The 72,089-nt window shown below is 33.9% G+C and overlaps 5 protein-coding genes across 7 annotated transcripts; 2 read left to right on the top strand and 3 right to left on the bottom strand.

Moving 5' to 3' along the window:
• The first annotated feature begins 15,361 nt into the window (after positions 1-15,361).
• Positions 15,362-35,311, top strand: LOC149901130 (uncharacterized). Its single transcript, XM_090112032.1, has 5 exons — positions 15,362-15,640; positions 16,241-16,457; positions 25,857-26,054; positions 34,458-34,619; positions 34,824-35,311. The coding sequence occupies exons 1-5, from the start codon at positions 15,461-15,463 to the stop codon at positions 35,309-35,311; spliced, it is 1,245 nt and encodes a 414-aa protein (XP_089968158.1). The 5' UTR covers positions 15,362-15,460.
• Positions 35,312-35,899: 588 nt separating this feature from the next.
• LOC149901129 (carboxypeptidase B-like) lies at positions 35,900-41,751 on the bottom strand. 2 transcript variants are annotated; one of them, XM_090111862.1, is made up of 7 exons: positions 41,556-41,751; positions 39,919-40,052; positions 39,309-39,469; positions 38,732-38,854; positions 37,998-38,103; positions 36,577-36,723; positions 35,900-36,172 (listed from the first exon to the last, which is right to left on the bottom strand). In XM_090111862.1, exons 1-7 carry the CDS (start codon positions 41,722-41,724, stop codon positions 35,900-35,902), a joined length of 1,113 nt encoding a protein of 370 aa, XP_089967988.1. In that variant the 5' UTR covers positions 41,725-41,751. The 2 variants fall into 2 exon arrangements, with proteins under 2 accessions (XP_089967988.1, XP_089967989.1); XM_090111863.1 differs by having other exon boundaries at positions 41,568-41,751.
• Positions 41,752-42,479: 728 nt separating this feature from the next.
• Positions 42,480-45,525, bottom strand: LOC149901128 (carboxypeptidase B-like). Its single transcript, XM_090111996.1, has 7 exons — positions 45,285-45,525; positions 44,927-45,081; positions 44,550-44,710; positions 44,340-44,465; positions 44,007-44,103; positions 42,973-43,119; positions 42,480-42,746 (listed from the first exon to the last, which is right to left on the bottom strand). Exons 1-7 carry the CDS (start codon positions 45,523-45,525, stop codon positions 42,480-42,482), a joined length of 1,194 nt encoding a protein of 397 aa, XP_089968122.1.
• Positions 45,526-47,952: 2,427 nt separating this feature from the next.
• On the top strand, positions 47,953-51,921 carry LOC149901127 (carboxypeptidase B-like). Of its 2 annotated transcripts, XM_090111869.1 has the most exons (9): positions 47,953-47,967; positions 48,207-48,417; positions 48,872-49,054; positions 49,291-49,424; positions 49,495-49,655; positions 49,961-50,086; positions 50,318-50,423; positions 50,701-50,847; positions 51,643-51,921. In XM_090111869.1, exons 1-9 carry the CDS (start codon positions 47,953-47,955, stop codon positions 51,919-51,921), a joined length of 1,362 nt encoding a protein of 453 aa, XP_089967995.1. The 2 variants fall into 2 exon arrangements, with proteins under 2 accessions (XP_089967995.1, XP_089967996.1); XM_090111870.1 differs by lacking the exons at positions 47,953-47,967; positions 48,207-48,417 and having other exon boundaries at positions 48,913-49,054; positions 49,279-49,424.
• A 164-nt stretch (positions 51,922-52,085) lies between these two features.
• Positions 52,086-55,638, bottom strand: LOC149901126 (carboxypeptidase B-like). Its single transcript, XM_090111995.1, has 8 exons — positions 55,509-55,638; positions 55,147-55,239; positions 54,705-54,838; positions 54,194-54,354; positions 53,555-53,680; positions 53,191-53,296; positions 52,775-52,921; positions 52,086-52,355 (listed from the first exon to the last, which is right to left on the bottom strand). The coding sequence occupies exons 1-8, from the start codon at positions 55,636-55,638 to the stop codon at positions 52,086-52,088; spliced, it is 1,167 nt and encodes a 388-aa protein (XP_089968121.1).
• Positions 55,639-72,089: the final 16,451 nt, after the last annotated feature.

The raw sequence follows: 72,089 nt of genomic DNA, 5'->3' as shown, positions 1-72,089 counted from the left end.
TTACAACATGCGCAGATAAATTGAAAAATCAATTTATTTCCTTCGCGCTCGCCTGGTCTCGAACCCCGGACTTATCGATTCGAAGTCCGAGGTCTCACCACTGAGCCACCACTGCTCTCATTATACGTATATTTGAGGCTTACTATAAATACCTAAAGTGTTACTGTTCTTTGGTGTTACCTAAAGTAAAAATAATTTGCATAATAATTAATATTATAAGTTGATTAGATATCGATGTGCTGCGTACATCCCTCGTGATTGTTCATTTCTCAGACACAGCTGCAGTATAGCACTGTTCGATTATAACTAGCTAAAGGAAGTCAGAAAAATAGAACCACGCATGAAATATTGTAATTAATGTGCTGTTATAATCCTAATTATTATATTGATGTATGAATCAAGACGTGTTGATCGATTATATTCATTTGAATTTAAGGCGGCGTTTATCTCTATTGCTTGTTAAGTATTTAAATATAACTTTTATTGATACGCCATGATAGCTCTAATAATAAGGTAGAGCACTGAGTTTAAAGCATTATATATAGTTAATTAGTTTTTCCTATTGTTTTTAATTTTATAAAAGCAGGAAAAACAAATGTGTAAATAATAATTTCACTGTCTAGAAATACAGGAATTTTATCGTATCGAATAGGTACTTAGAAAATAGCGGGTTTAACACAGGCGCTATTGAATTTGTAATGTTCATTTAAATGTGTATTTGTAAGGCATAAACACCTCTAAAATTGGTTGTCAGAAAACATAATGTCAGGAGGAAAAGGGTTGGTTGCCCTTACCCTATTCTTGACATTTTAAATTGTTTATTTGCGAACAAGTGTCGAGTTATTTATTCAGTGACGTCGTTTTTCCTGTTTACACACATGTAGTGTTTGGTATTATTGATTGCTGTCAATTGTTGTGTAAAAGGCCTTTGGGACCTCGGTTTCATGGATTGCCTTTTTAATAATAATAGTGCGTTGTATCTTTCTGAATTTAATTTTTATCTATAACTAGAGGTCCGCCCCGGCTTTGCCCGTGGTACATATTATTATTTCGCAATAAAAGGTAGCCTATGTCCTTTCTCGGGTATCAAAATATCTCCATACCAAATTTCATGCAAATTGGTTCAGTAGTTTAGGCGTGATTGCGTAACAGACAGACAGACAGAGTTACTTTCGCATTTATAATATTAGTATGGATTACTGTTTATTCTCCAGTCTCCTACTACATAATATATGAAGTTATACTACATAATAGCCTGGCAGAAATCACTGCATAGTGATAAGGCCGCCCTTTGTACTTTTGTTTATTGTAAACTGTTATTTTATGTATCTGGTTTATTGCACAATAAAGTGTTAAATAAATAAATAAATACATATTATGTAGATAGTAATTTCACTGTTAACTTTTTTTACACACACGCATGAGTATATTATTTTTTTACCAGGATTCACCATGCTATTCGGCTAGCTGGCAATTGAAAATTTAATAACGATTCCAAACTCGGAACTAGGTAGGTAAATTGATGTTATTAAAAGCTATAAGCGCAATATTTTCATAATGGTTGCGGCAATATTTGGTTAAATTGGTTTTATACATAGGTAGATATATAGCCAGGCCATAAACACATAGCCTTTCAAAAATAGCTACACATTTGATGTTAGTACTATCTTATATTTTTCTGAAAAATGCTTAGGTTACTTTCCTAGGATGAAGCTGCTCGCTCGATGAGATATGAAGAAGATAACAAAACGCTCTTACTCACAGCGTACTTACTCCTACATAAATAGAATCATAACAAACTATTTATATAACATTCTAGTACTAAATTCGATTAATTAATAGTAACACCGGTGAGCCACATTAGGAGCTAGTCCCACTAACAGTGACCCGAAAGTTGTATGGTGTGGCCACAGAAGGTCGCTCGTGTGGGATATCACAACAAAATGAGCGATGTAATGTGTTAAATGTATATAACTATTAATTTAACACCTAACAGACTTATGGTTTTATATTGTTTATAGTTATTAAAATATTAACAACTATAACACGTACGTTTTCATTTCTTTACATTACAGGAGGTAAGCGTCCCCATCGTTAGTAGTGGTTAGGGAGCCAGGTGCAAATTTGGTTAACTATTTCCTCTCAAGAGATAATTCGTCAGACGCATGAGAGTATAGTATTATAAAGCCTCGTGAACGTCAGCTGGCGCTCGGTTGGGGGGGTGAGCGGTTGTAGCCTCCCACGCACATAGGAAAAAAAATACATTCATTCATTCATTTCCTCTCAGCTAAAAATTTGTCAAATTGTAGCTAACCCAATATCTCAACGAAAAAAAATAGTCAGCTGGTAACAACATGGTGTATTATACGTCAGCTGGTGTGTTGAACATGAAAGTTAAATTTAAAGAAAAATTTATTTTCCGTTATTTCCTCTCAAACAAAAATTTACCTGATGATAGCTTATATGTAACTGTGGATAAATATATATGTCAGCTGGCTGTATCTTGGTGGAAAACCGTCAGCTGATACGGGAGGCTACAACCGCTCTTCCCCCCAACCGAGCTCCAGCTGACGTTCACGAGGCTTTATAATACTATACTCTCATGCGTCTGACGAATTATCTCTTGAGAGGAACTTGGTCATAAAATCTGCTGCTGGCTCCCGGACCATAGAGTAAAGTTGCAATAAAAAAAAGTTTGATGAAGTTATTCCGCCATTGAACAATATATCAACGGTAGAATTCAACCGAGTTTTCCCTGTCAACATCTTATTCTAGCTAAAATTAATTAAATTCATCTCCTAGATAAACTGTAAACTAATTTAAACACAGGTCATAGATAGAAATGTAATATAGTTAGACATATCAAAAACTCACATAAGATAAGTACTCCAACTGCATACTTTTCTTTAAGAAATGGAAAATTTATTACCTAATTCAGAAACATAAAAATAAACGTGTCTTAAAAGTTATTTCAACTAAAATCTAGAAATAATTTTTTTGACCATTTTTGTATTTATTTCTCTATTGTACCAAAGATTATCTGGAAGATATCGCTCTAAGCGATAAGACCGCCAATTGTACTTAGTTTAAGCTATCTTTAAGTGTTTGTATTTTTTATTTTATCTATAAGTGCAATAAAGTATAAATAAATGATCAATAATCTATATCCGTATTATATCTATATCCGTATAAATCTTATATATAAAAATGAATCGCAAAATGTGTTGGTAAGCGCATAACTCAAGAACGGCTGAACCGATTTCGATAATTCTTTTTTTATTATATTCCTTGAAGTACGAGGATGGTTTTTATGTAGAGAAAACGTAAATATGTACCACGGGCGAAGCCGGGGCGGACCGCTAGTCTTATATATAAAAATGAATCGCAAAATGTGTTGGTAAGCGCATAACTCGAGAACGGCTGAATCGATTTCGATAATTCTTTTCTTATTATATTCCTTGAAGTACGAGGATGGTTTTTATGTAGAGAAAACGTAAATATGTACCACGGGCGAAGCCGGGGCGGACCGCTAGTCTTATATATAAAAATGAATCGCAAAATGTGTTGGTAAGCGCATAACTCGAGAACGGCTTAACCGATTTCGATAATTCTTTTTTTATTATATTCCTTGAAGTACGCGGATGGTTCTTATGTAGAGAAAACGTAAATATTATGTACCACGGGCGAAGCCGGGGCGGACCGCTAGTACTACAATAAAAATGTTACGTGTACCTACTATTGTACACACGTAAGAAGTGAAACTTCTTTATGACCTTATTTTTCAAAAAATAATTTACTATATGCAACTTCACAGAAATACGAATCACGAATCGAATCACGCGTCGAAAGAAAAAGATGGCGCGTAACGGAAAAATGTCACGCGTAACGAAAAATATTACACTAAATTTTTTTCCAACCCCGATAAAGAAGTTTCACTTCAAAAATAATAATAGTTCTGTAAGTGTTGTGTAGGATGGTTGAGTTTGGGCCAGCTAATCACGTGGTCGCGGGCGCTCACAATTTGTAGGTTAGCCGCGCGACCGCCGCTGCGGCCGCCCGCCGAGCACCCGCTCTTCATATTACGCTTATAATGTCTTTGGTTTGATGGAATATCTTTATGGTCACGATTAACCCTTTAAACTTTACGACGTTAGTGATATATTCAGTTATTAAACGGGTGTTGATTATTGTTACATAAATATTTGTGAGTAAAGTTATAGCTTCAGTTTACAAAGTCTTTATAATTTAGAGCAATCTGTTGCTAAAAAAGCATATCAATTGTGTTAGGAAAAATAGAATCGTTGGTAATAAAGGTAGTAGAATGATAAATATACAAAATGAAAATAGTGATTTCCAATCTTTACGCAGGCTTACGTTTCGGTATTATGTTTTAAGAATTTTCTTCATCAATTTTTATAGTTTTGATACCCAACTATCTAAAATTTTTATTCATCAGCTGCATCTGAGTCGTCCGCCAAGCCCGACCTACGAAGAAAACTGTCAAAATTGGCGCGCATTTCTCAAGGAGCACGCAGGCGCGAGTGAGCGAGATGAAGCAATCGTCCTTTTCGTTTTCTCCGAACGAGGTCTGCGGATCGCGGCTAACCTTCGGCGCGAGGTTTGCGGCGGGAAAAATGTGTGTTTCGGTGTGCCGATAGCGGAGCGCCACACTCCGCAGCCCCGCCCAGCGCCCGAACCCGCGCCCGCTAACGCGTCTTGAGCCACTTAGGCGATAAGACGACGTGTACACTGAGAACCGACTTCAGATTATGCTGAAATAATTTTTATTTCGTAGTATTCTGTGAAGTTTTCTTGGAAGTATAAGCTGTTGGATGCTTGAAGGTTTAAACTGTATGAATTTATTGAGCTCGATAACGTGAAAATGTTCTTGGAGCAGTTTCTTGAAGTTTCATTAGTTTAAAATTTTAAACCTATGTAGTTTGAATATTTACCTGTAATAACGCGCCGTACAATTAGCTTATGTTTAACACTTCACAGATCTTGCTTTAATATTTATAATTAATTTGTATTTTTAGCATACTACGAGTATATTTATGATAGACTGATGAGCCTTCTGATTTGTATAGGAGATCTTAATGTAGGTAAACTATGGATAAAGATAAAATTTTAGATATTTTTTGTGAACACTGTCTTAGTATCCGGCCAGATATGGAGCCGCGAGCTGTCAAAATGGAGTGGGAAAAAAGGCGGGAATGTGGCCTCGCTTTATGTGAGTCTCATCATTGCGTTAGAAGGAGAGGATGCACTGCCGCCAGCTGCGACAGAGTGGGACATCGAACGTCGCGGTTTATAAGAAAACCCAAGACGTTGGGCGTGTTTGGCGGGTGGGCGTTCGGTTTTGGCCTAGTAGTTGTGCGGTCTGTATGTGTGTGTTGGTGTGGCGTGTGGCGTGCGGTCGCAGGTGTGTGGGTGAGGCGACCGAACCTAAAGAGGTTTCTGGGCACACTTATCCTTTTGTCAATGATACGATGCTCTATAAGCTTTTGGCGTCAATTAAGTGCGCAGTCGTATTTTAAAACTTGTCTAGGGATAAGAAAATGCTTTTTTTGTTCAAATCCTCTCACAAGAAATAATAAAATCTTATAGATTACAGGTAATTGCTGGTGTTTCTTGAAAGAACTGTAATAAATTATGAGAATTCTTCATGCTTCAAATATGTATAATGCATATAGATTCAATTATTTTAGTAGATGGAGAGGTAAAACGCTGAAGAGGACACATGAATGTACAACTTTTTCTTTATAAAATTTCTTTACACAAAAAATTTAAGATGCATTTTTTAATAATGTACCTACTTAATAACAATGCACCAAGATAGAAACGCTTGAATATGGAAAATTTATAGTTTTATTCCTCTAGAGACTACAATTAATATTAGGTAATAGAAAAGTAGTATAAGCAAAAAGTTAATCTACGGACGAAGGAAGGACAGAAGGAACCACTATTCTCTTAACCTACCTTCTCCATAAACAACTAAATAGGTATGTATGTAAATGACATAAAAAGGATGTGCATTTTTATTATTATTCTAGTGATTTTCCTATCATATACTAGTACTAGTACTGATTGGCTAGTCTGTTCTCTACGTCCACATTAGTATCTACACTTTTAGCTACCTGTTTTATTTAACCGTCTATTCGTAGCTATATTTTTGTGGAACTGGTGTGAACGCTGATGTTTGAAACTGTTTAAAGGTCTTAAATAAATACTTTGTGAACGAAAACAATAATTAAATAATATTAATTCACACAATTATTTATATATAAGATTGTAGGTGTTCCTTTCATTTATTTTTAGGATCGATATTATTTGTACTGCTTTTTTAAAGTATAGAATCAATAACAATTCTTATAGGCTCTATTAAATGTCACATGAACGTGCTATGTTGTTTGGTAACTAAGAAATATTGTAGAAGAAAACAATGTTGTTAATAGTCGTAGCGCTCGCTACGGTGCTACGCAGTGTCTACGAGATAAGAATACAAATTGAATTAAAATTGTTTCGAGTGATAATTTTAACACTGATAAAAATATTTATTAAAAAAAATATAATAAAACTATATAAAAATAAAACAATCACCAACTTTTTTATCAGATAACACAACTGTAGCTAGTTTGTCACTTTTGAGTTAAATTTCGTTTTTACGTTTAGCTTAATTTTATTTGTGGATTTTTCCTTAAAGAACAGATAATAATTTATATTGTTAAATTTGTAAAATTGTTTTCATGGAAAATAGAAAATAAAGAGCTATCTTTTTCATACTTATACCACTAAATTGTACGATTTTGTTGTATATTATCATGCGATATTTTATGAGCACGACACCAAGTTGCGTTGAGAATTATGCTCACAATATTAGAGCCAAAAAATAGTGAAATTTCCTCCACTAACCATGAATATATGTCATAAAAATGTATCGTGTTTCTTATAGTCCCGCACCTAACTATCTCTTTTAATACTTATTTGTACCCACACACACTAACAAGGTCCCCTTGTGTCGCGTCGTTGCAGCCTTTGCCTGTGTGTGTGACTTCTTTCGCGTACCCCTGTGTGCGAGCGAATTTCTTTCGAGACGTAATAAGGGGACCGTTTCTTTCCCGCTAAGGTTTTAATGTCGACCACGTTTCGGTGGCGGACGCGCGCCTTCGCGGTTATCCATTAAACTTTTTTTAGTTGTACGGACTTTGGTGTTTTGTGCCAGTGTGAATTAAAAAAAAAAAGAAATGTTCGAAAGAGTTTTATAATCTGTGAGTATGCGGCCTTCTTAGTATAGGTATTGTAAAATTAATTAATGGAAAGTTTGTAAGTTCACGAACTTAGTCGGTCGGGTCGGAGGCATGATGCGTGATGTTTTCGAGTAGACCGCAGCCTCATTAGCCTGCGCTCACACTACGCCGCGACCATTAAACTTGGAGATAACGGCACATATTGTGATAACATCGAGTATATCTTACGATGTGGAGGATTAATTAAAGTTTTGTTTACTATGCAAATAAGAAAGGCTTGTTGAAAATTTTAAACAATATTTATGTCATTGATAATTTTTTTTTGAGGTTTAATTTTGTATTGCTATTTTGTGTTTGATTTCAGGCGAGTATGATTATTATTTTTGCGGTTTTGTTTTATGTGAGACTTTATAAATAACATGCATATTAGGTATATACTACTACTATTAAAAGGTATAACATTCCTATTTTATTTTGGAATTTTCGCTGAATAATTGAAAAAGTAATTTACGTTTCACAATTTTTTGGCATAAACAGAAATATTTTTATTAACATGTGTTGATTTTATACAGATTTTATACATACATTGAACATCCTTAACATTCACAATGATCCGTCATAAAATAAAAATATGTAACTAAAACAAAATAAAAACAAATATTTTTTTATCCATTCCTAAATATTAATAAATTAAATACTTGTAACACATTATCTCAAAAGATACTGGTGTCAATGTGAGGGCCAAGTCATTATTCCCAATTTCCGTAGCTCGGTGAGGGAGTTGTTAAAAAGTTGCTCCAACTCCCATTACGATGAATGCTCCCCTTAACTTACACCTGTCTCTAATTGACACCTTTACATATTTTCACACGTATTTATGTGATATGGGGGTAAATTTTAAAAATATTTTAATATTAAGAAAATAGATTTTTTGAATGTGAAATTAATGAGTTACAAATTCTATATATATATCAATCTAATATAATTATTTTCGGAATGAGCTTTAGCTATTGGTACACAAATAGGTAGTCTTCAACTATTTTTTAAGTCAGAAAAATATATGAAAATGACCTATTTGAATATTTTTTTTATACATATTGTATTAAAAAATAGGAAAAGTTTTTTTTTATTGGTTCAAAATAATAAATAACTTCGTCAATGTTGTTTTGTTTTGCTATATAACAGATAATATTATAAATCATACTTTATTATGCAACACGCAGTGTGCACAACGCTAAGCTTTGGTTCCTACTTACCAACTTGGCGCCAAAGATAAAGATTATTCCTATAAAATTTCAGGTTATGTTTACAGTTTTTCCTTTATAATTATTCAATGGATTATACCATTTTAATAAAAAATAAAAAAAACCGGCCAAGTGCGAGTCGGGCTCGCGCACAAAGGGTTCCGTAGCAGCAAATATAATAAATTACAGTTAAATCAACCTATCTCAAAAACTATAAGAGATACTTTGATCAAACCAAAAATCGTTGAAAGAGTTAATTAGCATGCATCACCTCTATTTTTTTTAGAATTTTATACCCCGTAGTTATAAAAATAGAGGGGGGGGGACATACTTTTTACGACTTTGAGAGCTGATATCTCAAAAACCGTTCACTTTAAGAAAAATGTTTTTTAGAAAACTTTATATCATTTTAAAAGACCTTTCCATTGATACCCCACACGGGTATGTACATCGAAAAAAAAAATTTCATCCCTCAGTTACATGTATTGGGGGCCCCACCCCCAATTCTTTTTTTTACTATTTAGTGTCATATTTTTGTAGCGGTTCATACAACACATATTCCCATCAAATTTCATCACTGTAGTACTTATAGTTTCCGAGTAAATCGGCTGTGACAGACGGACAGACGGACAGACGGACAGACGGACATGACGAAACTATAAGGGTTCCGTTTTTGCCATTTTGGCTACGGAACCCTAAAAAAGACGGGTTGCACTCCGGGAGTGCCGGCAGAAGTGAAAACTTGATTATTAACGTTCAGCATGTTTGATATTTTGGAATGGTATCCGTCTTACGCATGGAATGGCTAAAAAAAAAATCCGTCTTACGCTTTTTCGATCAGGCCACGTGTCCTGACGCGAGTTTAAGATTTTATACCCAACGCCGCTAAAGAAGTTTTCACTTAAACAAAACAGAGTATAGAATATACAATATAATTAAATCTTCTTATATATAAAAATGAATCGCAAAATGTGTTGGTAAGCGCATAACTCGAGAACGGCTGAACCGATTTCGATAATTCTTTTTTTATTATATTCCTTGAAGTACGAGGATGGTTCTTATGTAGAGAAAACGTAAACATGTACCACGAGCGAAGCCGGGTCGGACCGCTAGTATAATATAAATTTCGATACATTTAACTCATAGAGTCACGTCGATAATAACTTTAACTGATTTACTATGCGTAATGAGAATGTATTATTCAAGATGAATCCGATGAGAGATTTCTTCGTCAGTTGTTGAGAGCGGGGAAAATTTTACATATAGGGAGGGCGGATTTGAAATTAGAATATTGATTGGAAATAAATAAATGAATAAACAAATTTTAAATGGTCCGCTTAATTCGCATTCGCATAACGGTGCATTTACATCAAACGAACATAGAGCTAGAGCTATAACAAGAGCATTCTTTCGTGATCTTTTAGTGTAAACGAAACTCGTATATTTTTTATTGTAATAATAAATCATACCATACGTATGCTATAATGTATTCAATCAAGTGCTTGCCCTTAACAAAAAAATAGGTATAATAAATTAAATTTTATAATTAGGTACGTATTATGTCCTGTCATTACCTACCCTGATTTTATTTTTATCAGGGAAACAAACTAGTAAGATTTATTTGAGATATTACAAAGAAAAGTGTATAGATTAATGTATAGATAAAAAAATCCAAATATTGTTTAAAATTTTATTCATAAACGCTATAAAATACACATGCTTCTAGAAGGCCCTGTTTAATAAATGACGTCACAGCTTCCCGTCGCATTCCGCGCGTTTTTTATTTAACTGCTTGATTGTGCCTGATGTTGTTTATTGTCACTAATATTAGGAAAAAGGAGGGTCGAACCGAATTTTGTGCGAATAAAAACCAATTTGCAATGTACAGGAATCTAATAATTTAGATACTGTTTATAAGTTGTACATAAATAAACATGATCAACACATAAAACTATGTATAATAAAATACCCACATATCAAATTAATGTTTAAATGGTGATGTCTTCTTCTTCTGCTTGTTAATGGCCCAATTTTAATGTCAAAAATAATAAGTAGGTATACTGATGATAGGTACTAAAATAAATTCTTATTTCTCAGCTTAGATTACAATTTCACAGTTATTGAGTGTGTTTCATTGAATGTTAAGTTTTGATGCTGTTTTTTTCTGCTTTGACATTTATGAAGTATAATATTTGATTGATGATTATTTCCCAAAATAGCTTAGAAACATTCAGAGTGCACAAGCGAACTATAAATTGCTAATCCTTCCGTCTTCGCACGTTAAGATGTTCGGAATCGAATTGTCCTGAACATTTAAATGTCCGCTGGGTTAGACGGGTCGGATATTACATTTGCTAACCTATTTGTAACCGTCGTCCGACGATCATTATCCATGTCCGTCCCAAGGGGCAAGGAATCCGTCCCAGTCCCACTATTGATTCCTTTTGCAAGTGTTAAATTGCCGAAATTGACAGATGCGACTTGTTAAATGAATATTTAAGATAAAAGTTCCTCTCTTTTTGTTTTGGCCAAAGTTATGCTGTAGAAAAATAGCTCTATTGTTTTAACATTTTAACTTGTGCAAGACGGACGACAGATTTAATTACGATCTTATAACTATTGAAGCAAAATTAAAACAACAATTAACTGTAAATTTGAACCGCGATATAAAGTTAAGTTTAAAAACAACTGGGCGCACGTAATTAAAAAATGTAGGCGCACAACAAAAGCGGGTATCTAAATCATACGACACATGGTACGTGCACAGTATTACCATTATTTCCTACAGTAGTGCGACGAATGTACTTGTGCAGAGAAACGGAGGGGAACTGGCGGGGGTCGGGCGACGCGGGCCGCGTAAAGCAAACACGCTTAGTTTGCTTTACCTAGCGCGAAAGGATGTCGCAGTCGTATTTTTTGTGTAATAATTTTATTATACATAGGTACTTACATATTCTATTATGGCGCGCACAAACTGTTCGGTTTACGGATGTAAATCTACATTGAAATCCCAGAAGGAAACAATATTTCAGAAAGATTGTATTAATAATTGTATCTGTTGAATTAAAATCAAAGCTATGTATATAATTATGTTGTCCTCATTATTTTCTAATCAGATTGTACATCCCAATGCGAATGCATTACTTAGTTAAATGTTATAATATACAATTAAGAACATCCAAAAATAAAGTATCCACGTAAATAATATTAAGCAGTGCAATATCTGTAATTATATATTTATGAACAAATAATTACATCAGATTTAATAATCGCAATTATTTTGAATGTACATATGAATAAAGATTTCATCATAATATTAATAATCACAATTGTTTTATTTCCCATTTGTTGCAACCCTAGCGTATTTTCGTGTGGCAGCGTCATTACCTACGCTGGCGGCGGCATCGCGCGACATCAAAGGCGATTCCTTACTGTAGGAAATAATGGTAATACTGTGGTACGTGGCAAGGCGCGGAAAACTCAAAACAATGTCCGAAAGCAAACAGAAATGGTGTAATGTATCTTTACCCCATTCGGCTGGCTCCTTTGTGGAAGGGTAGGGTAGGGTAACGAGCATTACGCACTTGTAGGGAACCCTGTACGGCCGTACGCTTTATTATTTATGACCTCCGCCCTGTTGTATGTTTGAGCTAAGATTTTATTGCCGACCTATTCATGAGGTTAATCCATTGCGAATCGCGATGCTAATGGGTTTCTGTGATTTTGAAAGATTGCGTTCAAATATCAAATTATGTGGGTAGTTATTACTGTTATGAGACTGGTCGACGTAAAATTGACCAAGCGTTATATACTTAGGTACCTACATGTCCATAAAATAATTTCAGATCTTAAAAAAAATAACACATTACTTTAGGTTTAGGATATCAAATAATACACTGGGGTAGAAGCCTTTGAAAATAATGAAAAGATAAAAAAAATCGCAGTCGGATGAAACCCATTAGAAAAGGAGGGGAATATGATAAAAATGTAAGGAAAAATAAATTACGGTCAATCCGAGTTCGGGAAGCGGGAGGGGGGAGCTTTAAAGAGAAAAAAATGGTTTCTCTCGATTTCCGACAAAACTACAAGTCCTATAGAAAAAAGTTCAATGGCAAAGTTGTAGGTAATTAAAAGTTCTACAACTTTTGTATTCACAATTTTTTCACATAACCTAAAAATTTAGGTGAAAAATTCAAAAAACCAAGTTTTTGGTCTTTTATTTCTATCTACTTCAAAATTTATTTTTTTTCTACGAAATTTGGTGGAAACTTACTTTATTATGTCCCAAATACACTGTAATTTATTTGATTGAAAATATTTATTTTTTCGCCTTATTTTGAATTAATACCAAAAAAACAACCTAATTTTCAATCGAAAAGTCACCCGTCAAAATATCAGCTTTTTTCAAAAACTTGGGGTGCCTTTTATTCATTGAAATCTCTACTTTCATATGGTGTAAAAAAAATAAACACCACCATAGTAAATGTTCTCAGGAAATGCATACAAACAGTCTGAAAATTAGCTTTTACTAAATCAGGCACACTTCTTGAACTCTATAGCTTCTCTTGTATCGGCTTTTCGGTAATATTTCAAAAGAAAAATAATTATCTGTTCTAAGTTTAATATTTTACAGCATATTCAAAAGCAAAATGATGTCGATAAAAACATTTCAGGTAGTTCGAGAAGTGTGCCTGATTTAGTAAAAGCTAATTTTCAGACTGTTTGTATGCATTTCCTGAGAACATTTACTATGGTGGTGTTTATTTTTTTTACACCATATGAAAGTAGAGATTTCAATGAATAAAAGGCACCCCAAGTTTTTGAAAAAAGCTGATATTTTGACGGGTGACTTTTCGATTGAAAATTAGGTTGTTTTTTTGGTATTAATTCAAAATAAGGCGAAAAAATAAATATTTTCAATCAAATAAATTACAGTGTATTTGGGACATAATAAAGTAAGTTTCCACCAAATTTCGTAGAAAAAAAATAAATTTTGAAGTAGATAGAAATAAAAGACCAAAAACTTGGTTTTTTGAATTTTTCACCTAAATTTTTAGGTTATGTGAAAAAATTGTGAATACAAAAGTTGTAGAACTTTTAATTACCTACAACTTTGCCATTGAACTTTTTTCTATAGGACTTGTAGTTTTGTCGGAAATCGAGAGAAACCATTTTTTTCTCTTAAAAGCTCCCCCCTCCCGCTTCCCGAACTCGGATTGACCGTAATTTATTTTTCCTTACATTTTTATCATATACCCCTCCTTTTCTAATGGGTTTCATCCGACTGCGATTTTTTTTTGTTTCAAAAATTATCTACTCTAGTCTATAATAATTAATTTGATTAATTAATTTTCAAGCATAGAAAAAAACTCTTCTAAATTATTGATCGGGATAATCTCTTGAAAAATTATAGTTTGTTTGTAATGTATTGATCTGATAATTACTTGACTAAAATTGTATGTTATTAAAAAGTGACCAAAAATTAAAATTAAACCATCAATTCGATATTGCGATATGCTGTATATAGCGCAATACCATGCATCCACAGCATGCATCATTTAGTTACAGGTTCTTTATAAACTTTCTTCTGTAATTGTTCCATAGATATATGGAACAATTACACAATCCGTTAAGGAAACTTGAGCAGCACTGTAGTAGATCAACAAGCCTTTATCGAGCCGGAATCAAAGCAAACAGCGTAAGGTTGTAAAAAGACGGGGTGCACCCCTTGTAGAAATTAACTTTAACATGCCGATCGACATATCGAATTCGCAAACATGTTACTGCGAAGGGGAAACCTATAGCTTACAAATTGTATTAGAATGTATTTAGATGTATACTCGTATGCATTATCTTTGAAATTGTGTAGGGAATAACGCATAATGAAGAATTTGTTCGTGGGACTTACAACTAAAACTTACAATAATCCGTAACGAAGAAAGTATAATTAATGTAGTTCCAGATAATGTGGGATCTTAATATATCCATATCCATATCAATGAAGTATTTTCATATTCAATAGATGGGTAGTTTTTTTAATAAAACGATTGATTGAGAGATTTTATTTGATGTAATCAAAGTTTAAATATTTTAATGTTGGTATTGTTAAATAAATAAATAAGAAATAAAATGTATTTAAGATACCTACTTAAATTTTAATTTAGTGGGCAACCGACATATTTAAAAATCTCCACCTAATAACAGACCTTTTCAATTCCAAAGTTCTAAATTTCAAAATATATAAAGTTCGCATAAAATCTGCACATTTATTTCATCGCATGATTTAACTCCCTCGTCACAAATCATTGTGCATGCTCTCGCGGAAGTTTCTTTGATGCTTTAACGACTGTCAGTAAGTTCGTACCATCTGACGTTGTTTGATATGAGATAACCTACAAAAACAAATGGTGTGATCCTCTTATAAAAAAAATTGTTGATTTTAAATCAATGCTTCGGATCTTCGGAAAGGTGGAGACCATGTAAAGACGGTCAGGCTGAATGATTAGTTTAAAACTGCTGTATAAGTTGAACATACTCTATGAATATCAATAACTATGCACTTATAGAAACGTTCTCTCTAACCTATCTTACCTACATACCTAGGCAAAAGCTTTTTTTTCAGGAACTGACTTAGATTCTTTTTTGATTCATAAATGTCCTGTTCGTTATTATTTTTACTTTGATAGACGATTACTAAAATAAATTACAAAACTGTCTGTTTCGATTACATATAGAGTTTTTCAATAAAATCTCTTAAGCTTTTGTATACATAAATAAAGTTTATATATCGCATAAAATTCAAATGCTTTCTCTTCTATTTCAGACGCAGCATGATGTTTCCAGTCCTCTCCATCAAACTGCCTCCACAGGATCATTACAATGTGAACTTGCTACTATTCCATATAATTATGTGACGGATATTGTGTGTATTAGAGACAGTGGATACATGTATATCAGTGACATTGGACGATGCATCTATCGAGTGAAGTTAGTTCGACAACAAATGGTTTGGGTCACGAAGCCCCGTCGGCGAGCTACGGGGCGCTGCCCAGTCAGCCGCTGACTGCGGAACTCCTGGCTGAGAGGACCCTGGAAGGTCTATTGGCTGATCATCCTGGAGAACTTGTCAAAACTGGGTGCCCGCATGTTGTAAGTATTTGTATATATTGTGAATTTTGATAGCTGATACAACAAATAGTATTTAAGGTAGAGAAAATTCACGGTTAGGTTTTTTAAGTAACTTTTGTGTTTGTAAATTAGGACAGCAGCTAGCTGTCTATGAAATTCATTATTTTTATAGATCCTTAAAAAAAAACTGAAAACATTGCAATCTATTTTTGCAAACCAAATGGATAATTTTTACATAGAAAACTAGATTTTTCGTTCACTCTGTTTCATTATCTACATTATTATTGTCACATCAAACGATTATTTCATCAAATTGTTACGCACACAGGAAGGTAGTTAATTAAAAAAATAAACCTGAAAAACCTTATCTACAAAAAAGGTTATCAAATTTTCCATCACAATTAATAGATAATGATAATTTATCCTATAGTTTATAATATGAGGCTGCAGTCGGTGTAGGTACTTAATGTTTCTTTATTATCTGTGATTTAAAATTTTTAGAGATTGAGATCTTTAGATTAGAATAAGCTCATTATCGCTTATAGATATGTTTTATGACTATTGTTTGAAAAAAATACAATTGATTATTTCCTTTTCGTTAAATTCACAATTTCTTCGCAGGTGTGTACAGTGCTACCACCACACTGGCGGTCGAACAAGACGCTGCCAGTCGCGTTCAAGGTGGTAGCCCTGGGTGACGTAGGAGATGGTACTTTGGTCACTGTTCGAGCTGGCAATGATGAGAACTGTTCTGCTGAACTGAGAAACTGTACTGCGGTTATGAAGAACCAGGTAGCCAAATTCAACGACTTGCGATTTGTTGGGAGGAGTGGGAGAGGTTAGTATTATGTTATAATATTACTTTGTGGTGTTATGCTATAACTAAGAGATTCTGTAGTCGTTTACTATATTACCTAACATAGTAGTAGTTTAGTCTAAGAGTAAAGTCATTGTTAGAAGACAGCAAGAAAATTGTACGAATGATCAAACGTTGTGCAGCTATGAGTAAGTAATTGCTTATTTATAAGAAAGAGTTATAATTTTAGTTTGATATCGGGATTTTAGCATAACACGTTACCATAACGGACCTATAGCTGAAACATACGCGCATATTTTATGATTATTGTGAATTCTGCAAATAGAATTAAATTAACTATTGCTAATAAATCGAAATGTGGTAAGTTCATATCCCTCAAGTTACTCATTTTACTTCTCTTGTAATGTCGCGTTTATCTTAAGGTATATATTATATTACATAATATATTCGATTCACTTACCTATAAAAGTATTCCCTTTTGTAAATATTCAAGAACAAGGTTCTGTGCGTCTTAGCTACTGAATATTTCAACAGGTTTTCCCTTTGTTCAAATATTAAGTCACTGAGGGTAATTGATCTCTTAAGTGTTTACTTCAAGATGGTAGATGGTAAGGGCTAAATAAATTTTGTTTGTTGCAAAAATATTTTACGCGGTAAAGCGTTGCAGTTGTTTTAATTTCGTCATCGTTCGTTATTTTTATAATATGATTATAAATTTTCGTTTAAGCATTTGTTTCAATCGAAATATCCAAATTTAATTATTCAATCAAATCAGATGCATTCATTTCATTTGAAGCTTTATCTACAGACTACGACCGGTTTCTTTTAACCAAGGCGGATCTTTAATGAAGTTTATATGGTTTTATGCAGCTTATAAATGACGAACAAAACAAATTAATAAGTATCTGATACGGCTTCTTGCTCATGAACCACTTTACCAAAGAAATAGCCACGAATAATATAAGGCAATTTAATCGGTTTAAAGTACTAACTAGTCTTACTTGATACCAATGAAGTACGTCTTATTCTAAGCGTTTAATATCAAGTACATTGAGTACTAGAGCTTTAGTCAAAGCACTTATAGCTCTTCGCAATTGCATGTCTTCTTGTAAGTGATATCAATTAACCCTTCGTGTTATTGGTTTCGTCGATATATCTATTTCCTATGAATTTGAGTTGAGCAAGAAGTTTAGTTTAACATACAGTGTCCTTATTAAAATGTAAAGTTATATAATCTATGTAGGTAAGAAATAAGAATGTTATTATTTGGATTATAGGAAAAGGTATCTACATAATCTGAACACATTATACTACGAGATTGTTTTATGATTGTAAAATAACACTCAATATAACCAAGACCATTATTTCTTGGAATTTTTTTTAGTACCTATATCAATGTGGCAATTTCTTAGCATTACAAAAACTTATACTTCAGAGAATTAATCTATACATCTTTGTACATCTTTGCTCTTGTTTTAAGACCATTATCCAGTACAGTACACCCAAAATTAATCTATAACTACGTTCTCAAGAATTCCATTCAATATTGAAACAAACACAAAAGTTAAGGATTCAGGGGTAACGTCGGAACATCGGTGAACTGTAAACTTGTCTCATATTCAAATAGTGCAGGGTCTAACGAAGCGCGGCGGTGATAGGGTTGCCAAATTTAATTTGTTTGTAACTACCCTCAATATTTCCTCCGTATTTCAAAAAATAAGGCAAAAATTCAACATGAATAATCGACTTTGTAAACATATTAGCCATGGATTTTTTAAATGACTATGATAAACGAGAAACTAACAACAAATCATAGAAAACTATAATTAAATGTTTAGATAATAAGAGAAATGAAAATAATCATAAAATAAGATTTCTTTATTTCTTACACTCATCTTTAGGTCTTTCATGAATATACACAATGATTCAATATTAAAATAACTTGCTTTTGTAAACAAATGAGGTTAAAAATAAATAGGATTGTTTTATTAAAACGTATAATTATAAGACAATTCTATGGATGGCACAAGAAAGTACGACCGTACTTTTAATTTAGTGACAAAAACATAATTCTACTAGACTTGAATCATAAATTTCTAATACTGTAAAAAAATATCATATTGTTAGACGTAACTTTTGATTTAATATTTTTGTGGATGAATAATTGTCACTGTTTCCTGTCCGAACATGTTAAGCTGTCGAATACTATAAATTGCCGCGTTCCTTTGACTCGTGGCGCATTCGTACGAATCGTGCCTAGGGGCTCGGACGTTGTTTATACGACGTTCGACCCAAATACCCTCACTTTACTAATAGTCGTTGACTAGCTGCGTTTTGTTATCAACTACCTACATCAATTAGGTAGCTGTGTAGAATCGCAGTACATTTTTATTACATTCAAACTAATATTTAACCTTGCCTCGCTTTTTGTTTCTTATATCAGAAGCGGGATAGAATTCAAGCCCATACTTTTTAAATGTGTTTTAGTTTACGTAGTTTTGTAACGGCATACTGGCGTTTGTGGTTTTTCGTGCGTTGTGTAAAATAAAAGTTTGTTACGTGGATTATTGCAACGGGAATGTAGTTCATCGAAGGAGTTGTGTGTAATGATCCAAATCGAACCCTGGCGTTGAGGTATTGTCTAGTCGCTGACGTATCGTAGTGATGTATTTCACTAGTCGAACGAGCGTAGATATACCAAGATACGCGAAGGGAGTGTAGGCACTGTCATGTGGATGTGGTTATTGTTCTGTCAGGTCAGTCTGGCCGAGGCAGGATGGTTGTGTAATCCCGAGATGAACTACCGTAGTGTTTTAATACGAGAAAAGGCGTACGAGGACGTACGATTGTCAGTATGGCCGTGTTAGACGTAACTTTTGATTTAATATTTTTGTGGATGAATAATTGTCACTGTTTCCTGTCCGAACATGTTAAGCTGTCGAATACTATAAATTGCCGCGTTCCTTTGACTCGTGGCGCATTCGTACGAATCGTGCCTAGGGGCTCGGACGTTGTTTATACGACGTTCGACCCAAATACCCTCACTTTACTAATAGTCGTTGACTAGCTGCGTTTTGTTATCAACTACCTACATCAATTAGGTAGCTGTGTAGAATCGCAGTACATTTTTATTACATTCAAACTAATATTTAACCTTGCCTCGCTTTTTGTTTCTTATAATATAAAACATCTTACGAAGATTTAACTTCGATACATTCTGGTGCATATGGCTATAGGATCTATCAAAATCAAATATTATTAAATCATTTTCCGTGTAGTAGCCCTGTCTTCATTCTAAGAAGGATCCAAACCGGGAAGGGCGCGGCAAGTGTGTCAGAGCCATCGCTGTTTATATTTAACAAGTTTCTCGTTGCAATGGGCCTTCGTCTTGTATAACATACGTTTGACATTTTTATACTGGTTTTGAACACTTTCTGATATATTTGATATATATATGAGCATCATGAAGTGCCCGGAGTAAGTTAGATGGAGACGTTTCATCTTTATCGTCACATTTTAATTTACTTATTTATTGATTTATTATAAGACCATGTTGACCTTAAAATGACGGGTTACGTTATTTTGAAGCTGTCATACTTTTCTTCTTTTTTCAAAGTTTATAGATAGGTAATAATAACTTTTTCTCGTATTTTTGTAGAATTATATAATATAATTTGACATTCTTTATTAACGTAGTTACATAGAAATCGAGTTAACGCTAAAAGTATTTCGATGTACTCATTAAGGAGATCTGCAAACAAAGGATACTGCGTGTTTAGTAAAAACCAATACAGACCAGCGCGACGGGAAGCGCAAAAGAAGTTAAGAGGTGTCTATTTGTCACGTTCCTTCCTGAATAACGTTCTGCTTTCCAATTAAGGGTAAGCGCTCTCTTTGTTTATCTTAAATTGCGAGAAAATCTCACTCAAATTATCGAGCCGAGGATGAGGGGAGATCGGTGCCCCATAACATAACTTTTGTTTTGTTGAAATAAAAAGTTGCCTATCTGATGTTGATGGACGGCGCGGGGAATTTTTAATAAGCGAAAAATTTAATGAGGCCCCTCGAACACTTTTTGCTTAGCTCGTGTCAGCCGAATGTAGGGGAATGGACAGTTCTCTCTTGGGTACAAGTTGTTTTAGGGAAAATGTGCACTTCGCCGTTTCGCTAATTCCTCTAATTAATGAATTTTTTATTAAAAGTGTTTTTTCTTTTATCTCTCAGTATTAGGGTTTAATATTTGGAATTTTCATTATACCGAATTGCAGATGGGAAATATTACAAGGTGTTGTAAAAAGTATAAAGTCAAAAGGCATATGAGCTATATTACAAATTACCTAATTTTAATTAAGTATTGTATTCTGTGTCAATTGTGTTTGTTATTATTGTGGAGTCAAATAAATGATCTTTCTTTCTTTCTTTCTTTCTTTCTTTCTAATTCACTTTTCTGATGTAACTACTACATACCTTTCTCGTAGACGTTGCCAATACAAACTCAGCAATCAGAAAAGTCTGGAAATAGCCGAAATATAATTACATTTGATTCGTTACCTTCGATCTCATTATATCGGAGACGCAATAAGGAGCCAATTTATCGCACCAGTAGTCAAGACGCGACATCGCTAATCGATTGATTGACCCCACTTTACAGCTAGACGCCGATAAAAAATATGCTGGGGTCGTGTGTCCCCGATCCCTTACGCTTTGTCTCCTTCAATCGCTTATACTTAAAACTTTTCAGGCGACTTACATCATTACAAAACGAAACGAAAACAGCTTTACACTAATGGGACGTAACTCGCAACATTCTCGCAATCTAGAATAATGATAACTGAAATAGAAAAATATGAATGTTTAAACGAGAACAGTTCTGAGAATAAGAACGGTTTGTTCTCAAATGACCCGGGGCTAATCTCGGTATAAAAAGCTACATCTCGCGCTTTGTTATTTCAGCTAGAACACGAGTACTTAGAAGACACAATGCACGCAAAACTATGCCCAGTGCAGTGCTCGGCGTAAAGGAGCTTGTTAGTCAAACATCGTTGGTAAAACGACACAAAAGGCAACACCCTACCGATTCATGTATACCCTCGCCGGAGAGGTGGAAAATGATTTTTTATAAGAGCCGCGGCGAAAAAGATCTCAGCCTCACCTTTCATTATTAACTCGAGAGATTCCCCTTTGATGCAGTGCACGGTTACCCTAATAACAACTAATGGTTATAAATTTGCCCTGTTATTTCAAAACCTCTCCTCGGATATATTATGAAGAATATTTGAATATGAATTATTATTCATGATTCTTTCAGTGAAATAAAATGACGCGTGTAAAGATATTAATATAATTAAAATAATTTAATTGAATGAACTAGTAGGTAGAGTTAGAAATTATTTATACAAAGTAACTAATAGGTATCATTTACGGAAGATGATATCAATCGCATTTATACTATAGTCATAATTTATTCATAATACAAATTAAACTAGGTAGATCATATTGTGTGTTTCTTTCTAAAAATTTTCTAAATGGTTGACTTCAAAACATTACCTACATAACTTTTTATGTAAACTGAGATATTTCTGGTACTATATGATACGTAGTAAAACATGTTACACGTCCTGTAAGTAAATTGTAGGGAGGCGCATCTTCGCAGCTTCTCTTTTCCGTTTTTAATTATTGAACCACTCATTCCTAATTATTGTTATTAACGCAAGGGAGTGGTGAAAATTGAGGGTCTCGAGTAATATTGACCGCTCGGCTTGAGGTGCGTTTTAGGGAGGTTTTAATTGTATCCCGCTTTTGACTTTTCTCTTGTTCTTTTGAGACGCTTCAATAAACTCGAGTTTTACGGTGTCTCCCTTGTATTACGAGTTTTGTTATTGGCGCTTGTTTATTCGCCAGTGAAATATATTAAGAATTCTCCCGAATGTAATTTATGCAAATTATTTGGTGTTTGATTTTGTGGCATTTGTATTAATTATATTTGGGATGAGGAGGCTGATAACATCGATAAAATGATGCTTATTGCTTTCTATTAAGCACTAAACCCTCTACGTCAAATTGAAATAAATTTCAATAATACAGACTTTATTCAGTTAATAAAGATATACGCCAGTTAATTTATATCTAAACATAACATATTACGCAGTCAATTCGCTAATGTCCCCTAATGCGTATCGGGCCGCATTAGATATTTTATATCCAAATTGCCGCTCTAAGCTGAAAATCCTTCGTAAGCCATGAAACCGAGATCAAAGGAGCACTGCCATTACGATTGTGGCTCATTTTTTATTTAGCCCGGAGAGAACTCTTATCTTAAAGCCCCCGCCTACTTTATGACGTTATAAAGCTGATTTTTAATCTAACGTGCGACGGAAATCGTCAGGAACAATTCTCTTGAAATCGGATTCGTGTGCTCTTAGTTTTTAATTAATGATACTCAGTGAAATAGGATATAAGATTTCCTGTTTGAGATTATCGTCTGTTGTCTTTACTTCTTGATTAACACACTTATTATGTAGAGAAAATATTCGATTTTCGATTTTGAAACCTTACCTTAAGAAAATGCGATTTTATCAAGTTAGGTTAAACAATTTTACAAATTTATTCAGTGTAAAGTTTAAAGGTCAATTAGCAAATCATCACATCTACTAAAACAATTGATAAAAAATATCATAATATGTTCATACCTGAGCTGGGGCGTATTTGATCTCAAATTTGATCCCGACCCGTGTTATTCGGTGCAAACATATTTTTATGAACAGCGCCCCCTCGCGGATCAATACGCACACTTTATGAAGTGTCGCACGTGCACTCTTGCAATATGTTCGCGCCGTGTGGGGAAAGACGAAAGCCTTTTTATGAATAACTTAAATGATTTATGAAGTATACGCTGAATGCCTTTATTTTTCTATGAGCTCGCCCTTTGATACAAATGCGGCTACGGAGGGGAACTAATGGCGAAGGTTTGATTTTTCATGCGTAAAAATGAATAGTTTATGCTGTATTATTGTTTACCATAGGTATCTTTTGCTATCGAGATGGATTCATTGATTGAATATTTCACTGTTTTGAAATGTTCGATACTTTTAGTATAATATTTATAGTGTGTACAATTTACATATTATCTTAATATATATAAATCTCGTGTCACATTGTTTGTCCTCAATGGACTCCGAAACCACTTAACCGATTATAATAAAATTCGCACACCATGTGTAGTTCGATCCAACTTGAGAGATAGGTAGTATATAATGTTAAACTAAATCATATTAAAGTTTATCACTTATTTACTTGAGAACAGGTAGATACGGTATCAATGAGTTAAACTTATTATTATATTTTTGTACGAATATAGAGAGTAGTAGAGATATAGTATACGCCCAAAATGTAAACTGAATATCATGGTACATTCAAGCTCATATTGTTATAATTCTAACATATAAATCCGATAAGGAAAACACGATACCGTATATTTCCCTTATCCTCGTGAAGCATCTACAATATATTTCATCACGAAATTTTTCCTATGAATTGTCATATCGACTTTTACACCCTAACACGGTAGCTTAAAACGTATACGTATTGGGCTCGGAGAAATAATATTCTTCATCTCAAGTCTGAGTTTATGTATGTTTTATGAAAATAAGCGGGTGGCCGCTCATTTCGGGTCTTGGGTGTAGGGGGAGGGGGTGTTTATATCGTTTTCATGGCCAGAGCGGCTTTTGGCCACCAGCCAGCAGTAAATGTTGGTCTCTCTTTGTTTCGTGAGCTAACTCCGGGCATTTCTTTTATTCACAAATTTTAATACAAAATGATTTGGCTGCATTAGAGACTGTACTTTCCGCAAACACGGTTTTTGCTTGTAAATATTGTGCTGCTTTATATTTTAGGAAATGAATATGTTATGCAAGTAAACTATAGCAAAGTAATGCAGTATACATTAATAACTAGATTTTTAAATTACTGTTACTTGTGTCTTTAGGTTATCGATTGACCCGAACGACTTCAGAAAAAAAAAAATTAAAACGTGTTATAATATTGAATACAATACGGGATTCTGTTTATATTGTAACTGTAAATCATAATTAAAGTTAGTTTATACCATGTTTATACCAGTATTAAAAGTATATAAGTCTCCGTAGACCTTCGTCGTAGACGAAATCCCGTAGCTTGTAGCGCGTAGCACTACTAAATTATAATTCACTAATCCACGTTTTATAGTTCGACAAGTTGATAAGCCGAAACATGAAATTTCACCAGTGAATTGACATCGTTCGTACGTTTCTACCACTAATGACTCCTAGCGTGTAACCATGTATTTCGCCAGAATTACCGTTTGGTATGTGTCGATATAGCAGCGATTGTTCAAACGCTTGCCATCGTGTTTGTGGCCGTTCTGCGGTGGATATGTTACTATGGCGTTCCACTGCGTCACTATTCGTGATACTACAATCATTACTTAAATATTACGATTACATCTCACTGCTGCACGTCCATAACCGTGTTTAACGAGCTCGAGGTAATGTCGACGCTGGTTGGCGAGCAATGGACACGCTACGAACGGAATATCGTTTGATCGTTTATATCTCATGTGTGAAATAATGGAACGCTAGTAAAGTGATTGACTGGAATGTGTAAGCGACTGTCATTTGAAGCTTCGATTATTTACTGTACAAGACCTTACCTTTAAATTAAAGTTTTTACTAGTTTAGTGAACTATTGATTGTCAATAAAATAAGGGTAAATATTTAAAAATTGTTCTTTAAACATTGTTTCACGAATGCCATCACGTTACATAATTTTATGGTCTGAAAGTAACGGATCATTGTATTGTCTCGGGAAGTGTAAGGATTGTGAAAAAAGCATTTATCTTAAGCCAAAGCTTGGAATGTAGGAATGCTGGCTACGTGCAGGTATGCTGTTTGGCGACACCGCCACAAATCAACGTTAGGCACGACTGTTTTGAATTCTTTTCATCCCTAATGCATTTTTTCGTCTCGCAAATGCCTTTGGTATTTTCGAAGAAATTTGCAAGTCCGTAGAGAGGGGTTAATTTGAAAAATTATTATAAGTGATTTTGTGTATCAGGGAGACGATAGAGTCTTGACTTTGTATTAGAATATTAGTACATGAAATCTGAATGTAATACGTAGTAACATGGTAACACTTGAATCTTTCTTTATCTCATGTGTGGAACGGGGACACTTTATACACAATAAAACAGTATTTGGTTCCAATAAAAATAAGTTTTATTTATAAACTGAAAATTTAAAAAAAGAAGAAGTACAATATTCATATTATTTTGACGAATATTCTTATTTGCTTCGTATATTATAAACACAACGCTAATCTCACATCTAGTTTTTCTTAAATATATGAGTATTGAAATTATTCAGTTTCCCATTCTATTGTCTGCAGGTAAATCCTTCACACTAACCATAATGTTGGCGACGTCACCACCGCAAGTGGCCACCTACCAGAAGGCCATAAAGGTGACGGTAGACGGGCCCAGGGAACCCAGATCGAAGACACGTCACCACGGCTTCCATCCGTTCCATTTCGGCCCACGGTTCGCGCCTGACCCACTTATGGGCTCTCTGCCTTTCAAATTATCCGGTAAGTTATTTTGGTAATGAATAGTTCTTTTAAGGTTATTTTTAAATTTTTACACTATTTAGTGCAATGAAAATAGCAATTGATCATGTAAAACATATATCATGGTCTTTTCGATCAACAGTTCCTATAACAACGATGACTTAGTGTACAAAATTAAAATTGCACGTTGATTCATGATAAATACATAATACATGCGTCTGTTTATAGCAAAAAAAAGCTTATTAGCATAATTAGAAATTATGCTAATAATGTAACTTCTATTTATACTAATGTCCAGTGTAGTAAGAAATATGCATTTCATTTCACTTGCCAGAACTAAAATATTTACTTTAACTTCTTACGCATTTATTCTTGGACAAACTATATTCAAAATATTTTTGCACGATCGTACGTCAAGTCCACGCTTGTGCCCATTCGGATGGGGCGAAAATACTGATATTAAATTGTCACCGGACCTTCGTCACTGACAAGTCTTGAAGGGAAACTATAGTTGACCTGAGAATTAATCGATGCTGCTGAAAATATCAAAGTTATCCAAACTGCACTATATGATATAGAGACAAATTATTATTGCGGTTTTATTTTAGATATTCGACAAATGGTAATGGTACGATGTTAATAAACCACCTTTATAGTCTTTGTATTGCTGATGGCTTAATGATCTTGTTAAAACAAATAAAACCTTATGTTCGAACCAACACATAGTAAACTATAAAAAGTACGTTGGTGATTTTTTATTTATTATTTTATTCAAATAAATATATACGATTAAAGTCGCGATTAGAAACATAGTATGTTTATAGGTGGTGATCACTTAACATCAGGTGGCCCACCTGCCCCTTTGCTTACTCTGACAAAAAATATACCTGATTTATTTCTAGTATAACACACCTATAATTAATCTATATATTGTGATGAACACGGGTGTCAAGTGCTGATGGAGTCATGTAATATTAAATTGTCACCGGACCGTCATCAGGCGCCTCTGAAGGGGCTTTAATTTGCTCGAGAAGTTTTGAGCCACAATTAATTATCAATTCACGACCCTTCTTTATCACTTCCAAAAAATAAGGGTTTTGTGTCCTTTTCATGCTTGGATTTGAGTCATATGTATATTAGAATTGAGTCGCAGTATGTAAACAAATAAATAAAAATATAAAAGAAATTCAAAAGTCTTTAGTTACGTATATACATACCTAGACAAATTTTCGTTTTCGTAATTGTTAATATGATGTTAATCCAGTACCTACTAAAATATAATTATTTTATATCCGTGTAAATTTTCCTTTTCACGCAAAATTTCGTAAAAAACGAACGTATTTTAAAATTATAATGTACTGAGTAAATGTGTATTAAAATAGTGATAAATAGTAATTTCCTTAAATTAATGTAGCGCAAATGTGACTCTAATAAGTAAATTTAATTAAAATATGTCACAGGTATTTCAATATATACATGAACGCAAAATAAATCAGGCATAAAAAGTATATAGGAAGAAATTCGGGGCTTCGTAGCGGCGTAGCTGCGTAGCCGCGTAGCTAAGCACCGTAGCGCTAAGCAACGCCCTTCTGTACTTGAAGGCAATAGGCTAGGTGCTAATAGCTCAAATGAAATAAAATTAATACTGAATACTGCTATATTGTTATAATGTTCTTTTTGTGTGTTAAAAGCAATTTTATTTGCAATGCATATTCAAATATGTATCGGTAAAGATCATCTTTACTTATGTTGTTTTCAAATTTGAAATTAATTTATAAACACTTACGGGGAAATATATGTAAAATGATGAGTAAATAAACTGAATAACTAATACTTACTTGAGTAGGTGTACCTACGAATTGAATACACACGATAGGATAAATTTCATGGAAGGATCGTTAATTTCTGCAAATAATTTCTAGAGCACGAGGCAGTAAACGTAAGCATTTTATACATAGATAGACCGTGTATCGATAGATAGAATTTCTCATAAGAGTAAAAAGAAACTAAGTGGCTTTTAAATCTTTTGTGATTTATTCAGCTTCTACGAGGAAAAAAGAAAGTATTGTATTATATAAGAATATTATCGAACTTCTTTACTGCATAAGCGGTTTGCATAAAATTATCGTAGGTAGAAACTTCTAACCTAGTCTAAAATTCATCACAATATGCCTAAATTTTTTCTAAACACCTAAACACTATAATTACAAGCGTCCTTTCACCCGCACCGACTGGCGCAAATTGACACATTATATCGTATAGCCGTCCGTACTCCATTGTACTACGGAATTTAGTGTATCGTAAGCAACTACGCAAGTGCCAGGCAAACCTTGTTAAGGCGGGTGTCAAAGGCCCCTAAGTCAATTACACACCTCGCGCTCTTGTAGCGGAGATACACAAGATATAGATGCGATATTTGCCTCTTGCGTGTGAAAGGCGTTCATAATTTGCTAGTGATCGATTGAAATTATAATCTCGTCGTTAGATATAGAATTTTTGTACAAATAATTAAAATAAATGGATTGGATAATGTATTTTCCATCACTAATTAAAAAAAATGCTACATAGCTTTAAAACTCGAAGAATGCGACAATATATAATATAAAGAGAAAAATATTACCTAATTGATGTAATGTCTGGTACATTACATCAATTAGATAATAATTTTTACTTATAATGTTTGGAATTGTAATACCCTTTTATTAAAGTAAAACGCAATAGTGGCTTCCTTTACTATCACACAAAGATACATGTTAAAAAGGAACGATAAACTAATTCAAGCACATAGAATTCCTTTTATTGTGTAACAAACACGTACACTAAACTTGAAACCCATTACACGAGTCACTTCGACGCGGAGGAAGTAATTTCGATTTGTTCCATTTGAAACACTTTTGTAATATGTAAATTCCGAGAATCCAGAGACTCCGCTGCCCTCTTAGCCTATAACCCTTACAGAATCATGATAAATTATCCACACTCACGTTCACGCGGTGTTTCGTGAGGTACAATGACTATAGAATGGATCTGCGAAATTATGGATGCGTTAATGATAGACTGATTATTTTTCTATGTTGATGATATGTAAATAATTGTAGGTACCTACTGCGTGCTGTGGTAATTTTTTTTATCCAGATATTTATTGAAAATATATTTCTAAGTCAAGTTTAAAAGCTTATTTCGTTTTAGTTCATAGGTATTTTTGACAAAAAATATTTTTTAAATATGATTAACTAATTAATTACTGAAAACTAGTAATTAAAACGAGCAGAGCGTAATATTTGACTTAAATATGTATAAAAATTTCCTTCATAATAATAATACATTTAAACACCAGCAATCCACACTTCAAAGTTTCGAACATCCACGGTTCACATCGCCGTGTGAGCGCCACTTAAAGTCGCAGCTTCTCATTATTAATGAGGGAGCCTTAGAGAAAATTAAATATAGCATTAGGCCCGGAAGCTCCGGATTGCGGGGGGAGGGGGGAAAGAAAGGCAGGGGCGACATAACCCTTCCGCGCGACAATGCGGGTGCATAATTACGCATTTGTAAATTTTAAATGTCCCACCCACCTCATATAGCCTTTTGTACGGCGTGATTCGCGCTTTTATAGAGCCTTTAAACGCTTTCAAATGAATTCGTATGATGATGACGCGAACGCGATTAACTCTCAATGAGTCAATGTACCCATTTTCATATATAAGTTAATGCGTGCTTAATTTTGGTCCTCGACTATTAAGTGCGCACGAAGGGAGATAATTTTTCGAATTACCTGCATTGTTATATTTTAAATGACGCGATTAACGGCTTTTGTAAATAAATTACTTATTGTGTGCACTCAAAGAATATGATAATTGAGCTATGTCAGGAAGAGTTACATTTAATTAAATATTATAATATCAATTATTACAACTAAGGGCACCGATATAAAAAGCGAGAAAAAAATGTTTTGCTACCTATTCAGCATAGCCAATATTCTAAATAAACTATACTAATAAATAAACAAAACAGCCAAGGAATTTCAGTTCCTCAAAACAGCTAACCTTTGTCAGGTTATGTCACAGCTATTTGTTTGAAAGGTTAATTAATCTAAACAAAAAGGGGTTAAACAAAATCAATAGAGGCAAATTCATTAAGTGTTAAGCAGATTGAAATCCAACATGGCGCAAGATGGCGGCGGGTTAAGGGTTAAGGCGCGTTGACAAAGCGCCGTCGTTAGTTCCCGAACCCTCTTATTAACATTATGATGTACGGAACACATCAGTCTTGCTAACAGCCGTCTAATCCATATGTTTTGGCTCTTCCTGAACAATACTCTAGTTGTTTTCAAGTTTCAATACGATAAATAGCTCACATAAAGAAACATGTCACAAACAAGTGTGGTTACTTTTTTGATTTTTTATATTTTTTGGTTACTTCGTTATTTGATAGCATTTTAATAGATACCACATTACCAATATCATTTATAATGCTAGGAAAATGTCAAACGTTGTAGGTAATTAAAATTTCAACGAAGCATATCAACAAAAATATTCATATTATACACGTGACAGTGTAAGCGAAATTATGAAAATTAATTCCACTCACTGGCGTCTTTCGAACATGTGAATAATTAGTTCTGTTTAAAACATGTTTGAATTTATTGTACATTTTCAGTTACAAATATACGAATTCATATTGAATTGAAATCCGTTAATAAATATCTCACTTATAGGATAAATGTAGCTTATTAAAGGCTATTAGAAAAGCTAAAGCTAAAGCACCCTATAGAGCATTTGTAAATACCATTAACACTACAAAAAAGGCCCATTCCAATGATACTTCACAATGTAAAGTGATGTAAAATAATTATACGAAAGTGCTCTTATCAACCCTTTCCCTAATCGCCGAAAGTCTCAGACAGTCGTTAAAAATTCCTCCCTAATCCCAGGCCATCGGAATCACACTAAAAACTCAAATACTTTTATCTGCGTAATCCTAGTCGATTCGCGGATTAACGCTATAGGAAAGCGGGAAGAATGCAAGACGCAATCTAGCAAATGGCATTAAAATGTTTGGGCTCAACCCTCTCGGTGCGATTTTTCAAACTGTAAAGAAAAAATCCCTTCACCGGAGGAAATGTAGCGGACTGCCGCGTCTTGAGGCGACCAATCTTTGGTTATACTGCGCCCTAGCCGTTTTGAGATTGGGATGTTGTTTTGTTTTTGTGTGAAAATATTTTTAATATAATTCGTCAAGTTTTGCTGGTACAATATTTTCATGGTTTATGGTATATATGTTAAAAAGACAAATTATAAAATCTTGTTTTTGCTATCTGTTCGGTTTTAAGTTAATTTTATACACTCTATGTTAGTATAACCATGTAGAGTCTCGCGTGTTTGAGCTATGAAAATATCATCAAGGTCTCCGAAATTTTCTGTGCAAATATCTTTAATTTTTTATTCCGTAACGTTCCGGAGAGATTAGAAAAAAAAAAGAATAACGGAAATAGTGATTCTGAGTATGTGCTGTTACTAAGGGATATAGGATATAGGTGTGTATAATGTATGTCTATAGGTTTCAAAATAAAAAGTCATTAACTTAGGGCCGATTTTTCAATGCCCAGATAAACAGCTAGATAGACTTTATTCTTCAGTTAACAAAATATTCAATTTTTCAATAGACGAATAGGACTTATCTATCGAATAACTACGTTATTTGAGGAATAAATATATTTGCCGCTCCAACGGCCAGATAGCGCGCTATTCGACTGTTAGGCGTTTGAGTTGACAACTGACGCGTCAAATTTGAGATATTTTCGTATGTCATAACATAGAGCGTAGAATTATTAACAATTAAACCTCTTTCTATATAATTATTATCAATTAAAATCATATTGAAATTGATGTTTTTGATAGTACTGATGACCATGCCATTGAAAATTTGCCGAACGCTGCCTTTAAGTATGTCGTTTCCATCGTAAAATATATAAATTGAAACACAAATTTAACCAAACTCTTTACTCGAATCAAAACAACAATCAACAATCATAGAAGACAAGTGCACTCCTGACGTGAGTCATAATGACGGTTGTTGACAAATTGCAAGATTTGACTCTATCCCGCTCTAACCTGACTAATTTAATATGTTTGTTTCGCCACTCCGAGAGCAGTGCTGCCAATATGGAAATATTTGGTCAGATAGTTATTCATCAAATAAATCACGATTGAAAAATAGGCGAGCCGTAATGAGTTAGATAAATAATTGAATAAATCTATTCGAGGGGTAGTTATTAGACTGTTTATCTCGCGATTGAAAAATCGGCCCTTAAATAAACAACACATATTTATAACTATCAAAACAACTAAACCGCGCTACACAGCGATTACACACAGTGCACACAAACAACACAAAGAATTCGAACATTTTTAACGAATGCAAATCGTCTAGCTACCCTTTCTTCTGCTCTCTGAGCATGGAATACGAAATGAAACAATGCGGCCATTTATTACGATACAGATAAAAATTGCCCTTTTTGTGTATATTTCAATTTCTTACTGACTTTGTGAGGAAGTGGAATTTTGTAGTTATTGTCTATGTTTTAAACAAGTATATAATATAACAGAAGCATAAAATCTTTGGATGTAATGAATGTTTCCTATTATATTTTTGTCATACGTAGCAAATATTTTAAGATCAAGATTTTCCTTCTTTAGTACACATTTTGAAGGCGAATTAATAAGTCTAAAGGCGCATAATAGAAGCTTTATTGCGAATCCATTACGGCATTGCTATTAAGCGATACAACAATTCGAATAGTGATTAAGCAGTCTAATCCAAAAAGCAGATCTTGTCTAATTGCATCGGACTCATGAACGTACTATAAACGCTAAGCGGTCGGATTCAAAATAATGTGTTTTACATTTTCGTAGGCGGTATCAGCGACATAAAACGGCCTGTAATTTATTCTATTGCTGAAAGGGTTAGGTCGGGTGGGAATTACCCAAGGTGGGTGCTAAAGGGTTAAGCCGAATATACGGGGTCGCGCCGGCAAACTTTGTTAATTTATGCGCTTAAAAATGTCAACTGGAAATTATGACACCGAAACACATTTCCTATTTCATAAATGCGTTTATGATAACGCGTCCGCGATAATGGCGCGATTATTTACTGAGCTTTTCATATTTTAAATTGAATACTGTTGTGCTATTATAAAATTTGGCACAGTAAGGTCTTACAGATTTATAATGAATATAATATTACAGTAAAGTGTAGTATTATTATTTTATTCAAGACTGATAATTGTAACTCTGTATAATAAGAACTTTTAAAATCTACAAGTATATGAGTTGTTAAAAAGTTAAAAACTCTTTAATTTAAAATAAATATCGGAGATATAATATGTAGAATAGGTACAATTGATAGTATTATTGAATATTTTTCATTTATACAAACGGTAACAGAAGTAGCGAAAAAACTTTATATCCTAGCATTGGCAAATAAACGTGGATAAAATATTTGAATAAAGTTTTATTGGAATTTATGCATTACTTTAAGAAATAGAACATTTTAACGCTTACCCATGGCCACACTCGCTGTAAAGACTCATAATTCCCTTAAAAACTTGAATCCAAACATTTCAATGATTCAAAATGCCGAGTTCCCATAAATCCGTTGACAACAATCGAGGAGTGCCACGGGTAAGATAAGGCGAACGGAGCGGGGGGGGGGGGGGGCGACACAAAACGTCGTTCTCATTATTTAAATATTCTGACGAGTGCGTAAAGCGTCTGCTAACGTAAGTGGAGCGTTTTGGATGAATCCCCGTCTTATTGTTTTGTTGATTGCGTTATTTTGACGCTGGCTGTCGCGATGTTTGATTGAGAATGAGATGAAGCTGATTTATTGTGTATATTTTTGGTTTATGTTTGTTTTCAATTGTTGTGATAGAACGTACCTATATAATTTTTTGATTCAATGATGGCTAAAAAGTTCATCACAAATTTTTACCAAATAATTGTCCATAGTTCATACAATTTTTTAAGAGTAGGTAGCTTAGTTTTACAATTCAATGTTTCTTTTTCTTGATTGAAAATCGACTTCTTGATGGTTAATTTTATAAATTAATCCTACTGAAACATACCAACATCTGTTGTAAATCCTTGCTTGATAAAAAAAGAGCGTGTGTGCCGGGCACACGTGTCAGAAGTGAAACTTCTTTAGCAAGATTCAAAGATACCAAAATCGTCGCCTTACTCCATGCCGTGACGGTATTGCTATGACGCGACCTTGAATATTTACTCTCAACGCGCCTAAAAAAGTTACACTTCAAAAGTTATAAACCCATGAATCATACTAAAACAATATACTAATAATTCCCTCTTACATTTGTAAAATTATTATGTGAAAATAAATGATTTTAGATTTATTTATCTTATCCAGGCATAGCGCACCAGCTAGCCGGTCTGCCGGGCAACGAGTGGGGCGCGCTGGCCCGCCACTACCCCCCTCCATTACTACCCACACACGCACACTTCACACCACACGTGTTACCGCCCGCACACTCACACCCGCACGCTGTACCACCGGCTCCACATGAAAATGGTACGTATTTGATGTGATAAGTTAAGATAAACATGGTCTGCTTGGTTTTTCAATTTTGTAAAGATGATGATAGTCTCCTAAATGTTAATATATTATTTAATACTTGTGTTATATGTCCTGTACTTATATTCATTGAATTTCATTAGCCAATCTCTCATTAATATTTTACCTTTATTACAAAAAACTAAACTCCCATCTTTACAGACGTAACATCCGACAATCCGACAACAATGCACGCGCACAGTACAACCAGCCCGTCAAACTCTCGACCCAGTTCCCCACAGGACGACGACGACATATCCGTGACGGCTTCCATAAGCCCGCCACCAGATGACCGTCCTGGGGCTTTCACATCAGTCACCAGAACGCGAAAGCCCTTACAACCTTTACCTCCACCTTCAAGCCTATTCCATAGTGCCCTTGCTGCGCAACTATTCCTAAATTCCCCTCTCTTACCCACCCCTCCAGCCTGGCTATACTCACAACTATACGGTGGATACGATTGGTGGCTCAGACCACCTCAACCACAAGAAGATTCCAACTCAAGTCCCGATAGAGAAGAAACTGGTTCAACCAGTTCCGCAAAGAAACGACCAGCGTCGCCAGAATGGCCAGAACAAGGTGTCAGAACGAGGAGCAAAGCGTTGATTTCTTCGGAAAGAAGGCCTGTTGATGTTTGGCGGCCGTATTAATTTTAAACTGTTAAATTTAAAAAGAAAGGAAAAGCTCTATCGACTTGGATGGTATACTATGAGTTTAGTGGTGGAAGACTTTAATGGTTAGAATCTGTGTAGATCGGGTGTTAGACAAGACAAAGTTGTTTATGGTGTATGTCGGAGTAAATATATGGGTTTAGTGCTCATTGTCGATACGTGTTAGATAAATGAATGTGAATTCCAAATCGCTATGTTTAATATTTGTTAATTGTATAATAATACGAGTCTGTAAATAAAGTTATCGAAATTTTTAATGTTGTATTTCTATCCGAGCCAAATATAATATTGATACTTTTGGCAACTACTGATGTGAAACAATAAACCAAAATATTGGAGCACATTTGATGGTGCGTGGAATACATTTTTGGATTGCATCCATATTATTCGAGACCGCAGCGAAATACATTGCTTTTGTAATTACACTACACAAAATGTGTCCAAAATTTATTTAAAGCATACATTTTATAATTGAAGTATAAGATGTTTATTTCTATTAAATATTTAATAACAGGTTGCAGAATATTTTTCGTATAAATATCACAGACAGTTTGCTTCTTTTCGAGATTATTTTGGACAAACGCATGCTTGGGTGCCTTTGCATCTTTTATCTACAAAATCCAGTAGTCTTAATACACCACACATTGCCTCTCTTGCAGTGGGTATAATATCTTCTCTGGGCAGGAGGAATCTATGTGTTTTTCCTCTCAATTCTATCATATACGAAAAGGGTATGTTCGCGACTCCGTAGCTCCAGTCCACGCTGGTCCCGGCCGAGTAGTACATGAGATCCTTCGTACTGCCAACTTTGTAAGTATGACCGCTAGCTTCGAAGATAGCCTAAAAATATATTTAACATATTGTTTATGGATAATAAATATGGATTATAAGAGGACTAGGATGAGAGTAGAAGATAAAAGATATTCATGAATAATAGGGAGTTGCTAGAATAAAAATAAGTTAACATTGCAAAACCTCTGTTTTAAATTGCATATTATATAGTTGTGTGTTTGATTAATGAATTGTATTAAAGCTAGGCTTTACGACCAATAATAATTATTTTGAATCAAATCTATAACTAGCTCAACAAAAATAGAAGAATATTCAAATTAATGCTTTAAAACTGCCATTACGTTTATCTTAATTAGCACTGAATAAACAAAGCTCACTATCGTCCAATTAACTCGATTAAGGATTCATTTAAGGGCAATAAGTGTTTCTTTAAATTAGAGTAATTAAGGCACCTTGGCCATAGCGGTCCCTCCTTCGAGTAGCTCGACGTAATCGGGACAAGGGTCCGCTGTGTAGCCCCAGGGGAAGATTATCACCTCACCATAGCTGTGAAATGAGATGAACACCTTGAAATTTGTCCCGCTATGTAGAATCGTGCGCTGCGGACAAAGAGAAATAACATAAAAAAATGCTTCCAAAAATTTCACTGTTTTGTACGAATGGTTATGTTGAAAGTTAGAATATAGTGTAATAAAAATTACTGCACATTAGTTATATTTCGTGAACCCATATTGGATTACATGTTGGTAAGTTGTATTTGTATAAATCCGCATAGAATTTTGTATCTACTAAAAATAATAATATGGAACACTGCAGTGGAAAAATGTGATAAATATTAAGCCTTAATAATGGAATCAACTATCAGTTAGTTTTATAAGTACTATATTATAACATACAACTGTTACAAAAAAAAAGAATATTTAAAAAGAAACAAATACACACACCAACACACTTATATTCTAATTCATAACAATTACTCCAGTCAGTCTAGACATTCAATTCACAATAATTCCAAAAGTTTTCAAACTTCGGTCAAGTGAATGGTACATTGGGACGACAATAAATCCCATTTTGCAACCTTGTCCGCAGTCCGGAACTGCAATTAAATTATTTTTTTCTGTATGGTCCTGAAAAAAATTCCAAAAGTTCTGCAAACTTGGGGAAGTTTTCGATATAATATTTCATATCACGTATTAAATTTGCAACCAGTCTCAGTGTACGGAACATCTTTTAATATTGAATATTAATGTTTTTTTTTTTTATTAAACTGAATGAGGTTGCAAATTTGTAAATGCACCAGAATAGATGTTTTCGAAGTTTGCAACCAAGTTCCAAAACTTTTGTAATTATTCCGAGACCACCTTACTCGAAAAAATGACCACGAATTAAAAATAATTATAAATAAACATGTTCCGGTCAACGAAAAAGGTTGCAAATTTATACAACCGTTCGGTATATATTTCCGATATCTGTGTTAAGTTTGCAGAACTTTTGGAATTTTTTTCACGACCATACAGCAAAAAATAATTTAATTGCAATTTTAACAATGTTCCGTACACTTAGATTGATTGCAAATTTAATACGTGATATGAAATATTATATCGAAAACTTCCCCAAGTTTGCAGAACTTTTGGAATTTTTTTCACGACCATACAGCAAAAAAATAATTTAATTGCAATTTTAACAATGTTCCGGACTGCGGACAAGGTTGCAAAATGAGATTTATTGTCGTCCCAATGTACCATTCACTTGACCGAAGTTTGAAAACTTTTGGAATTATTGTTAAATTCTCGATTTTCAATGTCGATTCTGACTGATCTAAATACCATAATTGAAAATAATTCTATTCATACCAAATAAATATAAATAATACCTTAACAGCTGCTGTTTCCGGCTCCGAAAACGCTTTCGGGCCTCTGAAAAATATATTTCCGGGATCATCGGAGGAGCCCTCTTCACCTTTTTCGCCCCATCCATAACTGATTTGGTGACAATATGAAAAGGAATAAATCATAATTAAATAATGACTATTATAAGATACAGATATAATACCTATTTGATTTTATTTTTTATAAGCTACAATTTTTTAAACTAAAAATAGGACATAAATTTGATTGTCTCTACATTTTCATACGTATGCTACAGACAAATATTACTATACTGTTACGTATACCGTATAAAAGTAACATTTTTTCATGAAATATTGTGAATAATAAATTTAAGGATAATGCAAAAAAAAAGTTCAATAATTATATCAAATGCTTTGTCTTCGCATAACTGTTACATCTGAGGAAATTGACTACCTTATTTCGACCTTCTTCTTTCGACTTAAGGACTTAAGTCATAACTCATAAGTAATGCAGTAAATAATAATTATTATTATAACAACTAGCGGTCCGCCCCGGCTTCGCCCGTGTACATGTTTAAACTATCCTATCTCTCAAGTTGGATCGAACTGCACATGGTGTGCAAATTTTATTATAATCGGTTAAGTGGTTTAGGAGTCCATTGAGGACAAACATTGTGACACGAGAATTTTATATATATATATCAAGATGATAGCAATAATAAAAACTAATGAGGAAGAATTAATAAGAACATACACACCTAAAGTTCCTGTTGAGATCCACTCCTACACATTCGCCGTACTGCGCTCTATTTTTTCTCCACATACGATCATGTGTATGCGTATATTCGTAGCCATCTGGATTTAACACTGGTAGAATATACCTTGAAAAATTTTAAGAAACATCACCTTTTTAGTATTAGACGGAACATTTAACACTTAGGTAAAACAATAGGATTCTTCTTTGAATTTTAACTAACGTCAGAAAATATTGAACTTGAAACTAAATTTCTACTTTAACGCTAGTTACATAATATTTTCTAATTTAATTAATCCGTTATACTAACTGCAAACTGGCTAGTTTGTAATCAATATCGGTTCATAAAACTTGCCACTAAAATATTTTCCTGTAAGTATTCATGGACAGGAAATATTTGTCAATTTATCTTATATTATAACATCACCACAGCTCGAAACGGTGAAGGAAAACATCGTGACAAAACCGACATACCGAAAAAGTTCGACTACATGTGACATCTGCTAAACCGCACTTGGCCAGCGTGGTGGATTATGGCGCAGCAGTGTCAACATAATTTATGGGCTAATGATGATACTCACCAGTCTTTACTCGTCACACTTTCGGAGTACTCATGGAAGTTCCTCACAATCTGGTTGGCGATATAAGTGACGACGGCCGTGGTGATCCACTCGCGCGGGTGTATGGTGCCATCTATCCATACTCCCGTGTTACCCTTGGTTCCGTTCGATATCTTTAGTAACTGAAATACGTGCATGTATGTATCTTTATAATATAATTGTCATCATTATTAGAAAGAAAGTAAAGAGAATTTGTTATTAAAGATAAATTTAACATCTCTACTACACGTAACTTCAGTATGTTCCCAAAATTGTTGTTGCATTTGATCAGAATGAAAAATCAGTTTTAAAGTTAGAAAGAGGATAGGTAAGGATACCAAAGTCATTATGGAGTAAATTTATAATTTATAAATAACTAGCTTTCCGCCCGATTTGTTTATACTAAAACCTTCCTCTTGAATCACTCTATCTATTAAAATAAAACCGCATCAAAATCGGTTGCATACAAATGGACAGATAAAGCGACTTTGTTTTATGCTATTTAGTGATCAAAAATACATTTACAATAGTACAGATCAATGTGTTCAATACTTCTGATATACTAGAAATCTCTATTATTAATTAAAATTACCTTTATGTCTCTGTCTTCAGCAGATTTACCGATCACCATAACGCTACACAAGTATGGATATTCCCTCTGTAAACTATCCATCCACGCGTAGATCACATCCAAGCGGTGATAACTGTGCCAATCCATTGGTCGTACTTTTTATACAATTAAACAAAACACTAGTTAAAAAAATAAACAAAATTTAAGTGAAGACATAAAATTTCATCCTGATTATAACATTTTAAGTAAGTACATGTAGTCTCAAGTTACAGAATTAATATGACTGACTGAGAATTTTATAATTATAGCTATGTAAACTATCATTTTAATCAGTCCAATAAAATAATTATGTAATGCGTTTTACATAATTACGTTTCCTAATTAAATAATTCATTTCGCTGTGTGACCACGTATTAATTAGGACACAGTTTATTTATTATCTCAATGAATTAGGTAAGTGATTTTATTATTGCATTAATTAGGCTAATATCGATTCAATTTTTACGATAGATGTAAAATGAAATCATTGAAATGTCATGTGCTATATTTCATAATTTATGTTTAAACTATAGTCCTTTTCACCTAGGATGATTCCTGTGACACTTCATCGTGTTCCGAATTACGTATTTTATGTTTAAAAAGTCAAAATAATTTTAGTGCATAATATTTTTATTTTATGGCGGCATTATTACCAAAAATATAAAAATGAAACATCGTAAGCTTATAAATAAAAAACAGTATTGTTTAATATAATGAAAAATAAAATAAAATAACACAAAAATATAATACATACGCAATTCGTGTACATGAAATGGATCGTTGAAAAATCATAGAGTTGGAAAATCATATAATCGGCGCACATCTTGTGATCGTTTGTCAATCGAGTCAATCGTCTGTACGAGTGCGTCAGCCTTGTATACAAGTTGCATTTTTATATTGACACTTTACGTGATATTCTGTTATTGTTACTAATTGTTATTGTTGACTTTTTGTTGCTGTTGTTTGCTAAGTTTCCTTAGTTAATTGTTTGCAAAATGCCAAAAAAACTAATTTTGGTACTTTATTCAAATCGATTTCATTTCCATATAGAATATTATCGATTATCGGAAACAATTGATACGATTTCAGTAACCAACATCTCTATACGTGTCAAAAATCGATGTGTCACAGAAATCATCTTAGGTGGAAAGGACTATAATATAATATGACATTATGCGCCTGAATCACAAACGAATATAGTAATATAGTAATTAATAATTATCAGTTATATTTATTCGTTAATTAATAAAATTAGCGCGTTGTCTTTTTTTCAGTTGTGTCTAATCTCGTATGACAAAAGTATAGTTTTGTCAATTACCTGTATACGATGCTATTCTTCCATTATAATATACTAGCTGTTGCCCGTAGCTTCGCCTGCGTGGAAAAGTTAAATAAACATGATACAAATTTTCATCCCCTATTTTTTCCCCTTGGGGGTAGAATTGATCAAAATCCTTTCTTAGGGGACGCCTCCGTCCTAACATCTACCTGCATGCCAAATTTCAGTTCGATCCATCCAGTGGTTTGGGCTGTGTATTGATAGATCACTATATCAGTCACCTTTGAGTTTTATATATATATATAGATTTGACGTTACTTATCACTAAAATTACTAATACTTATCAAAGTACCTGTAGCAGAATTCTTAACAAGTTTATTCAACACAGTGCCCTGTTCTTTCTCCACCAAGATATCCACGTCCCCCATAGCAATGGCATATGGTATCTCCCTTTCATGTAACATGCTGGCTACCTGAGCGGCTCTGGGACCTTCTACCATCACGTCCATGGTGCTATGTTCCTCTTTCCAGATGTTTATTGCTGTATGGAGAATGTGTAGTAAAATTGAAATATTGTGAATAGAATGTTCTTTTAATTTGATACTATTGTTGCTGCTACAACCAAATGTGTTGTGTTATGATTATAGCAAATCATCTTTAACATGTATTTAATCGTTTAACAAGCAACGATATTTTATTAAAACTTTTGTATTTGACAAATAACGATATATAAATTAAATTTTTGTGTCTTTTAATTCATCCTTATTTCACCCGCGTTGTTGTCATCGTATTAAGTACTAACAAATAAACAAACATACAATTTTTCACGTTTATATTATAGTAGTTTTTGATTAACTCTATATTCACCTCCTGCAGAGTCGAGAGTCTTTACGAAAAATCTTTGCCCCTCATTAGTAAATCTTATTTCCCATACTTGGGTTCTGAAGTTGGGTGGTGCCACTGTGATAGTTATAATGATCTTCTATAAAAATAAACTTTATCAAATAAACTAGATTTTATCAAATATCTTGCTATTTTTTTAAACTTGTAATTTTGACTTTCATGTGACTGTTGACATTCTTTCAAACCACTTTTCGGATGTCATGTTTAATATTAAAAAAAGTTTGTATAGGATGTCACAAAATAACATAAGTGAGAATTTTATTTATTCTAGTTACTATGTTACTATGCAATCTAGATACTATCGATGTATATATTTGAATTTTCTACAGAACATTATACCTAAAAATCTATGCCTCATAAATTATAATTCGGGATGGCACACTTTATTATCTCTCGCGTCAACAAATTGCATGAGCGCCTGAACGCAGTTTAATATTTCATGGCCAGTCTCCTCGATTTCTTCCTTCGGCAGTTTGAACTTGTGTTTCTTGCTCCTCAATTCTATTAGATAACAATAGGGAATTTTGGCGGCCCCATAGCTCCAATCATTGCTGGTTCCTGCTGCACCATACAGAACATCTCTCGATATACCGACCTTGTAGGTGTTGCCGTTGCAGTCATAGATAGCCTTAAAAGTGTTGTCGTCTTTTAGATAATGAATATTATATCATTTATTTATCAAATAGGATAAAGTTCGTAGCGCACTAGTAATTTGTTTGGTTTACAGAATGTAATCTTAGAGAGGTCGCAGTGAATTGCATTGTTTTAGTATTAGAAAATTATATAAGAAACTATCAAGAAAATTTATATAGTAATGGGTATAATACTAATGAGTTAGTTGAATCATGAAAAACCTTAGACATGACTGTAGCTCCTTCCAACAATCTAACATAATCCGGGCACAGTTCGTCTCTGTATGCGAAGGGAAATAAAATAATTTGTCCATAGCTATGCAGTGTTATGTACACTTTGAATGATATTCCACTCTTTGATAAGAAGTCCTGAAAAAGTAATTCTTAATGATGTCGATATTGCAATAAGATTTTTCTTGTGCCCTGTAGTTAGTTTATTCTGATTTTCTTTATATTGAGAGTTATAAATGCATACGAACGACCTACCAACAATCTATATGTACATTTAAAATCAAAGATTTTATTTTACATTTTCACAAATAATATTTGTTAGATGTTTCATTATTTTTTTAATGACAACAAAAGCTTTAACAAGTCAACAGACGTATCACCAAACAAATAACCTTTATTACATATCGAGTACGCATTGCCACAAGTTCAACGTCCACTTTTAACAAGCGCGCACGTTAAACGAGTATCTAGTACATTAATTAAATGCAACAGAGTGATATAAAACCAATGCAGTGAAATTGATTTACGACTAAATCCTGTTTGCAGTTTAATCTCGGCGTCCAGTGGCGATGACACGATTTTGGTATCAACATCACATTACAGGCAAATGATGCTGGATTTACATTTACCTAGCGACGTGGCAGACTTTATTACTACGCTGTTGCAGCGCTCTGATCATATAATTATAATGAAATGGCGGTCGTACATTGTATATATAAAGCACGGCAAATATTGGTGCTGCGAACTATTGATTTCGTCTTTTAATGCATTTATGAATGATGCTTTAGCTGTATTCAATCATATATTATTGATGGTTATGATAAACGAGACACTATTTTAAAGAGCAATAAAATTATAAATGTTAAAAATTATGTGTTACTGGGCACTGGACAGTAAACTAATAAATATTAGTTAAAGTGATTACGTTGATTACGTTGATAAACACATCAAAGCAAAAAATATTCCAGATTATAATAAGTTCCCAGTAATGCGTAGAGTACCTATTAACTTTCAAGCTAACATACCCTCATTGCACTGGACTCTGGTTCTGAGAAAGGCTCAGGACCGCGATAAAATGAGTTGGCCGGGTTGTCTGATGATCCTTTTCCTCCCCAACCATAGCTGAAAGTAAACTTTAATTAAATCAATACATACAGAATCAGGTGAATGTTACATACTATAGTTTTACACGAGGGAGAAAATACTGTTTTATTTTCAAATGCTTGTGGTAAATTTTGGGCAAAATATCAATATTCTCATTTTATAAAATCTTTTCTTATTAAGTTTTTATACTTTCGTAAATTTAAACTTTCTGAATTTTTGAACGTAATAATATTTCAGTAATTTGTAGTAGATACCTAAAGTTTCTATTCAGATCGACACCCAGGCATTGTCCGCCATGCCATGCTCTATTTTTCCTCCACATTCGATCGACTGTATGTGAATACTCATATCCATCTGGGTTTACAACAGGGAGAAAGTACCTAAAATATCAAAGTAAAGATCGCAAGTAAAGATTTAACCAACAAATTGATAGAAATATCCTGCAGCTCATATATTCGACATACCAATCCTTATTTGTTACATAATCGGGTAGACTTTGAAAATTTCTAGCGATATGATTTGCAATATACGTAGCGACAGCCGGGGCAATCCACTCTCTTGCGTGAATACCAGCATCCATCCAAACACTAGCGTTGCTAGCATCACTGTTTGATACTTTTAGAATCTATAACAGTCGTTCTGTTATTTGAAGATACAAGATGCAAAAATATAATACCTATGTACAAACTAATACCTGGTGATCGTGATCTAGATCATCAAGTAATCTAATAAGAAAAAAAAAAAGTTATCTCTACAAAACATAATTTAGGAAGAATTTTAAATAAGTAACTTTAAGAAGATATTGCAGTCCAGATTGTTAATGACTTCTTGGCTTGTTTACCTTTAAATCTCTGCCTTCAAGAGATGTGCCTATGTATCCTACTGTGCATATTGACGGATATGTTGATTCAAGTTCATCCATAAAATTATGAATTACGCGTAAACGATGATAGTTCTCCCAGTCCATTCGTTTCATTGGTTCTTCTTTTAGTACTTCTATAGCAAAAATTGTGGATTAGTTAATTTTTCAAATCGTTATATAGGTTGTACTGGCTAACTTTTGTAAAATGTGTGCTGTATAACTTGTTTCAAATATTGTACGAAAATGATATTATACATACTTGGCACATTTTGTATTTTTATTTTTGGCTTAGATGTTCCCGTATCTGTTTTTACATTTTCAGGCTGTATAGGATTGCCATGGATTATCTTGGAATTTGATTCTTGTACATTTTGTACGTCTTTTGTAAGAATATTATCAGGTTCATGATAATGGTGATGATTATCTAAATCTTGTTCATTGCCTGCATCATCTGATGTACTATTTACTGTATTATCATCAGATTCTTCACTGTCATTAAAAACATAATATTTCATGCGTCTTCGTGAAAAGTAACGTTTAGCTGGTGTTTCGTGGTAATATGAACCACTAGGATTCATGTTCAGTAGCTTTCTTTATTTACTTGAAAACGTTTATTATTATTCTTCCTAATATCATTTTATTGCTTTATGTCGAAGGTTTTATTTTATGTACTGGATTTTAATATGAATAGTTTAAAGTGATTTAAACAAATTGTCTTTTTAATTTACCCATATTAAATAATAAATAATTAGAATAATTTTAAAGGTTTTTCATGTTTTTGGATTATTATGAACATCATTGCTGAAACTTGACATTGGCATTTTGTGGCATTATGCCGTTAAATTATTGCTATATAAAAATAAATTTTAATTTTAAACAAGACTGACAAGACTAGCAAACCGGGCGAACTCCGTTTCGCCACCAGAGACACCTTTTCTTTGCTATAAACCTCATGGAGCCCGAGACCTTTCCAACGAATGCAAAACCGTGAAAATCGGTTCGTGTGTTCTGGAGTTAGAAGGAAAACCCGACTTATTTTTATATAGTAGAAGATATAGTTGAAGATATAGCAAGACACGAGCAAGATACAGATAACTGGACCTGAAACCTGTGACTGAAACTGTAGGAATATCAATTAAATTTTCATTGTAATCGTAAAAATGAATTGCAACATAATATGTATCCCACAGTAGGCTCTATCAGTGTTTTGTTTTCATTCTTGGAATAATTCCACTTGAACTTTTGTTAAAAAAAATATTAACTCATATAATATTTTTTGACAGTCGCTTTGTACCGAGTGTCTTGTTATTTAGATTTCTATGGTACCGAGCTTTGTACCAATTCTATAAGTATAATTATTGTCTTCAAACTTTTGACATAACTTTCCACGCAAACTTTATTAATAAATCGGCGACAATGTACCAGTAAGTTAAATAGTTTTTCGCATTAAATGTTAAGCCAGGTCGACGGGCGACATTGAGGGCCGTAAGCAGCTTCTAATGAAAAACAAAGCAGGGTGTTCCCCCTATCCCCCACATTGGTATACCTACATTTAGCGACTAATTGCCGATCCCAGCAATTTATTTTTCTAGAGCATTCCAATTTAAACTCTAATGCCACGGAATAAGGACCAATCGGTGTCCATTTAATCAAGCATACCAAAACCTCGATGGTTGTACTAAGGTTACTAGGAACGTAAATTAGACTTTTGTGTACTTCATTAATTTGCATTCTATGTGCTCGTTAGTTTGGTGTTTATTAAATTTCACGTTAAAGGTTATCTCATGTACAATTTAAATTTTATTCATTAAGAAATTACTTACAAAAATCTTTTAAAACCGAAGAAACAAATGCACACCAGCAAAAATTAAGTACTTTCAATCTGTACCTACAAAAAATATTGAGATTGTAGCTTTAATGATGTACCTAGTTGCTGTTTAATTAATTTTATATACAGTTTATTTGTATATCACTTATCGTACTACGTTATAAAATTAGTATGTCCGCGATTAATGATGTTTGAAAAGCCTCGGTCGATACAATCCATAACTGGTTTTTCATAAGTTTACACGCACGTGCCTATAATTTGTAAATTAAAAATATCAAAAAACTATAAAAGCACAACTGAAAAATATCCAAAAGGCGGCGATAAATCTACAAAGCGGGTAACAAGCGTCGCAAGGGGAGGTGCAATTAAAAAGATAAACGCCTGTAAGACGAAGTCGAGGCGACATTCGGGTGGCGGGCGATGTTTGGGGTTGCCGTCTGGTTAGCGGCCTGCCATGAGTGCCATGTTACCGTGTGTTCTCACGGCTTTCTCGATTAAGAATACGTGTGGCGAAAAAAAAGTGAATGTTTTATTGAAGAGGCTGTGTATTATGTAATAAAAGGACAGTTTAAATTAATTATGATGTGTTTTTTAAATAATACATTTATTTCAACCGATGTAATTATCAGGTTTCTACATGAATTATTACATCCTGTAAGTTTCATTCGACACAATAATTAATAAATTCTTGACTGATTACTTAAACGGAATCCTTAAATCATTACTGTACTTGTATTAGGCTTAATAGATGTTTTTCACAAACGTTACCAATTCGTCAAAACTCTACGATACTAATTCGTCTTGCTTTGTTATTTTTTTACTCAAACTTCAAAGCGGCAGTCCACAAAAGTACTTTTTCATACAAATTTGTGAAGAATTATGTTACCGTTCTGATTTTTAGTTTCGACTAAAGCAGAGTACTTTTACAAAAATTTAAAAGAGGTAACAACACTTTATTTAAATCTTTACCCCGTCTTAAAAACTACATACACACATATTTATAATCGTATGAATTCGTTGCGAGTTGCATTCGAGTAACCAATAGTATTTTTTTTCATTAAAAGGGAGTGCAACGTGGAGGGTAGTCAGAGAGCCGTTTACTGAAAATATCTGATTACATCTAATTATCGAGCGACGATGCTTAGCGCCTTAGCTCTTTGAGCCTCTTCTTGATTACATGGCTATTGTTTGCGTAAGTACTCCATATTCGGATTAAGTTAACCCCTTGTAGAGTTTGGATAAAAAATAAACAATGTTTATGTTTGTAATGTGTAACTTGTTGGAAAGATGATGAAAGATTTTCGCATTATTGGTTCTTGAGAATAAGAAATATTTTTCTAAATGTAAATCATTGATTTAGGTTAGTAAAAACTTTTCAGAAATATTGAGCGAATAAACTGTGGAATAAACAAAACTTGCAACTTTTTTCAGTTCACGTCACATTTCGAAGAAATATTTGAACGCCAAATGTTGGTGAAACTTTTGTCAAAATTTCAATGTGCCGAATATCATTATTCTACTCTAAAATTTTTACAAAATCTAGCCAAAGTGGCACTTAAGACTACCAGGTATCAAGTATGGGATGTAAAATGTCTGAAAGAAGGCCAAAAGACATTCTTAAAGAGCCTAGACACCAAAGGCTGTAAGTTAACAAATAATTTAACATGTAATTTCCATATAAGGATCATTTTTCCATAAAATTATAAAATCGCTAGCTTTCCGCCCGCTGCTTCGCCCACGTTTTTAAAGAAAAATCCGCATAGTTCCCGTACCCGCGAGATTTCCGGGATAAAATCTATCCAAGTTAGCCTCTATAGGTGTGTTCAATTTCATTGTATCGGTTCAGTAATATTTGCGTGAAAGAGTAACAAACATACATACACACATACATACATCCATCCTCAAAAATTTTCAAATTTATGATATTAGTGGGATATAGGATAGGAAAGAGACTGATAAGAGGGATGTAAACTTCTTTACTAAGGTACTATATCCAATGAATTGTAGGATTTTAAAATATATGGTGTACACTACATGATTATTCGTACCCGGCTATGCTTGATTGACCATTCTAGTAATGTGTGATATATTTACAGCTATATCAATTTGCAAGGAACGCAAAACCGCTGTAGACATAATGGTAGAAGGAAGTAGAGTGTTGCAAATAGAGAAAATGTTAAGGGATAGGAACATACTGTTTGAAGTGACATCTACCGATATTGTGCGACCACGGAGTCCCATGGGATCCATCACTTCAAGACAATCGAAATCTCCACAGAGTATGTTGTGTTATTTTTTCCTTTTTATTAAAAAAAATATTTGCATTTTTAATGCAATATCTACAAATAGATGTACCTAATACTTGTTTGATAAAAATATCAATTCCTTATAAAAGATTTATCAACTAAAATTATTATTTTTCAATGTATAGTTATTATCAGTCTCTTCTAGTTTTGTCTCCAAAAATGTTTCAGTTGTATCTAAATGACTCGTATTTTGTAAGTACCATTTTCAGAGCGTACATTTGACTGGAAAGATTACTACCCCCTGCACATGGTGTATAATTTCATGGATAATTTGGAAGCGCAGTTCCCGTCCACATGCACAGTTAGTAGTATTGGCCGTTCTATAGAAGGGAGGGAAATAAAAGTTAGTAATTTAATAAAATTTGATTTTCATAGACATTTTAAAGAAGAAAATCATTGTAAATTGTTAAAAGATGTTGAAAATTTCTAACAGTGACGCGAGTAATACGGGCGTATGGTTGGACGCGACGATACATGCGCGGGAGTGGATCAGTACGTCGGTTATCACGTACATAGCTGATCATATTGCCAGGAACTTTAATAATCTGCCGAAGAGCATTACGAATAAGGATTGGTTAGTGAAAATAATTTTAATGATTAATTGACAACTTTAAAAAACCTATTTCATTTACTTAATAGAAAAATTGCGCCATTTATTTTTCACTTGGTGAACCGTCGCGACTTCTGAAACAATTGCGCATTATAGTGCAGTGTTTCTGATACTCAATTATCCATGAATATCGATCGATGAGAATGATCAAGGATTTTTATTTCGAGAAAAAGCATTTTCCTTAGTTACCTACTCATAGAACAATCTTTATCTACCTTTAAAAAACTTACGACAAACATTAAATAACTTGTAAATATTAATTTTATTAGGTTTTTTGTTCCTGTCGTAAATCCAGATGGTTACTATCACTCACACACACAAGACAGAATGTGGCGCAAGAGCAGAGCTAGAGTCGACAATACTATAGTTGGTGTGGATCTTAACAGAAATTTTGGGTAACAGAATATCACATTTATTATATTGATAGAAAATATTTGTGTCAGCCGCCTCGTAGTTGTAAATAATCACTTTTCAAGGTAAACCCAAGAGCAACAAAGTCAGCATCAAATCTAGTGAAATTAAATGAGCACGGAATATTTCATTTCATCCAATCTGTTATTTTCTTATTCCTTATTTTATATATCTGAGATAAATTAAATTATTTGTCACTTTTATTTATGTTATAGATACAACTGGGGGCGATGCGGCCCTGAATGTTCCTCTGGAGACCCTTATCACCAAAACTTCCGTGGCGTCGAGCCTTTTTCAGAACCAGAATCAGCTGCTGTTAAGGTAAAAAAATGTATTTTATTTCCTTAGATGAAATGGAGTTGTTTATTGAAATTTAGTTATTTAAGGACATGGTGATATTATCAGCATATTTTGTCTAGATGATTTACGTTATATAGTGCCAAAATCTTGTAATATTTTACTTAGTTAGCTTTTACTAATTACCTGAAGTTTTCTAAATAACAAAACAAATAAGAGATAATTGTACTAAGACCATAGCATAATTTTGTAGTATTTTACATCTCATTGCTCGCGATATAACCTGAATATCATATTCCAGGATCTAATATTATACTCCAGTACGCCGTTCAAGATCTTCCTGACCTTTCACGCGTACAGCGAAGTTATATCGTTTCCCTGGTGCTTCACGTCGGAGCCCTGTGCCGATTATGTCCGCTTGTTGGAAGGTGGCACTGCTATGGCTAAGGTGAGTTTAGAAGTTACCTAATACGATTCTACCTTAAGGTTGTGAGAGCGTAGTATAAAATAATGGCTATGTAATAATTTATTTTTAAATGCTGCTTGGTGTGATTAACATTTACGGAAAGTATTTTTACTTACCTTCTCAAGATTTTAATTCACACTGTCAGTATATTTCATTACATTCATTTAATGATTTTGTTAAATTTCTTCTCTGAAAAAATCTATCGATTGTAGTAAGTGTGTCATGAAAATTTTATAATTATAGTCGAGCCAATCTAATAGGCAACATTTGACGTCTATCAATTTTATCTTCCAAGAGAGGTAACCTGCTTAAAAACATCGATTAAAGTGAATTAATCGATACGGATTTGAAACATTTGTAAATCGAATTTATTAATTTATGATGATTTTTGTTCACAAGTAATCAATGCATTCGATTCTAGATGTCAGATCTCGATTTTTAGAGTAACATCTCTGGTATTTAAAAAGAAAAAAGGTTTATTGACACAAAATTGTAGCGACGTCAGTTCTTCAATTCAGAAATTGTTTATTATGTTTAGAATGGTTCATCAGTAAAATGAAATCTTAAAATTACTTGTATCGGTCATTATTATTATAAATATGTAATCGTTATTGAAAAAAGTTAAGCAAATGTGAAGATCTAACAGAAAGAAATATCATGTTATTCTATGTTGTCGTTACTAGGTTACGTTGTTGAATTTTGTTGAACTGTCAAATGTTGCCTATTAAAATGGCTCTACTATAGATACTTATCCTAATGTTATATTTTATATTTCAGGCTATATTTGAAACAAACGGCCGTATGTACAAAGTGGGAAATTTTAAAGATCTGATGTACGTCGCTGCTGGAACGAGCATCGATTGGAGCTATGGAACTGCTCATATCCCGTTCTCTTACCTTGTGGAGTTGAGGAGCAAAGAACACAAGTTTCTTCTGCCCAAAGAAGAAATCATGGATTGTTGTCATGAAATACTCAATGGTGTGAAAGCTTTAGCGGACTATGTTGATCAGAAAAAGTGTTTAAATTGTACAATGTTTTCGAAGAAAAGTTCTTAATTGTATTTTGTATGCTTTAGATTTTATTATAAATGGTAAAATAAAAAAATGTAAATCTTTTGAGTAATTTAATATACATGATACATTTTTATATCGTACACCTACATTTTTATAACAACGTAACACAAAATATACATCTTGTTAAGTATACAACTTTTTCTCACTTATTTCTTTTTAAATGTCGGTTTTTTGGATTTTGATCGTTCGACAAATTCCATCAAATTTTTCACTGCACTCCAAATTTCTAGGCAAGTCTCGCTTATTTGATCCTTTGGCAGTCGGAAGCGATGTTTCTTACTTCTGAGTTCTACCATAAAGGAATATGGTATCTTTGCTATAGCGTAGCTCCAGTCTATGCTGGTGCCACAGGCGAAGTATGTTAGATCCTTTGTACTGCCCACCTTGTAAATCATCCCTGTGGTATCATAAATTGCCTGAAAATAACAATGAAATTTGTAAAAAAGTTAGGAAAAATTATTATTGTTAACATAATTATTATAATTAAGTTAAGAATGAAGTTAACACCTCAAATATAAATCGAGTTAAGGTTTCGTTAATTATCCTAATGGACTATCTATTTTAATGGTAGTATAATGAACCAATAATAAAGTAAACTGGAGAAAGCATTTTTCTGTTTTCTATTCTACGAGTGAGTTGCCACATAAAATGCACGTACACATTACTTAGAAAAGCCTCACACATCCAAGCATAGTAGAATTATCCGACCTAATATAGTCAAGAAAGCTCTTGCACTATGTTAATTATTTTGACCAGATTCACATACTCTCTAATACACTCTAAACTTTAAACTGAAGCACTGAACAAACTAGTCTACAATCTCTTACGCGAGTACCCTTGCCATGCACGTGCCGGCCTCCAGCAGGTGCAGGTAATCGGGGCACGTCTCACACTTGTAGCCCCACGGGAATATGATCAGCTCGAAGTAGCTGTGGAACGACAGGAACACCTTGAACGGGGAAGAGGCGCTGAGGATTGTGTCCTGGAATAAAGAAGATATAAATTGAAACAGTTTGGTCTTGGAAACACAACAATTTTTCTTATTAGATACTAGATATTTTATGAAAAATTAAATTAAATAGAAAGGAAGTTAACATTTCACCGTAGAATAAAAACAATGATAAACAAAGTTCAGTAGAGATTTATCAAAAATGTTTAAAATACTGTAGGAATTAATATCCAAAATTAATAACCTGAACAGTTATGCGAATAATCATAGTACATATAATTCTAAAAAATTTCAAAACTTACCCTGACAGCAGCCGCTTCTGGCTCCGAGAAGGGCGCTGGACCTCGGTAGAAGACGTTACTTGGATCACCTGATGACCCTTGGTCTCCGTTATTTCCCCAACCATAACTAAAATAATAATTAGATTATATAAGAAGAAAGTCAAGGAATACACATGACTGCGTTTTGCGTAGGCTAAATATTGTATGAAAATATTGCCTACGTAAAATACTAACTACATCGAAGGATTGTAGGTAGTATCATCTTTCCTTTTAAAAACAAGACAAAAATATCCATTATTTTAACGATCCCTCATAATATTTATATTATAAGCTCACTTGAAATGCAAATAACAATATAAAATAAACACAATTATAAAAAAATAACCTAAAATTCCTATTAAGATCGACGCCCACACACTCGCCGTTATAGCAGGCTCGGTTCTTCCTCCACATGCGATCGCGCGTGTGTGTGTACTCGTAGCCGTCAGGGTTCAGCACGGGCACAATGTACCTGACATGTAATAACGTGGTTCACGATATTTGATTGGTTATTGCGCATTTATATGTCTAGAACAGTGCTTATTTTTAGTTAAGGGATTGTTTTTGTGACACATTGTTGTTGTGAAACGTGAGCTTGAGGAAAATTGGATGAAAAATAAGCTTTTTATTAGATTTTGTAAAGTATGTTTTGAATGAAATTAAATTAATAATTTGAAATGGGGGGAATCCTCATCATCATCTCAATTCTAACAGCTGCAGCATACCTAATCGAAAACCTGTCTGTGTTAGTTCTGAATATTTTGAATTAGCCAATAAAGTTTCGATCAAAAAAAGAGCGTGTTTGCCGAGCACACGTGTCAGAAGTAAAACTTTTTTCTTTGGCAAGATTCAAAGATTGTCGGTATTGCCATGACGCGACCTTTTACTCTCAACTTGCCTATAGATGTTTCACTTCAATAATGTAGAGTTACGTGCAATTAAAATATTATCTATTAAAATACATGTAACGTAATAAATATCTCACCAGTCCTTATTAGTGATAGACACGGAATGATGGTGAAAGTTCCTCACAATAACATCAGCTAGGTATGTCACTACAGCCGTGCTGATCCACTCTCGCGAGTGTATGGACGCGTCGAGCCAGACTGACGTGTTAGTCGCATCGCTGTTTGATATTTTGAGCATCTGAATAAGTTTTATATATTATAATTTAACTAATGGAGATTTTGAATGTATAGCAGTAAATAAGGATATCGTATTCGCATTTTCCCGTGTATTTTTTCGTGGCATTGGGCGTATTATCAGTAAGATTTGTCAATGCGAGACGTACCTTTGAAAATCTTAACCAAATTTAATATATAATAAGAAAATAAGTAACGTATGCTCGCATGCATTTAAGGAATTAATTTATAAGTAGTTTGTCATGGAGATAGTTAAGATTTTTACAAAATTCGATTTTACACGACACACAATTATTCGAGACTGATCTCCACATCTTCTATATCTAAAACCGGTTAAATATAATATCTGTTTACCTTAATATCCCTGCCTTCAACAGATTTCCCAATGACTGAAACTGTACATATAGCGGGATAGTCTCTCTCTAAATCATCCATGAACGAATATATAACGCTTAACTTGTGATATCTTTTCCAATTCATCAATTTTACTGTAACAAATAACAACTGTATCTGATAGTTAGTTTATAGCATTCAAATGCTCGATTAATGAGAAATTTTTAAAGAATAGGCTACGCTAAGCCTCTCGGTCACTCGTAATCTGTGATCATTCTTTTTCTATTCTATAAAAAATTATCAAATAACAATAATTAATTGTGTTGAATATCGAAAATAACAATAATTGTATTGTATTGATTAATTCGAAAATGAAAACACCTCTACATCAATATTTTTGTAGTAATTTAACAATGAGGTATGAAAAAAATGGCTATTCATAAACGTATTGAAAAAGCATTACCTCTTCTCTTTTTCGTTTTTTGTGTTGGTATTATTATATGTTTCAGTCCACTACTGAGAGATGCACGTAACATTGGACTGTGGACTATTTTACCTGAAGAAAATAAGAATAACATAGATGCCTTATTTTTACGTCCTTTATTTAATTCGTGTATATTTAGACAGTTATTCGTAATATAAATGATTTTATTCCATTGTAAATATGATAATTAAATAACTAAAGATTAATTGCATTTTCTTCAAACAATTAATTTGAAACCCTTACAACTTATTTACCAATTACCCTTCTTTTTTACAGGAATGAAAATATATAACACACTAACACAGAAATATTTTTTTACATTTACTAGTTTAAATACTTACTTTTATTACGTGAGAATTTAGTTTGTGTTCCTGATTCGGATTTTCTTTTCTCTTCATCATTAGAACTTACTTCATCATCCAAAAAGTCAATTGTGTTGGAATAACCTGCGTCCCCTGAATAGAGCGCCATAATATTAATTTTTAAATTATTTAATAATTAATTCTTCGTTACATTTAAAACTTTATTTAAAACTATAAGATCTGTTTCCGAAATTCTTATTATATTAAGGATTAAAAATAATTGTATCGATAAATAAAACTAAAATTTTGTTTAGAAACTGCAGATCTAAATGCAGGCAGTGACGAAATGACAAACTGAGGTGACGTTGTGTTACACTTTTTGGTTTATCGCAGATTATTAATACGAATTTTTTTAAAAAGGTTTTATACGTCTTAAGCGAAGAAGGTTTTATATACTGTATAGTTGTTAAAATAAATGTATATTGCAGCCACTGATTAAAATTACCATTAAAACGTTTATTTATGATTTAATTTTTGGAAACTTATCGCTTTCGCTTTATTCTTTTATGTCTTCTTGTCTTGATGAACGGGCGGCCATATTATTATCATATCTATTAACTTTCTATCTAAGCTTTCTATTAAGTAGGTCTTTTTTAAAATTTTCCTTAAGAAATGGAAGCTTTTTCCAGAAAAGACCTTTTTGTGTTTGTGAAATTGTTCATCTAAAAATGAACACATTAACAACAGTCAAATTGTATTGAGCATTCTAGTACGAATCGTTCTTAAATAAAATAAAAACTTTCACTGTCTATTAGAGGCAGTTACACAAATTGACTGGCGAGTGAAGTTAGCATTGCAGTAAATAAAATAAAGTAGTGAAATGTGAACAAATTTCGGTTCAGGATTAGAAAACCGCGGGCAGAAAACTGGTCGTCAACACTCAACTACGCGTCGCGTTTGTATTATATCGAGAAGGAATATTCTGGAACGTGATCCTTTTGTCCACGCATCTATATATTAATATATAAAACTCCAAGGTGACTGATATAATGATCTATCAACGCACAGCCCAAACCACTGGACGTATCGGGCTGAAATTTGGCATGCAGGTAGATGTTAGGACGTAGGCATCCGCTAAGAAAGGATTTCCCGAAATTCTTGCGGGAACGGGGAAAAACGGGGATGCACGTACAAAGTCGCTGTGAATTTCATACATAATACGTAGGAATTGTGTCATTAGTTAATTATCTACATTATTATACTTAGATACATGGTATTTATTTATTTATTATAAAACTATGATATTTCTAGGTAAGGATTGAAATGTTAGCACAGTCTACAATACTCGTTTATTGTACAACTACCTTACTAAATAAATCATGTTTTATTTTAGAAGAAGGCGAACCGGGTACACCCATCCACCAATTCCAGGGGATATTTTATAGTCTTAGCACAGTTAATATTTAATACTTTAGATTTTAGGTTTTAGATAAATGCAGAATAAGGCGAGAACTATATAGTTGAAATATTTGATGTTTTCGGAATAATCCTGTGAACTTTTAACGTTCAACTTTGAACAGTTGGACGCAGTGACGCTAATTGCAGGCAAACGAGATTGATTGAAACGGACATGCGATTTCTAGCACAGTCTAATTTACTACACGATACGAATCTCATTTTTAAACTTAGCATGTCTAATTTAGCTTGTACCATGATTGTACATACAAGAATGATTTGTTATTTAAGTTTATAGGTATTTGAAATTGTGAGATCGTAAGAACGTTTCTAGGAAGATTACCTTGCTATTATAGAAAAGCACGAAATACGTATGCAAGTAGATACTTTCCCTCCAGGGCCCATCGAAAATTTCCACACTGTATATACCTAGTACGTTATTACATACTTACCTATACGTATTACCCGTAGAAATTAAATATACTTACAATATGATATACGATTTTCGAAGTGTCTTTAATTAATTGTTGATTTATATATCCGTGAAATGAGACGTTATATCATTAGTGTTATAAATTTTAGTTGAATTTGAATACATTCTTGTTATACGAAAGTAAAAACTTATATTACTACGCATCTTATTTATGTATTTGTTTAGCTAGAAATACTGGATATTGGTTTTAGGTAAACAAAAGCATAAAACGTCTCAATAATTCGATAAAGGCGAATCCGTTCGATGACAAGGTTCTAATTAACACGATTAGGTACTTCGGATAGTGAAATGTCGACACCCTTGCTAATTAAGATGAAGATCGTGGGGTGACGGGGTATATTACAGCATTGCTTAGATTACTCAAGCCTGAGTGAACGCATGTATGTTTATTTTAATAATTGCGAAGTGAACAATAGTTGTTAATAATTGAATAATTCGATTAGGCTGTTTTGGACAATGTTATGTGATATTTACTTCTGTATTGTATGTATGTATATTTGTGCAAATGCTACTGCTCGATTGCGTGCGATTTATCATGGAGTGAATAATATCTGGGGGCTTATTATTTAATTAGCTTTTATACTTCAGATTTTATTTATATCTAAAAAACGCTAATTTCGTCAATGACTCACTGATGATCATCAAAATTCTTAAGGTATTTCCTAATGTCCTAGAAAGCTGAAATTTTGTATGTAAGCTAGTATTAGCACACAAACAACAAAAAAATTATAAAACTTGTAACTTTCATCCCCCAACCCCTTAAACTAGGGGATGGGAGTTTGTATGAGACCTGTAATTTTAAATTGAATTTTGATTACGCTAGAGGTCTAATCTAATAATCTAAAACTTGGTTCCCCTATTTTTTTTTAATATATCTATATGTATAGGTACTCCTTGTTAAAAAAAAAATTAAAAATTTAATCGACATATATTGAGACATACTTCAGATCAGATCATATAAATATGAATGAATAGAAGTGTTGCGAACGTCTCCTGCCTCTGACCACAGTATTACAATATTATTTCCTACAGTAAGGAATCGCCTTTGATGTCGCGCGATGCCGCCGCCAGCGTAGGTACTTACGCTGCCACACGAAAATACGCTAGGGTTGCAATAAATGGGAAATAAAACAATTTTGATTATTAATATTATGATGAAATCATTTAATCATATGTACATTCAAAATAATTGCGATTATTAAATCTGATGTAATTATTTGTTCATAAATTATATAATTACAGATATTGCACTGCTAAATATTATTTACGTGGACACTTTATTTTTGGATGTTCTTAATTGTATATTATAACCATTTAACTAAGTAATGCATTCGCATTGAGATGTACAATCTGATTAGAAAATAATGAGGACAACATATACATAGCTTTGATTTTAATTCAACAGATACAATTAATACAATCTTTCTGAAATATTGTTTCCTTCTGGGATTTCAATGTAGATTTACATCCGTAAACGGAACAGTTTTTGCGCGTCATAATAGAATATGTAAGTACCTATGTATAATAAAATTATTACACAAAAAATACGACTGCGTCATCCTTTCGCGATAGTTAATGCAAACTCAGCGTGATTGCATTAAGCGGCCCGCGTCGCCCGACCCCCCGCCAGTTCCCCTCCGTTTCTCTGCACAAGTACATTCGTCGCCATACTGTAGGATGGTAATACTGTGCTCTGACGTCCACTCAGTAGCTAAAAATAAAAAAAAAATTGTCCTTGACAGCGAGCGCGTCGATTGTCGATTGTCTTGCTACTGATTTAAAAGTGAACATGGATTGTGAAATAGTTTCACTTGAAGTAAATCTTGGACCTTGCCATCATCATGTGTCAGCGAACAGCGAACAGCGAACAGCGAACAGCGAACAGCGAAAAGCGACAGCGACAGCGAACAACGAACAATGTGAATGTGAATGTGAATGTGAATGTGAATGTGAATGTGAATGTGAATGTGAATGTGAATGTGAATGTGAATGTGAATGTGAATGTGAATGTGAACATACACAAACACAAACACAAACACGAACACAAAAACGAACAACGAACAGCGAACAGCGAACAGCGAACAGCGACCAGCGAACAGCGAACAGCGAACAGCTAACAGCGAACAGCGAACAGCGAACAGCGAACAGCGAACAGCGACCAGCAAACAGCAAACAGCGAACAGCTAACAGCGAACAGCGAACAGCGAACAGCGAACAGCGAACAGCGAACAGCGAACAGCGAACAGCGAACAGCGAACAGCGAACAGCGAACAGCGAACAGCGAACAGCGAACAGCGAACAGCGAACAGCGAACAGCGAACAGCGAACAGCGAACAGCGAACAGCGAACAGCGAACAGCGAACAGCGAACAGCGAACAGCGAACAGCGAACAGCGAACAGCGAACAGCGAACAGCGAACAGCGAACAGCGAACAGCGAACAGCGAACAGCGAACAGCGAACAGCGAACAGCGAACAGCGAACAGCGAACAGCGAACAGCGAACAGCGAACAGCGAACAGCGAACAGCGAACAGCGAACAGCGAACAGCGAACAACGAACAACGAACAACGAACAACGAACAATGTGAATGTGAATGTGAATGTGAATGTGAATGTGAATGTGAATGTGAATGTGAATGTGAATGTGAATGTGAATGTGAATGTGAATGTGAATGTGAATGTGAATGTGAATGTGAATGTGAATGTGAATGTGAATGTGAATGTGAATGTGAATGTGAATGTGAATGTGAATGTGAATGTGAACAAACACAAACACAAACACGAACACAAAAACGAACAACGAACAGCGAACAGCGAACAGCGAACTCGAATTTTAATTCGAACACAAACACAAACACAAACACGAACAACGAACATCAAACAACGAACAACGAACAACGAACAACGAACAACGAACAACGAACAACGAACAACGAACAATGTGAATGTGAATGTGAATGTGAATGTGAATGTGAATGTGAATGTGAATGTGAATGTGAATGTGAATGTGAATGTGAATGTGAATGTGAATGTGAATGTGAATGTGAATGTGAATGTGAATGTGAATGTGAATGTGAATGTGAACATACACAAACACAAACACAAACACGAACACAAAAACGAACAACGAACAGCGAACAGCGAACAGCGACCAGCGAACAGCGAACAGCGAACAGCTAACAGCGAACAGCGAACAGCGAACAGCGAACAGCGAACAGCGAACAGCGAACAGCGAACAGCGAACAGTGAACAGCGAACAGCGAACAGCGAACAGCGAACAGCGAACAGCGAACAGCGAACAGCGACAGCGACAGCGACAGCGAACAGCGAACAGCGAACAGCGAACAGCGAACAGCGAACAGCGAACAGCGAACAGCGAACAGCGAACAGCGAACAGCGAACAGCGAACAGCGAACAGCGAACAGCGAACAACGAACAACGAACAACGATCAACGCGGATCAACGAACAACGAACAACGAACAATGTAAATGTGAATGTGAATGTGAATGTGAATGTGAATGTGAATGTGAATGTGAATGTGAATGTGAATGTGAATGTGAATGTGAATGTGAATGTGAATGTGAATGTGAATGTGAATGTGAATGTGAATGTGAATGTGAATGTGAATGTGAATGTGAATGTGAATGTGAATGTGAATGTGAATGTGAATGTGAATGTGAATGTGAATGTGAATGTGAATGTGAATGTGAATGTGAATGTGAATGTGAATGTGAATGTGAATGTGAATGTGAATGTGAATGTGAATGTGAATGTGAATGTGAATGTGAATGTGAATGTGAATGTGAATGTGAATGTGAATGTGAATGTGAATGTGAATGTGAATGTGAATGTGAATGTGAATGTGAATGTGAATGTGAATGTGAATGTGAATGTGAATGTGAATGTGAATGTGAATGTGAATGTGAATGTGAATGTGAATGTGAATGTGAATGTGAATGTGAATGTGAATGTGAATGTGAATGTGAATGTGAATGTGAATGTGAATGTGAATGTGAATGTGAATGTGAATGTGAATGTGAACATACACAAACACAAACACGAACACGAAAACGAACAACGAACAGCGAACAGCGAACAGCGAACTCGAATTTTAATTCGAACACAAACACAAACACAAACACGAAAAACGAACATCAAACAACGAACAACGAACAACGAACAACGAACAACGAACAACGAACAACGAACAACAAACAACAATCAACGAACAACGAACAACGAACAATGTGAATGTGAATGTGAATGTGAATGTGAATGTGAATGTGAATGTGAATGTGAATGTGAATGTGAATGTGAATGTGAATGTGAATGTGAATGTGAATGTGAATGTGAATGTGAATGTGAATGTGAATGTGAATGTGAATGTGAATGTGAATGTGAATGTGAATGTGAATGTGAATGTGAATGTGAATGTTAATGTGAATGTGAATGTGAATGTGAATGTGAATGTGAATGTGAATGTGAATGTGAATGTGAATGTGAATGTGAATGTGAATGTGAACATACACAAACACAAACACAAACACGAACACAAAAACGAACAACGAACAGCGAACAGCGAACAGCGACCAGCGAACAGCGAACAGCGAACAGCTAACAGCGAACAGCGAACAGCGAACAGCGAACAGCGAACAGCGACCAGCAAACAGCGAACAGCGAACAGCTAACAGCGAACAGCGAACAGCGAACAGCGAACAGCGAACAGCGAACAGCGAACAGCGACAGCGAACAGCGAACAGCGAACAGCGAACAGCGAACAGCGAACAGCGAACAGCGAACAGAGAACTGCAGCGAACAGCGAAAAGCGAACAGCGAACAGCGAACGGCAAACAGCGAACAGCGAACAGCGAACAGCGAAAAGCGAACAGCGAACAGCGAACAGCGAACAGCGAACAGCGAACAGCGAACAGCGAACAGCGAACAGCGAACAGCGAACAGCGAACAGCGAACAGCGAACAGCGAACAGCGAACAGCGAACAGCGAACATCGAACAGCGAATGTGAATGTGAATGTGAATGTGAATGTGAATGTGAATGTGAACATACACAAACACAAACACAAACACGAACACAAAAACGAACAACGAACAGCGAACAGCGAACAGCGAACAGCGAACAGCGAACAGCGAACAGCGAACAGCGAACAGCGAACAGCGAACAGCGAACAGCGAACAGCGAACAGCGAACAGCGAACAGCGAACAGCGAACAGCGAACAGCGAACAGCGAACAGCGAACAGCGAACAGCGAACAGCGAACAGCGAACAGCGAACAGCGAACAGCGAACAGCGAACAGCGAACAGCGAACAGCGAACATCGAACAGCGAACAACGAACAACGAACAACGAACAACGAGTGAATGTGAATGTGAATGTGAATGTGAATGTGAATGTGAATGTGAATGTGAATGTGAATGTGAATGTGAATGTGAATGTGAATGTGAATGTGAATGTGAATGTGAATGTGAATGTGAATGTGAATGTGAATGTGAATGTGAATGTGAATGTGAATGTGAATGTGAATGTGAATGTGAATGTGAATGTGAATGTGAATGTGAATGTGAATGTGAATGTGAATGTGAATGTGAATGTGAATGTGAATGTGAATGTAAATCATTACCTCGAATTCCTTTTTCTTTACATTTTTTTCTAATTACAATTATTTTTTTTAATTTTTGATGTAGAAATTGCATTAATTTTCCCTATTATCCCAACTTTTATAATAACTAATATAATTTCTTGATTTTATTCATCATTATTTTTTATTATTATATTATTAATCGGATTATATAATGAATGATATCAAGAAATATTAAATTGAACTTATTAGGATTATAGTTTAAAAAAAACATTTGATTTGCATTCAAAAAATATTATATAAATATTTTTTCTTAAATAAGAAGCAAATATTGCATTTAATTTCGACTTAAAAATTTGAGTAAAAACTCCTTATTTAAATAAATTAATTGAAACAAAAATAGAGGTATTTCACTGTTAATGATATCTGGGGGCACGGTAGTGCCCCCGCCAAGACGAGCCAAGCGACTACGCGCACGGGCACTACCTACCTTTTCTCGAAGCGCTTCGACGTTTTTTTGAACCCTCATAACTTGGGTTTGGATTATGCTAGATCAACAAAATTTTCGGGATATATTGTCAATAGCGGACTTATTGAACATATTAAGTTTTAATTACATTAGCTTTTATACTTCAGATTTTATTTATATCTATAAAACGCTAATTTCGTCACTGACTTACTGATGATCATCAAAATTCTTAAGGTTTTTCCTAATGTCCTAGAAAGCTGAAATTTTGTATGTAAGCTAGTATTAGCACACAAACAACAAAAAAATTATAAAACTTGTAACTTTCATCCCCCAACCCCTGATAGGGGATGGGAGTTTGTATGAGACCTGTAATTTTAAATTAAATTTTTGATGACGCTAGAAGTCTAATCTAATAATCTGAAACTTGGTTCCCCTAGATATATATATGTATATGTATAGGTACTCCTTGTTAAAAAAAAAATTAAAATTTAATCGACATATATTGAGACATATACTTCAGATCAGATCATATAAATATGAATGAATAGAAGTGTTGCGAACGTCTCCTGCCTCTTACGTCCACACAGTAGCTAAAAATAAAAAAAAAATTGTTACAAACAACTTACAAAAAGAAATGAAATCCCACCAAAAACATTTTCATGTAAAATGTTGCCAAGACGAGCCCATATGACTCGCACTGTCAAAAAGTTATCAGATCTCATGTAGAGCCAAGCTTCTAAAACTACACGCCCTAACTCTACAAGGCCTAACTTCACAAACTCTACACCTTAGTCAAAATATGTGGCTTGGCCGTTCGTTACTACAAGAACTATTGTATAAAAAGTAATGAACAGTGAATTAATTTTTCACCTTACGCCGATGTGAATGTAGCGAAATGGCCAAGCCACATATTTTGACCAAGGTGTAGAGTTTGTGAAGTTAGGCCTTGTAGAGTTAGGGCGTGTAGTTTTAGAAGCTTGGCTCTACATGAGATCTGATAACTTTTTGACAGTGCGAGTCATATGGGCTCGTCTTGGCAACTTTTTACATGAAAATGTTTTTGGTGGGATTAGTTATTCCACAGTAAGAATGTTTTCTTTTTTCTCTTCGTCGACTACTTAGCTCTATCTACTAAGTTTAGAAAATTTAACGGTATTTAATATTAAAAGTAAGACAAGTAAGCGATGATCTATAATTAGTTGGATTATGAAAAAAAGACATCATATTATTAAAATCTGCATTCCATCCAGCTTACATACTAGTACGTCATGGAAACTGTCCCTCTACCACTAATGAAGTAACCCAGTTCTGTCAATCAGACGGTCAATTCGGTGCAATTTCTATTCGCGCGTCCGAATTCCTGATGTATCACGGTTGTCGGTGGTCAAAGGGCTGACTGTAGTAGTGATTGAACGATTAGCTTCAGGTACCTAGATAGCTTTATTACTTGTGTGATGTGTCATGGTCAGCGATGTTTTTAAGCATGAGTTCAGTAGTAATAAAGGGCAAAGAAACTTTTAGATTGAAATTTAAATTGGGTGTGCAATTTTCAAAGTGAAAAAATGCATTATAGATAAACTTTTTAGTTAAAAATATATGACATTGCGTTTTTTAGTATTCTTCAGACCTCTGTTAATATTATAAGAAACGATTTATTTTATCATGTCAGGCTTCACCTTTTAAACTTAGTAAATCGTACTTTATTCGTGCCCTTAAGAAAAACGACTCGATGTTCCTTCACAAACATCCTAGATCAAAATATAATTTCGTTTTTAAATAGCCATATATTTCCTTATACAAATCCCAGTCGATGTATCTTATAAATCTATAAGCCACTTGTGATGTTAAATTTATTGTTACCAGTTATAGACAAGGCCGTAACACCACCGACTAAAATAAAATTGCCTTCAAGCGATTAGGGTATTTTTAAACATAAGCCTCGGATTGTGTAAACAAGTCTTTTCTAAGTTTCTGTTGTAGCGCCAAAAGAATAAAAGCTAAATATACGTAGATGTGTCCACTGCCACTTGAAAGTTCTTATCTATTTTCATTGCATTCATAAAGTCTCATCCAATTAATAATTCTTTGTTTATTCGTCTTCTTCGTATTTATATTTAACATAAAATAACTTTATATGGTTATTTCTGTTTAATAATAGTTGATAGTTGATATTATTTGCGAGTGTAAAATAGTATTGTGATGTTTCACTCGACTAGAAATTAAAGATGTTTAACATATTAAAAATGTGATTTGTTATTTATTACTGAGATTAATCATTTAACATGAAATTTAGGACAGAAAGCGTCGTAACAGTTTGCCGCTTAAAAAAATATGATTCCGTCGTATCATCTAGATTGTAGATATTTTCTAAAAGCCGACTGCCGACGAATTCAAATAAAAAATTACAAATGTTTAAGAAACTAAATAATGCACCAAACACTATATCTGTTGAATTTTTTACTCTTTATCCATATCTGTTGATAACCTCATCTTTGCAACACGCAGAGGGAGATGGGTAGGATCAAAAAATTGTGCTTCCAATAAGGGACATCATTAATTCCCGCCGGTCGGGCGATGTCGGGGGATTGCCTGCATTACTCTAATAGGTTCTGAGAAAAATAACGGATCAATATCCGGGGAATCGCGACTTTGTTGTGGACGTTTATCAGCTTTGATTGCTGTGTATTGTTCGCGGGTTTACCGTTCCGTGGGTTTGATAATTTTTAATTTGGTTGGATTTGTATGTTTTTTTTTAGAGGAAAGCGTTTGTAAATGATTATAATGTCTTGTTAAATTAAAATTGCGTGTTCGTTTCTATTTTAAATTATGTCATTAACTATATATGTAATTGAAAAATGTATATAGGTACCTATTTTGAATAAAATATCAAACCTTTATTTTTTTTCTTATGTTTGTATACATTATTCATGTTATTATCATCATGTTAACATTATTTATTTATGAACAACAGTAATTGTCAAAAAACAACAGCAAAACAAAATAAAGAAAACGCCATTTAAACGTTGATTTCAACCGTCTTTAAACACGTGTTCTATAAAACAACATTCTTACAAAACTTCTACCCCAGCGTTCCACATAATTATCCGACAAAAACATCCTTGGATTTTTGGCGAGTTCGTTAGGATCTTCGGGAGCGCTCCCTAAGCAAAATTAATGATTCTCTTTATTGAAAGTTCAATTTTTTGATTAGGAGCGACCCGCGGACCTCCCCGGGAACACTGTTCAAACAACGGATAACAGGGTATTTATTTGCATTCGGTCAATAATGATTTGATTCATGTTTAAAGGCTGTGCTTTTTAACGTTTATTGAAATTGTTGGGGAATACCGTATAATAAAATGTACGGTAGAATAGTTCGCAATTATTCTTTGACATATTATTTATCATCACTATTTTCAATTATTTTCAATAGTTACAATAAGGTTACAATTAATTTGTAAGTAGATTGTTAAAAAATAGTTTTTTTTAAGTATATCCAACTAGTAAAATGAGTTATGATACAAAATCAATACCTAAATTGAATATTATTTTTGTACTAGATTAGATCACTGATTACGATATAAGAAAAGTCAAGTATTTAAACTAGACATTTTTAAACAAAGATTAAAACATAGCTTTACAAAAGTTAACATTCTCATTTAAAGCAAACCTGAGACGATGATCGCTAATGCTTATTAGGCACCTAATTTTAAAGAACACGCTATAAACAACGCCTCCAAGACCATACTTGTCCGCACGAAGGAGCCAGGATAAATAATTCAACCTTATAGTTAGGTAGACATTACAAATTGTAGCAGGCACGCTGGCGTAGTGCTGTAATCTGTTGGCGAGTGAGGCGACCGGGGCGAACCGGACCGGCCCCAGTGAGAATCTAATTTGGTTCCGTAGCCGTCGCTCATTTGTTCAAATTACCCCGCACAGACGAGACGTAGACGCTTCTAGAACATTGTACATTTTCTTTGCGACTTTTTTGTATTCTTCCAACGTATTGTCTTATTATTTGTTGCTGGAATTTGATTGCAAAATGATATATTATGGAGAAATATATTAGCTCGTTATTAGTTATATCAATTCACAATGATGATCTTTGCTGTACAGATTACGAATATTCTTTTTATGTAAACTATTATTGTTGGTATATTAGACACTGACAAGTATAATATTAGAGGTATATTTGTATTACTCCATCTATCAGAATTATGAGAAGTCATATTACCATTATAAAATAATTTAAAGCATTCTAAAGGAAACTTTAGTATGTGACAAGAATTTAACTAAAATATCACCAATATCGATTTGTGGACTGTCTTGCCTGACCTATTTATATTCTGGGAGCAGGTTTCTGATCCTTGTCCCTTCCCACCTCCCTCTAGTCGGAACTTAAACTATTCCGCCCGGAGGCGATTTCCTTTCTTTGTTAAACGTAATCGCCCCGCATATAGAGGTATTGTCAATTTGGGACATCTTTGATGCTTGTTCCACTTTTAAGTACCCGACGTAATAAGGGAACATATAAGAATTAAATGTATCGAGCCAAGGAATTTATTTTAATGAAACACGTAAGAATATCTATCATACAAAATGTAGAGTCTGGGATAGAAATGCGAGTTTCTTGACATATGTACCATCAAAATAAAACGAATATGGTACAGAAGTACCATATCAAACCATATAATATAGTGTGAACCTTAAAACTAATAGCTACTCACTAACTATTTATTACTTAACTAACTATTTATTACTTATCAGAAATTAATATGTTTTGCCAACAATAATGATGTTCAAGAAATGATACGAACTACAAAATATTTATTATAACATCTAAGTTCTTAGTACATAATATTATTATATCTATGATACAATCAAGGTATTTACAATGTATATTCTCGTTAGCGTTATGTATATAGTATTGGTCTATTGTATTCCGCAGTGGTCAGCGACGGAGACGACACAAATTCTCACGGTGATTGGCTTGTCTAATGAGAATGTCCATTGCTATGTCGAATATTTAGCTATAGTGTTGCTGTGTAGGTATCTGTGAAGCTGTGATAGTGGAAGGGCTGATAAAATTATCTAAGTCTGGTGTATTAATAGCTTAATTGTTTCTCATGATGGAATTTATTTTTAATGACTTTTTGTTTACGGCAAACTTAATTTAAATATGATTGTGTTTGTTTGGTATTTGCTGTGGGTATTTGTCTCTATTTGAAACAGAAAGTTCTGAAACCTTAGTTGTTGGAAAAAAAAATTGTCGTCGTGGATTTTCTTTGTTTTTTTCTATGTAGGAAGAATAAAAAGTAGTCTTTCCACAATATTTTGTTTATAGCACAAGCATTTACTCGAAGTCCTATAGAATCAATTTATTAAAGTTTATCTTATATATAAAATTCTCGTGTCACAATGTTAGTCTGCATACTCCTCCGAAACGGGTGGACCGATTCTCATGAAATTTTCAGTGCATATCGGGTAAGTCTGAGAATCGGCCAACATCTATTTTTCATATGTACCACGGGCTAAGCCGGGGCGGACCGCTAGTTCCTATATAAATGAATGTAATATACTCCTATTTCTCAAGAATAACATACGTATCCCACTCACTACTTACAACACGGAACATCAAACCGAAAACGACAGTTGATAGTTTTCATAGTCATCTTAACAGTGTGGAACTTTCCCGATTTCCGCAGTAGCCTAACAAAATGTATTTTATGCACCAAATTAGTTTGACACCTGGCTCTAGATGAGGTGGAACATTGGGAAGGGGGCTGGAAGTGAATCACAGGTCTTGTGTGTGTGGTCGGGGGATAACTAGTAATGTTCGGCTGTGTGTTTTTGCTTTATGTTGCGTGAAATTTTATTGCCGCGGACGCGATGCCGCCGTGTCATACAATCAAAATATTATAGATCTCCAACAGTTTGAAATTATTTTAATAGTGTTAATGCAGATTGCTTTCGTGTCCCGTGTACCTTTGTTACTCAATGTTATTCAGTGATTGCTTTAACCAGTGCTTGTTGTTAGACTCGTTAGCGCTTGTACAGAATTGAGTATTGCTTCTGTTATAATTCAGGTGAAATATGTAAATTATCTGCGCCTTTTACGTTTAATATAAATATTAAATAAGTAGACTTATGTGTGGTTCTCTATTTGAATCTTGAACATTAAAAATTAAAGAGTTTCCAAATCTAGCTATTTGCTGAGCATTATACAAATGAGGCGGACGCGGCTTTGTTGAAGTTAACTTGCTAAACGAGAGAGGCACAGAACAAACAGAGGGTCCTGGACAAATATGGTCTACTCCGACTTGAGTGTCCGGTCCTCTGCAGAATGAATACCTAATGATATTTTAATATGAGGGACATGAATTGATGCTTTTGTTTGAAATTTTAGCAATTATTTGGCTAGTAGCATGGGAAAATGATGTTTCATGTTTCAATTTAGGAAATAATTTCCTAAATAATAAGATATGGTTACACGTATCTCCAGTATTTTAAACAGAAACGCGGAGTTCGAATTAATCACTCAGCAGTCATTTTTGAAACAAATCGTATTCCCAACTGATCTTTACCAGTGTTTTAATATACTTTTTATTTATTTATTTACTGTACTTTAAAATAATTTTATTAACGAAGTCATATAGACCCTTTTTTCATCGCTACAGTTCATTTACTTAAATATCTGTTCGCTAACTTTTATTAGATTCATGACCAATAAATAATTGCAAGATAAAATCTAAAAAAAATCATGGAATATAAATAAGTAGGTACCCCGTAACCTTAAGTACTTCCAATCCCATAATGATACATCACCTTGATATCAGATTTTTACTGAATGAGCCACGTGCAACCGAACACCCTCGAGAGCTCGATCACCGTCTATCATCTTGTCAGTGAAGAAATTAAACCTCTTTGTTAACATAACCAGATCAGAGTGACTGGAATTTTTGGTAGATTGATGATTTGTGTATGTTGTGATATTTTTGTTTTGCATCATCACCATGTGACTAAATCATTAATTCAAACAATAGATTGAATAACGAAATTGAGGGCAATTTAAAAATTGACCCATAATAATTTCTAAAATAATTGTTAGAGTTACTTAAACAAATTAAAAGTAGATGATAAATTGTCTTTAAATTAGATAAATTTCAACTACCTCGTCCTTAGTGAATTTGGAAAGATAATTAGCCAACATCTTTTCAAATATTCAAATATTCAACTCGTTTAATAGTGGTTGGGATAAGAAATAGTTAAAGATACTTGTACTTAAGTATAATCGATTTCAATTTTTCATTTAGAATCTAGTTAATTTTCTACCGAACAATATATTAATTCAACGAAAAAGTTTCATTGCAATTAAAGATTTTATCACTGTTATTGGTAACAAATGCAATATAAAACAATAAATATAAATAAGTCTCCCCTTGCCGTTTTATGATTACCGCTCCATTAAATGGTCAAGAATCGGACACAGCAAGGTCGATTACTTTGTACATGATGCATTATATCCGTAACATTACTTTTTATTGATAAATCGGCTATACTCATACAAGGGTTCTTAAAAGTTGAGTTCTTTCGTATATTACGAGAAGAGAACAATTCAAAACCATATTTAATTAAAAATTGCCACTTGAAATCTTCATTTTGAAAATGAAAAAATTATTTTTCAGAATTGTGGTTACAAAGGTTTTATAAACGAAAATTACTTCTATATCGACCATATAATTCTTTATCGATTAATAAGTCATTTTTTATTCCAGGTCAACCGAGCGAAGCTGGAAGAAACAGATAGTTGTGATTAAAATTCTTATAGTTCCCCACAGTTACACCATGTCTTATTGATATTCCGCCAAATATCACGTATCGTTGAAACCCTTCAAGCAACTTGTAACTCGTCAACTGGTAACAGCCTCTCGGATATATTGAGAATATAAATATCCTACGCCCCTAGCCCTTTCTCAGCCACTTAAGATATCCGTCTTGGACCCTTATGTCCTGTTCTTGTGTTACGGAAACATCTATTTTGAGTTACAAGCCGTCCCTTTGCATATTATAGCAACGGACTATATTCTGGGCCTCGCATCTTACTACTGGATTTTGGTTATTGTGTAGTTGTATGATTTATTACTGAAATCATTGTTTTGTGTAAATATTATTCTATGATAGATGTTAACTAAGTAAAATTAATATTCGTACATAGTAGAGCTTCCATTGCATTAGGTTTTAATATTTATTTTGTTTACAAATTGAATGTTTTTAGTCCAAAACTATACTTTAAATTGTACAGAATACAGTATTTTTAACATTGCATACATATATAAGGATTGGTTCAAAATCAGGGCTTTAAAAATGGTAAATCCGTCCCTGGATAGAATGACGTAGACCCCATGGGAATGTAGACAGAGTTTGAAAAGTTCATCGTGTTTTGAATTGCTTAACGGGAGATCGTATAGGTAGGAATAGTGTTAAGTTCTGTGTAGCCTTCTGAGAAGTGGATAGTGTTTGTAGTATAATTTAATTGATGAAAACTGTATGGAAATCATTGATCTAAAGTTAGAAAATATAGGTAATAAATAATGTAAAACATTTA

Source organism: Colias eurytheme, chromosome 17 (genome assembly GCF_061535395.1).
Source record: "Colias eurytheme isolate Ceu_HAF_F1 chromosome 17, ilColEury1 Martin Lab GWU primary, whole genome shotgun sequence".
Classification (NCBI taxonomy): domain Eukaryota; kingdom Metazoa; phylum Arthropoda; class Insecta; order Lepidoptera; family Pieridae; genus Colias; species Colias eurytheme.
The sequence above is the reverse complement of the archived record's forward strand: the minus strand, read 5'-3'. Positions and strand labels throughout refer to the sequence as shown.

Bases quoted from the DNA above. Each gene is read 5' to 3' on its own strand.
- LOC149901127 (XM_090111869.1), top strand. The intron at 50,087-50,317 runs GTAACAGAATAT...TTTATGTTATAG, and splicing joins GATCTTAACAGAAATTTTGG to ATACAACTGGGGGCGATGCG. The intron at 50,424-50,700 runs GTAAAAAAATGT...ATCATATTCCAG, and splicing joins CAGAATCAGCTGCTGTTAAG to GATCTAATATTATACTCCAG.
- LOC149901129 (XM_090111862.1), bottom strand. From the start codon at position 41,724: ATGGACGTGATGGTAGAAGGTCCCAGAGCCGCTCAGGTAGCCAGCATG. The intron at 39,470-39,918 runs GTAATTTTAATT...CACGTATTTCAG, and splicing joins CTGAAGACAGAGACATAAAG to TTACTAAAGATATCGAACGG. The intron at 38,855-39,308 runs GTGAGTATCATC...AAATTTTTCAAG, and splicing joins AGTGTGACGAGTAAAGACTG to GTATATTCTACCAGTGTTAA.
- LOC149901130 (XM_090112032.1), top strand. From the start codon at position 15,461: ATGCATCTATCGAGTGAAGTTAGTTCGACAACAAATGGTTTGGGTCAC. The intron at 26,055-34,457 runs GTAAGTTATTTT...TATCTTATCCAG, and splicing joins TCTGCCTTTCAAATTATCCG to GCATAGCGCACCAGCTAGCC. The intron at 34,620-34,823 runs GTACGTATTTGA...CCATCTTTACAG, and splicing joins ACCGGCTCCACATGAAAATG to ACGTAACATCCGACAATCCG.
- LOC149901128 (XM_090111996.1), bottom strand. From the start codon at position 45,525: ATGAATCCTAGTGGTTCATATTACCACGAAACACCAGCTAAACGTTAC. The intron at 44,104-44,339 runs GTATCTACTACA...GTTTACTTTCAG, and splicing joins GATCTGAATAGAAACTTTAG to CTATGGTTGGGGAGGAAAAG. The intron at 42,747-42,972 runs GTTTTTCATGAT...AACACTTTTAAG, and splicing joins GAGCTACAGTCATGTCTAAG to GCTATCTATGACTGCAACGG.
- LOC149901126 (XM_090111995.1), bottom strand. From the start codon at position 55,638: ATGGCGCTCTATTCAGGGGACGCAGGTTATTCCAACACAATTGACTTT. The intron at 55,240-55,508 runs GTAAGTATTTAA...TATTTTCTTCAG, and splicing joins TAAATTCTCACGTAATAAAA to GTAAAATAGTCCACAGTCCA. The intron at 53,681-54,193 runs GTGAGATATTTA...ATTACATGTCAG, and splicing joins TCTATCACTAATAAGGACTG to GTACATTGTGCCCGTGCTGA.